At 39.9% G+C, this 72,089-nt stretch overlaps 1 long non-coding RNA gene across 1 annotated transcript; it reads right to left on the reverse strand.

Annotated features, from left to right (window-relative positions):
• Positions 1-21,552: 21,552 nt before the first annotated feature.
• Positions 21,553-43,228, reverse strand: LOC144455982 (uncharacterized). Its single transcript, XR_013484881.1, has 3 exons — positions 43,098-43,228; positions 24,941-25,042; positions 21,553-23,040 (listed from the first exon to the last, which is right to left on the reverse strand). It is a non-coding gene; the product is annotated as an uncharacterized LOC144455982 (long non-coding RNA).
• Between the last annotated feature and the right edge of the window lie 28,861 nt (positions 43,229-72,089).

Below are 72,089 nucleotides of genomic sequence, written 5' to 3' on the forward strand. Positions count from 1 at the left end.
TCCTGGTCCCTTTCATGTCCTGTCTAACATTCCCTCCAACATTTTGCAGCTTTGTGGCAGTTAAAAAAAGGTAGCAGAGTTCTCTGTGCCAACCTTAATATATGGATTAAGTGAGCTTACTCCGTGACCATTCTTTCCTATTTTGTGCAGCATGGTACTGGCGTGTAGAGTTAAAGGACAGGGATTCAAATTCTGCCTCTGATACTGGCTGTGCAGCCTTAGTTAAGTTATTTGGTTTCTCTGGATCTCCCTTTCCTTCATCTGTAAAATTAGGGGATTGAACTAGCTGACCTGGATCTTTGATCCATCCCCTTCTATTCCTGCTGGGTGCTTGTAGACACCACACATGCCTGCTGTGTGATATTGGGGACACTATATTACTTTTCTCCATATTCTAATGGGGGAAACCCTACACATTTGGTAAAGGAAAGAGAATGATTCTCCTTCCCTAGAATGGTATGGAAGAAATTTACCTATTAGCTTTCTTGGCCTTTTGTCCTCTGGGGCTGGGTGTGGCTGGGGTTTTATTTTCCTAATTATCCCACTGAAGTAACAAGCAATTATTGAAAAATCTCTAGGATAATGCTGCAGCTGTTTTATGGGTCGGGGCTGAGTGAAACTGTGGAGATGTAATGACCACCTGGGAACGGACCCTGTGCTGCCTGGCAGAGGATGTTACTGTTTCCTTGGTGCCCAAGTCCTCAGAGGGATTGTACACTCATCAAGATACTGATTAATCAGGGTATTGCCAGGGGCGCTCTCCCTAGCCCTGCAAACAAGGATTTTTTTTCTCTTAAAATAAAATCTATCAAGATTTAATCACACTGCTTAATCTCTAGGTCCCAACCTTGAACATTTGCATGTGCGTTTTCCTTTGTCTCCCAGCCCAGGGGGCAGAACCTCCATGGAAGCTATGATCCCTTTAGGGTTTTATCTGAGTGGAAGAACCAAAGATTCCTTTTCTGTCTCCTACTGGAATTGGCCTGAAATTTAGGATGTCAGCTATTGGAAAAGAGGGAGTTGCTTTTGTTGGGGAGGGAAGAATAGATGTGCAAACGGGATGTCCTGGACTGGGAAGGAAGCAGCATTAGGTCAGCACCCTGGTCCATCAGTGAAAAGGAGGCTACCCCACTCGGCCAAAGGAACATCTTTTCTTGTAGGAGCCCCCTTCTGGCCCTTCTCCAGGGAGAGTACATTGGCTGCTGCTCCAAGACGATTATCCTGCCTAGAAAGCAGATGGGCCCCTTCCTTTTGTCCCTTTCCCCATCTGCAGTCCTAGCCAGACTCTGCAACCAAATTTATGCCAGCAAGGACAGGGTGGATGGATGTAGCTGACTGTGTAATTGAGAAACAACACGGATGCTGATGGCCTCGGTATTAATTAATGGAATTTGATGTTTATTGCCGTCATGTCAACTAATCATTCCTTGCACAAAATTAATTAAATCTTCAGTGGGGGCTGGGAGGCTTTCTAAACAAAGCCCAAGGCTGGCTAGAGGGCCTTTGGGATCAGGGACTGGGAGCTGGACCTTTGGTTTAAGAATGAGTCATATCCAGAACCCAGACTTATACTCGAGTCCAGTGATTGGAGGGAAATGTGAAGAAGTACTTTTCATGATGGTCTCTTGCCCCTCAAATCTTTTCCTTTTCCCAATCTATCTTTACTTTCTTTTTCTAATGATTTACTGTCCTTCCCCTGCAATTCTGGGATTGGTTCTACTAGTATGAGATGTGGGGTGGGCTATACATTAAGCATTTATCATGAAAAAATCTCCCTGGGAGATCTATTTAGGATAAGGTGAACAGATGGCCTATATTAGGCCGGACAGGCCTTGATTTAAACTTCCTGTCTGTCTTGATATGTTCCTCCCCCCCCCCCCCATGTCCCACATTGCCACATTTTATCCTTTATTTATTGGACTCATGTCCTTTCTCTTTCTGTCTTTCTGCCTTTGTCTCTGCCTTTCTGTCTCTGTCCCACCCCCTCCGTTCCCTGTTTCCTTCCTTTTCTTTCTTCAATCTTTCATGGACAAACAACAAATTTCATCTTTATTTATGAACCACATGCCTCATATTTCTAATTTCTAGGGAAATTTTATAGTTTGCCTTGTTTTTCCTGTCATAATTGGTTCCCTATCTGGACCCACTGATACCTTTTTTTCTAATACCCTAACCCCATAGGTTTCCCCCCATAGGTTAGAGATTTATCAAACTCATCATCTGTGTCCTTTCTTCTCATATCTGAAATCTGGTAACCTAGCAGGGATAACTTAGAAACTTTGTGGCAAGCAACCTTCTGATTAGATTGTCAGTCTCTACACAACACCCACAACTGTTGGTCAGTCTAGTGAAACATATCAGTCAAACTGGTTGCTTGGTGTCAATGAATTAAGGTGAGTAAGGTTGTTGTCACTGTAGGAGAATCTCTTTAGAATATAAGCCAGGAAATGGTTTCTTCATTCTGAACGTGGCAGACAGGATAATACAACAAATACTATTAGCATCATTATTATTCAGTATTCAGATGCATCTGTGATGTCAGCAGTGTGTGGGTTCCCTTCAAAGGTACAAATCATATCCCATCCATATCGGCCTATCTGGTACAAGTCCTTTCTGTGTTTTCATATCAGTTTGCCACAGGAGGTCCATTCGTCGTGCTAGGAACCTTCCCAGCGTACTCCTGGAATCCTGAGGGTACCAGTGGAACACATAGATCCTTCCATTGGTTCTCCCACATGTGTGCCATGCAGCTGGGTCATTTGATTCAGTGATATATTTACCTGACGACATTTTGATCTGGCTCTTGTCTGTTCCTTGTCTGTTATATGGTCCAGCTTGCTCACACCCACCATGAACTTGTCCACTGCCCTCTATGTAATTCTCTTTTGAAAAAAATTTTTAGGTACTGTAGCATTCTAAGTCTTGTAACTTCACAATAACAACTGTAGAATATTGGTATTTAGGAGATGGGCCTTTGTTACTGGGAGAAGTTTGGAGTCATTAAAGGAGCTTTACAATTTCCCTAAGGCCAGATAGTTCTCCTCCATTTAATTCTGGATCCCAATCATTGTTCGTTAGTACATACATTAGTATTTGTCCAAGATATATATATATATATATATATATGTGTGTGTGTGTGTGTGTGTGTGTGTGTGTATGTGTATGTATATATATATGTGTGTGTATATGTGTATATGTGTATGTATATATGTGTGTATGTGTGTATGTGTGTATGTACATGTATATATGTATATATGTATATGTGTATGTATATATATGTGTATATATACATATACACACACTATATATATGTATACACACACTATATATATACATACATATATATGCATCTATTTATTGGGAAAGAAGGAGAGGAAAGGAGAGGAGGAGGAGGAAGAGGAGGAAGAAGAGAAAAACGGGGGAGAGAGAGACAGACAGACAGACTTTATATAACATACACACACATATACACATACACACATTCATTTTGATCCTTACAACAGCCCTGTGAGGTAGATGCTTTTATTACTCCCATTTTACAGATGAGAAAATTGAGTCTCAGAAAAGTTAAATGACTTGCCTAAGGTCATATGATTAATGTTAAATTTTCCTTGGTGTAGTGTCATTATGGAACAGGTTCATCTCTCCATAATGCAACTCTTGAATGCCAGGGCTAGATGTTTCTTGATTCCTTTAATCAGCTTGCTCCACTTATATCTGAGCTCCATTCTATTAGATATTTGGGGGTAGAGTGAAGAAATCTCCTTCTTCTTTTGAAACTCTGCTAGAAGCTCTCCAAGAACTGGCTGTTTAGATTAACTCCTTAGAGAATATATGTCTGTGGAGCAGGTTGGCTTTTTAAAACCACCAAGCGTGTGGCTTATCCTTTAGCCAGACAATGGCTGGCCACCCTATAATTCCATGAAATCTGTGAAGAAACTTCTTCCTACTTCCTAAAGGAGCAACAAAGTGTAAACACTTCTTAACACTTCCTTTACAAGTGGTGAATGGGTCATTCCTATTTTCTCCCCATTTTCTCTCCATTTTTAATCAATGAGTAGGTCACTCAGGGTGTGAGCCACTCAAGGTCTCACATTCTTTACAAGGTGTAAAATGAATTGCTCAAAATATGAAAGGGGCAGACACTTTACAAGGTGCAAATCTGACTACTTTAACACTTCATTGTCTATGCTATCTGCCTCTTGTATCCTTTGATTTCATCAATGTGGGCTGGGAGAACTGGTCAATTCTCTCACTATGTACCCTTAAAGAAGTCTTTAACATTTTTGATATACATATAGAAAAGACAGCATTTTTATCTATCATATCAGGTTTAAAAAAATCAACAAACAAACTCACTGAGATCTTGTATTCTCTGAATCTTTCATTCAATTTATAATGGCAAAGATGTGTACTATGTAATGTCAATTGCAAAAGCCTGCCTTTTCCTCACTAATATCTTCATTGAGGATACCTTTGATGTGTGTGTAGTTGATTTTCATTAAAATTTTTTTTAAAAACTTTATATACATGGGAAAATAATGATTAATTTTTTTTCTATTTCCTGTGTTTGTATATGTGTGTCTGTATGCATGAGCACAATATGACAGTGTGTAGGGGTAGTGGTATTATAAAAGGCCGAAGGGTTTTTCTTCAGTTTTGATATATCCCCCTTCTTCAGATACTCTGTTAATTGATTCTTCAACACCCTCGAATTTTTGTCACCTCCACCACAGATTTTCTTTCTGTGCAGTGGTTCAGTACAGCTGTTTTCTCTGTCCTTGTTTTCTTTAGTGCCATTTCTACCTTCTCTGTAAGCACGACTATGACTGTGAGGTTAGAGTTCAGTTGTGGTTTCTCTACTGTCCTTGACGATGAATAAAGTTAGGCATAAAAACCTTTGCAGATCTTTTCCATTTTCTTCTCTTTGTTGTCTTCCTTCCATTTTTTAAAAAAATTATTAAATGCCCTTGGATTGACTTTGTTTAACTGTATCTCTTTCCAAACTAAACCAACCAACAAAATCCCATCTAATCTTACTCTCCACTGTTTCTCTGTTTTACAAGATGATTCTGGTAATAATTTGCTATCATCTTTCTTTGTATGATTGTATAAATAAGTTTATATTCTTAGCTAGTACCGCCTTTGGTTCCTACATGTATTTACTTGGCCTGCCAAGTAAAGTATTTGTTAACTAAGGGTACTTTTTAGGATCTTTGATTATCTTTGTCAAGGCAATTGATTTTTATTGGGTAAACTTCCATATGAAATTATTATAGTTTGTGTCTACATATCCTGATTTCTATCCATATCTCATTTTTGTTGTCAATAACTTGTTTGAATAGGTCAAAATTAAGTTGTTTCCATTATATGCCACATATTTTTCTTGCTTTCATTCTTCCTTCTGCATACTTATTTTGATATTTGCTCTCACAAGTCAGTGATCTAACTGTACACAGACAGCTAATTGAGAAATGACTCACACATCAGTAATGAATTGCTTCCCATCTGTAAAAATATAATCCAGTTCATTTTGGGAGGTGAAGTTATTCAGTGCTCACAATGCCTAGCACCTACATGATTCTTTTCTTGAGGGAAATACTCATGATATAAATGTAAGAAGCTTGTCTTCAGCTGGAACTTTTCTGCCTCGAGGAGAAAAGCTTGCAGTTACTTTACTGGTTATCTTTGCAAATAGTTATCAGAAGCACTGAAATGCAAGATGACCTAATGTTCCATGAAGTGGTGTTTCTTCTTGCATTTGGGCATATGATTAAGCTAGCTCTGCCAACTCTTTTGTTTGCTTCTCTAAGGAGAACCTATGAGCCAGTCTTCCATTTAGCTGTAACTTTTTTTCTCTTCTGATTTTCATTTATAGCAAGAATGTCAAGATTGCTGTGTTTCCATTCCTCTAGTATTATATGCGTTCAGTGGTCATTGGGCAAAATCACTGCAGAAACAAGAAGAAGTTATCCAGGATTGAGAGCCACTTTGTATTTTCCTTCATTTCATGGGGTGCCATGGTTCAATAATTCAGCGTGAAGTATACTGGCTACTGATAGTGGCCTCATCCTTAGCTTATCTGGTTGCAGGGAAGAAGACACTGTTGTCCAAACCCTATTCAAAGCCTTTCCAGCATGATGGAATCTGCCAGTTTGTACTTCAGGAACCCAGTCTCACCTCTGCCTACAGAATGGGACTTTGTCATTTAATGAATCAAACTGAATAGGGTAGTCATTTAATATGTGCTTTAAAACAACTCCACGGGCAACAAACTGAAAGGATGATGTGTGGAACTGGAAGTGGGTGAGATATTTGAAGAAGCTAAGACCCCTTATGACTGTACACTCTCACCTGAAGGATTTTTTTAAAAAAAACAATTAGCTTTATACTAGCGAGCAGAAATTTGGGCAGGGTGGGAGCACAGCAAGAAATCATGTTGCTTGAAATAACTTTCCTCTGCTTAGAAAATCTTAAGAAAGAAAGAAAAAAAAAGATGAAAGCCCAGCCAGAAGCAGGAAGAAGCTTAATTGTCTGAGGAAAAACTTGCCCATTTGCCATGGAACTGACAGAGAAAAGCTGTGGAGAGAGTCCTATGCTCCTCTGCCCTTTCTCCTCTACCTACAAAGAGCTAGTGCTGATTTGATGGTGGTATAGGCAGGATGCTGCTTACAATTCCAATATTCTAGGATGATAGGTTTTAGATCAGTGAGGCCTATAGATATAAAAGAATTTGCCTGAGGTGTCACAAAAGGTGAGGAAAGGGGCCCTTTCCTCGATCCCTTGACATTATAACAGTAGTGCAGTAGAGAGGGTACTGCACTTAGAAGTGGAAGTCCTAGGTTAGAATCCTAGCTTTGGTTCTTGCTCTCCCCATAATCTGCAGTCCAGCCAATTTTTCCTTCCATTTCTCATGTCCAATGCCTTCCCACTGGCTGCCCCTCATTCTTGGAATCTGAAATGCATGCTCACCTTACTCTACTTTCAAAAGCTATCACTTTCTTCAGAACTCTGCTTCACAGCATGTTCTACATGAAGCCTTTCCTGACATCCCTAGCTTCTAATGTCCCCCTGGGATTCACCCCCACCCCCCAGTAACTTCCATTTATTTTATATGTACTTATGTAACTCAGGTTTCAAGTCTAGAGCATCTGTATAAGACTCTCCTCATTGGTGGAAACAATGATTACTTGATACTGCATAGGCCTATGTGAGGGGCAGAGTTGGTATGAGAGCTTTCAAGATGAGAGATGTTTATCTTTCTTCTTGCTTTGACAGAGGACACACATGGTTCCAGACTCTCTCCAGTTAGATCACCCCGAGAGAGAGAGAGAGAGAGAGAGAGAGAGAGAGAGAGAGAGAGAGAGAGAAAATAGACTTTGTAAGGCAGACATGTAGGGGATGGCAGGGTGTTCCACACACCCCCAATTTTTAGCTTGCTTCCCAAGAGGCTGTGGGCAATTTCCCCTGGGACAATTCTAGGGACTCTCTGTTGTTTGAATTGAGATACCTCATTCCCAGTGGAAGAGCTGAATCACCCTGTGTATTTTCTGGTATATTCTAATCTGTATATCTTCTCTGATTTGTTTCTGCTTAGAGAAATATTTAATTTTCATGATCTGTCATGGTCTTTTATGTAAGTAGAGTTTAGTGGAAAGTAATCAAATCTAAAGATATAAACTTAGGGTATCCCTTTTCCCTTTGAGGGATAGAAGTCAGGAAAGTGTCTCAAAGCTAAAAAAAACCATTTCTCCACATCAACAGCATTTGCGGGGCAGTGGGGAAGATGGATATAATTCTATTCTGGGTCTTCTTTCTCTCAGAGGAAAACAGAGAGGACAATCTTTAGACCTCTTTTCATGCTCCCCTCCAGGCAGGAATAAAATGTTCTCTGAAACACAGTGGGCAAGATTCCAGAGATATAACTATTAATGCCTCCCTACAAGCTGCATTTAGACAAATCAGACGAACCTATACATCTTACATGGGCAGCATACCTTACATTTATTTATGTACATATTGTCTTCTGCAATAACATATAGGCTCCACAAGGGCAGAGACTTTAAAATTTTTGTCTTTGTATCCCAAAGCCTAGAACCATACCTGGTATATTGTAGGTGCTTATAACATAACATAACATAACATAACATAACATAACATAACATAACATAACATAACATAACATAACATAACATGACATGACATGACATGACATGACATGACATGACATGATACTACATATAATAAAGATAATACTATATATAATTAATATAATACTATATATAATAAATACAAGTATATAATAAATATAACATAATATGATATAACGTAATGATTACTGAACGATATAACTTTGGAAAAGTCATTTAACTTCTTTGGGTCTCTGCTTCCTTATTTGTTAAATTAGGAGTTGGCTTAAATCAGTGCTTCTTAAACTATGGGTCGAGATCCACATGGGGTCATAAATAATTTGGCAACAGCAAAAGGTTTCTGAATGCGCAATGACCAAAACTAACTTCCAAATCAAACATGTGATGAATCTGAGGTGTTTCTAGCAGCGCTTGCCTATGTTGCATCTCGAAACTTCCCTGCAGCCTTGGTTCTGAACACAAAGCATGTTCACTTTGCACTGTACATACTCTCAGGCTACTCAATGCCAACACTGTTACCAAAAAGGTAGTGAGTGGAAAAACTTTAAGAAGCCCTGACCCGAATAATGGCTACGGTCCCTTACAGCTTGAAATCTATGATCATATAGACCTATTCTGGGCTACGCTGTCAATTATACCCTTTATCTGGAATGGCAAATACTGACTGGAGCCCCTGAGTAGGTCTGGAGCTTGGTGCACAGTGCCAAAGACCAGGTCAGGGAGAGCTATGCGTATGAGGGAGTGTTGGAGGTAATAAATGATCCCTCATCTTTGGGAAGTAGCCCTTCCAAAGAAAGGAGAAAGGAACAAACATTTATCAAGCATCTACTATATGGGAGGCATTGTGCTACTTTACAAATACTATCTCATATCATCCTCACAAAAACCTTGGGGAGTAGATGCTATATTATCCCCGCTTTATAGGTGGGGATAACTGAGGCACACTGAGATTAAGTGACTCTCCCAATGTCACAGAGCTAATAGGTGTCTGAGGTTAGATTTGTCCTTAGGTCTTCTTGATTTTAGACCCAGCACTCTATCCACTGCTCCACCTAGCTGTCACTACCTTCCAGGTGAAAAAGGAAGTTGCAGCACCCTGGGACTTGAGTGTGGGTATTAAGGAACCAAATAGTGGAAATAATGTTAGAGGAAGCAATATGGTGCAGTGGAAAAAAAAAAGCTCCAGGTTTGGGGACAGAGGTCCCAAGTGGCTATGCCATTTATCCCCTGTGAGACTTTGTGTAAACCACTAAACCACCCCTCCCCCTCCAAGGTTCCCCATCAGCAGAATGAGGGATTTGGGCCAGATGACCTCTAAGTTCCCTTCCAGCTCTAAATGGGTGGTCCCATATGGAAAGAACTGGAAAGGAAAGAGAAATGACTGGGAGGAATATAAGAGGCTAAGTTTAGTTCTTCAAGTAATCATTACTATCTAGACAAAGAAAGAGCAGCCCAAACGGTGTTCATTAAGTAGTGCTTAGGACAAAAAAGTCAGTCATGTTTCTCCAGCAGAGGGCTTGTGATGGAAATGAAGTGTTTCAGAAATACTGGCTCAATATTTCATCAGAGCTTTTTTCAGTCAGTTTATTCATCTTTTTGATTTAGCTCTTGTAAAAAATGTTTATCCATGTCTATATTTGTACCTTTCTCTGTATCTATACCCATATCAATGTTTTATCTATCATATATATTGATATCTATATCATTACTGTACCTTTATCTGTATCTATATCTATCTATAGTCACATATCATCTATATCTATATCATTTATATCTATATAATACACATTGATATCTGTATCTGTACCTATACCTGTATCTATATCTTTATTTCAACTGTATCTATACTTACACCTTTATCTGTATCTGTTCTATATCAAATATCATCTATATCTATATCTTACACATCTATATCTGTATCTGTACCTATACCTTTATTTGTATATCTATATCTTTGTCATTTATATCTATATCATATACAACTATGCCTGTATCTGTGCCTATGCCTTTATCTGTATCTATATCCATATCTATATGTCATCTATATCCATATAGACATATGTAGCTATACATGCATAGATACTACATATGTACACACATACTGTATATACTACATTATACACATGTATCTATAACTGTAGCTAACCCTACTTCAGTCTCTATAGCTATAGCTACTTCTATTTACTTCTAGTCAGTAGCCCAGCAGTGGGTGGTTCTGGAAGGAAAACCAAACTCTCAGACAAAAGCTACATCTTGCTGAATAGACCATACAGAGGAAGCAAGTTTGAAGAGAGGCTTCCATTTCTCAGATACACGAGATCATTTGCCCTCAATACAAAATGCCTTCAAGAGCAAGGTCTGTGACTGTCTAGCTCCAGAACTGGTTAACCTGTGGGGATATTTAGTAGATGAATTCTGTTCCACGATCTCTCCTTTTACTATTCCCTGTGACAATGCCGTGGCAGCTGCTGTTCATGGTCCCCTCCAGACAGAGAGGCAATCTCACAGTACCAAGGGAGACAATAAAAAAAATGCAAATTACCAAACACTGATTAATTTCACCAGCTGCTCTTCTTCCTCCCTAGTCAAGGGTTGACCACTCGAGCTGCAAGGCAGCTGGACAGACCGGGGCTTTTCATAGGAATAGTCCTCTAGAACTAAAGACCTTTTTCCAGGTCAGGTCCTTTGAAGGAGCCAACAGAGTGGATGGAGGCTTAGATGAAAAGAAGGAAAAGGGGGCTCTCTGGTCTATTCCTGGGTTTATGATTGGGCTTGCAGCAGAGTGCATGACCCTTTTAGATTTTAGTTTGTCTGCCTGACACAGCTTTCCAATAGACAGAAGGGTGTGAAAAAAAGCTGAATGGAGGGTACCAGAAATAATAATTTACATTTAACATCTACAAAGCACTTTAGTCTTGCGAAGGAAGTAGCTCTGATGTTATTTCCCCCATTTTACAGACGAGGAAAGTGAGATTTAGTGAGGGGAAGGGACGAATCCTAATACAATATCCACAGACAGTAAGTATTAGAACTAAGGTGCCAAGTTTGATTGAATTCAACATTTCTTGAAATGCTTGGTATGTCTAAAGGGCATCGTGTCATAGTTAGGATAAAGAGCTGGCTTTAAAAAAATGGGGGGCGGGGAGCAGCTAGGTGACACAGTGGATAGAGCACTGGCTCTGCAGTCAGGAGGACCAGAGCCCAAATCTGCCCTCAGGTATTTGCTACCTGTGTGACCCTGGGCAAGTCACTTAACTTTGATTTCAGAGAGAGACAGAGAGAGAGAGACAGAGGGAGAGAGAGAGAGAGAGAGAGAGAGAGAGAGAGAGAGAGAGAGAGAGAGAGAGAGAGAGAGAGAGAGAGAGAGAGAGAGAGAGAGAGAGGAAGACCTGGGTTCTAGCCTGTCTCATACTGGCTGTATGATCCTGGGCAATTCTCTGAACCTCTTAGAGTCCCAGGAAAACTCTCTCAAACTCTTTGTTGGATGACAGAGGCTGATGAGCATTACCAGAGGGAGATTTCTTTCTGGAACTGACTTATACCAGTGATATAAGTACCACAAAAAGAAAAGAACAGTGCCAAGCACGGTACTAGATGCTGGAGATTCAAAGGAAGAAAATGAAAATGGTCCCTGTCCTCTAAGTAGCCTATATTGTATAGGACTGAAGCAACATACACAAAGATAAGTAAATGCCAAATAGATACCCTTCTCCTGAAAAAAAAATTTATGAAATCTTTTGGAGAATGGAAGGAAGGACTAACAAGTGAAGGGCAGAGCACAAGTGAAGGACAGGCCTCGTTTAGAGTTGGGGCAGCTGGGTAGAAGTAGATAGAGTACCCAACCTGGAGTCAGGAGGACCTGAGTTCAAATCTGGCCTCAGACACTTACTGGCTACATGACCCTATGCAAGTCACTTAACTTTGTTTGCCTCAGTTTCCTTATCTGTGAAATGAGCCGAAGAAGGAAATAACAAACCATTCCAGCATCTTTGCCAAGAAAACCCCAAAAGTGGTCATAAAGGGTTAGACACAATTGAAAAATGGCTAAATAATACCAACAACATTTGAAATTGAGCACTTGAACTGAGTTTTGACCATAGGCAGGGATTTCTCAAGGCAGGGGTGAAGGCAGAGAGCGTTCCCTGCATATGAGATAGCTTGTGCAAAGGGGTAGAGGTGGGAGACGAAGTTTTGCCTTGGGAAGAGCGAGCACTCCAGGAAGTCTCCTGACTCCAAATCCAATGTTCTTTCCACTCTGCCAGTGGTGTCAAACTCAAATAGAAGTAGAGAGAGGAGGGTGCACTAATCTGTACATAAAGGTCCTTGGGGGGCCGCATATTGCCATGGTCTTAAAATGTAACATTATCTGTGTTTTATTGTATTTTTATTTGTTTCAATAACATTTCCCAATTACATTTTAATCTGGTTCTGCATGTGCTGGAAGGCCATGTGTTTGCCATCTTTGCACTGTACCACAGTATTCCATTCCTTAGGAACCCCTACAAGGGATTGCATTGTATTTATTTGTTTTCTTAACAAAAAAGAATTGTTTCTGAATTCTTGCATCAGACTATGGCCAGCAGAATAAGGACAGTAAGAAAGGTGGCCAGAGTTGAGAGAGAGCCAGGCATCTGAAGGTGCAATACAAATTTGTGCCGGGAGATCAAGGCATGGTTTACTGTGTCCAACAGCAAGTAGGAGGTCTCGAATATAGGAGGTCAGCAAAATCAGTTGGAATTAACCTTATATGAGAAGTCACGGCAGCAGTTAAAGTTGTTTGAAGGTATAGCACTAGAAAGCCAAATATAAAGTAAGTCTGATTCTCAAAGGAGATTGTTTGTCCCCTGCTCTTCTCTCTCTCTCTTTTAAAAATTAATTTTATTTTTAATTTATGGAATAAAACAAGCTGCTCCTCTTTTAAATTAAAAAAAAATTAATATCTCTAGTTTTTGTGACACTTTCATTTTCAAATATGTCATTTCCCCTTCCCTGTATGGGGCGTTATCTCTTGTAATGAAGAATGAAAAGAGAAAGAGAAAACTTTGGTTTTGTGTAAACACTGAATGCATCAACTGAGTCTGACAGTGTTTGCTGTGACTTCTGAAAAGAAGCTAGGCAGTTAAATTTACTCAGTTTCTTTCCAGGGGCAAGTTTCTTAGTTATGATAATTATACAGTGCCCCATTTCTTTTTGTTGGGTTTTTTTTCCCACTTACATTGCTCTAATCTTTTTGAATATTGTTTTCCTGATTCTGCTTTACTCTGAATTAATTCGTGTAACTCTTTGTCTTCCCTTCGATCTTTTCGATTACCTGCCAAATTAGGAAGTATTCTCAGGCTCTAGATCTTTGGGTGAGGGAGGGGAAGTTGGCTGGAGTGGAGTCAGGGAAGGGAGCAGGGAGAGGCCAGTACTGAGGCCTGCTTAGAGATGGGGGTGTCATGACCATTGCCAGAATTAGAGGCTAAATAGGTATGAATTGAAAAATCATGTAGATGTGAGGAAAGATGAAAATACCCATTAAATGGGGAAACCCTAGGGACATGGGCATTTTAAAGAATTTATGTGATGGTTCTACACACGCTGAGGCTGATAGACTTCAACCACCTGAGAAACTCAATTATCTCTCTAAAAGCCTTGCCTGGGGAGGACCTCAGGATGCTGTGATGAGGTAGGAAGCAGTGATAAAAAATGGGCAAAACAAGTGTTTATCCAAGCGCAGATCTTACACCCCCACACACTTTGGAGGGCCAATCCACTGCTCAGTTTGCCAGGGCTCCTACTAGCCTCCTATCCTTCCTGTCCCTTTAACACCACTTGCAGTCCAGACCGCACTCTGCAGCTTCATAAATGATTAATGTCCATTTTCCCTCCCCTCCCCCTTCTCCCATCTTAAATGCGGCTGCACCACTGAGCACCTAACCCTGACAGAAAAAAATACAGCCCTGTCACCATCTTGTGGCAAGCCGGATCTCCCAGCATTAAATCACCCCCGAGGGTCATGGCAGCTTTGGGGTTTTTATCCCGTTTACAAATCAATGAGAGCCCCATGTTATCTGGAGCAGGAGGGCTTGTGGGGAGGCTGCAGCAGCAAATCATCTGCTGTTTCTTCACCCGTATGCAGACATACATGGGCCCATATGGGAGCATGACAGATGTAACAGAGCAGTTCTTTCTTAATCCAGACCCAGGATGCTGGGCTGGGGTCAGCTGGGGTAGATAGGGAGGCAGCCTGGGAGAGGTGCAGGAACTCTGGATTTGGAGACAAGGATTTATATGACCCTGGGAAAGTTATTTCACATCTCAAGAGTTTCAGTTTCCTCATCCTTGAAACAGAATGATAGTAAATTAGAGATAATAAGAAGGACAGCCAGCATGTATATAGCTCTTTAAGGTGTTCAAAGAGCTTAACAAATATAATCTCATTTTTATTTTCACAATGACCTTGGGACATAGGTGTTTTTATGAGTCCCATTTTATAGATGAAGAAACTGAGGCACAGTGCAGTTAAGCACCTTGCTGAGGATGACAAAACGTCTGAGGTCAGATTTAAATTCAGGTCTTCCCGACTCCAGTTCCAGTGCTTCATGCACTTTGCCATCTAGTTGCCTAGTAGAGTATAATAATATAATATAACAAGTATAATAATATTTATTCTACTTCACAGAGTTGTAGTGAAGAAAGTGCTTTATGCTCTGAAAGTGTCATAGAAGTACAAGCTGCTGTTAGAGCGAGCCCTCCCCAGTTATCAGTGCATCTCACACTTTTGGAGCATGCACAGTTTGCCTAACATGGAGCCTGAACATGAGGGGGGGGCTCTGGACTGGCTTCCTACATCTTTAAATCTAAAGAACTGAATCTTTTGCTCCTGTTCCTGCAACTCCTCCTCTCCTTTCTTTCCTTAGCTCATCTTTTGACTGGGATCTTTTCACTGTCTCATGGACTCCACAGACTGAACCAAAGAACTTACAATTGTATAGCACATGAAACCTCCTCCTCCAAGTGATTTCACATAAACCATCTCATCTGATGCAGACGTGGACTCTACTTGGAAAGGCAGGGTAGTTGGCTCTGGTTATTTTTTTTAATTTTAATTTTTGGCCAGACTTGGGATTCTATCAGTGAAGGCAAATGCTTAAATGGAAATTTCCTTCACTGATGTAGATCAACAGGTCATCTGTAATCAATAGACTTAGAGAGATACCTGAGGAATTGAGAGATTAAGTGATTTGCCCAGTGTCAGACAACCAATGCAGGGCTTCCAGACTCTATTCATGGATGCTACTCATGCTACAGGTGTGCCTTGTTTTATTGCACTTTAAAGATATTGCTTTATTTATTTATTTATTTAGTTATTTTTACAGATTGAAGATTTGTGGCAGCCCCTGTCTAGTAGGTCTACTACTGCCATTTTTCCCAACAGCATGTGCTCGAATCATGTCACATTTTGTTAATTCTCATAACATTTCAAACCTTTTCCATTATTATCATATCTATTATGGTGATCTTTGATGTTTCTATTTTAATTGTTTTGGGGCTCCACAAACCAAGTCCATATAAGACTGTGAACTTCATTGATAAATGCTTTGTGTATTCTGACTGCTCTGTGTATCTGTTTGTCTGTCTGTTGTTTCTCCCTCTCCCTTCCCCCTCCCTCCTCGGGCCTCCCTATTTCTTGTGACATTAGGCCAATTAATAACCCTACAATGCCTTCTTCAAGTGAAAGGAAGAGTCAATGAATGCACAAACATCATTATTGTCTTATTTTTAAAAATTGCCACAGGCACCCCAACCTTCAGCAACCACCACCCTGATGAGTCAACAGCCATCAACATTGAGGCAAGACCCTCCATCAGCAAAAAGGTCTGAGCTGAAGGCTTAGGTGGTTAGCATTTTTTTTAACAAAGTATTTTTAAATTAAGGTATGTACATTTTTAAGACAAATTACTCTTGCCCATTTAATAGTCACTAAAGTAGAATGTAAACGATATGACTATACCATGTTGCCTTTCTTGAGTATTATTATGCCTATATTATGCATGAGTAATGCAAATCCAGAGGATTAAAGGATTTAGCCAAGGTCACATAGTGCTTTAATGGAAGAATTAGACCTCGATCATAGGTCTCTTGCTTCTAATGCTAAAACTTTTTCACTTTTGCACAACATTATAAAACCTATCCCTATAAAAGAGACAGGTTGATATGGTGCTTGGGTGTTGGAGGACCTATGTTCAAATCCTGCCTCTAGTGATGCTGTCTTTATGTCTTGAGCAAGTGACAATATATCTGGAATTTCCTCATTTATAAAATGAGCAGGTTGGACTACATAGCTTCTATTGTCCCTTCAATCTTCAATCTAGGTTTCTACGACTATTCCTTTAATAATAATCATGATGTGTCCAAGAACTGGTGAGATTTGTTAATTTACCCACTCTTCATTCCAAGTCTTCATGACCTGCCTTTTTAGGGTACCCCAAATTACATAGTACTTTTATTCTTCCCTAAAATGAACTTACCCTTGATCTATAGATGCTGCTAATATACTTGGCCTCATTATAATGATATTTCTTTTAGTACACGAATATCCTGGGGCAGCTAGGTGGCATCGTGGATACAGCACCTGGCCTGGAGTCAGGAAATCCTGAGTTCAAATCCAGCCTCAGACACTTGGTAGCTATATGACCCTGAACAAGTCACTTAACCCTGTTTGCCTCAGTTTCTTCATTTGTAAAATGAGCCAGAGAAGGAATGGCAAACTGCTCTAGGATCTCTGCCAAGAAAACCCCAAAACAGGTCACAAGGAGTCAGACGTGGTTGAAAACAACTGAACAACAACTCTGACTATCCTAAATGCCACCCAATGGTATCTAGTTGTTGAATGACCAAAAGGACTTCCTGACAAAGAATATTCGCTTTCTAAGCTCACTCCCTAATATAGACTCATAGATCTGTGCTCTATGAAATTCTGGTCTATTCTACTATCGATTTTGGTTTTGATTTCATTGTTTGCTTCTGTGGCCCACAGGCATTACAGTGAATTGGAGAGCACGCTGGGGTGGGAGTTAAGGGACCTTTGTTCTGATTCCACTTCTGCTGTAGGGTGACCTCAGGCAGGGCTCTCGCCATCTTTGAGCCTTGGTATCTCTGCCTGTAAAAGGAAGGGACTGGTCTGGATGATGTCAAGGTAGCTCTGACATTCTGTAGTCTCTGGTCTCTGACATTCTGTAGTCTCTGGTCTCAGGGCCCTTTCAGCACTAACGTTCTATGATCTGTGCAGGTACACTCCCGTCAGTGCCATCTGTTTTCCCTTGTCAACACTTAATGGGCAGGCGTGATGTCTGAACGCTTCTCTTTGACAGTGCCTAGCACAGTAGCCCCATGTGAAAGCTGGCACTTAATAAGTCCTTTTTTGATGACAAGTGATGGAAAGGATAGCACACGGTTTGCAGAGAAGAGAGGATATTTTTGTTCCTAGCTGGGGAGTGGAAGAAGAGGAAAAAAATATCAGTGTATCTGGGCTTTTCTATTTTGTGTGTTCATTCAACAAGGCTTTATTGTGCACCCGTAATGTGCAAGGCTCTGAGTTAGCTGCTGTGGAAGGCTCAAAGAGAAGCATGCTTAGTGTTACAGTGGAGAGAACCCTGAATCTGGATTCAATTGACCCGTGTTCGAGACCCAGCTTCATCACTTTTTAGTTTCTTGACTTAGCAGTGAGTCCCAGCCTCTCTGAGCTGCAAGTCACCATTTGTAAAGTGATGATAACAATACTTCCACTATAAATACCCCCACAGGATTTTTGTAAGGATCAAAAGAGACCCTGGATTAGAAAAGGTTTTGTTTAGTGTCATATAACTGTAAGAATCTGGGATGGCCTCATTGTTGGTGGTCCCTCTGTTAGATTGCAATTAGTGGCATAGTAGATAGATCGACAGGCCTGGAGTCATGAAGATGAGTCTTCCTGAGTTCAAATTTTGCCTCAGATACTAATTAGCTGAGTGACCCTGGGTAAGCCACTTAACCCTGTTTGCCTCGGTTTCCTCATTTGTAAAATGAGTGGGAGAAGGAAATGTCGACTCACTCCAGTATCTTTGCCATGAAAACCTTACAAAGAGGTCACAAAGAGTCGGACACGACTGAAAATCATTGAATGACAACAACAAAATGACAATACCCCCAGAATTCATAGCCCAGAGCCCACTCTGGTGGTAATGCTCTCCAGATGGAGTCAAGTCAGATTTCAGATGGTAGTCATATTGCTCATCATTAACAATTATAATAATAGGGGCAGCTAGGTGGCACAGTGGATAGAGCACTGGCCCTAGAGTCAGGGGGACCTGAGTTCAAATCCGGCCTCAGACTCATAACACTTACTAGCCGTGTGACCCTGGGCAAGGCACTTAACCCATTGCCTAACAAAAAAACAAAACCAAAAACAAAACGAAAGAGAATTATAATAATGATAATTTTAAAAAAATGATGATGATGGTAACAGACATGCCCCCTTTTGAGATCACAGTCACCATGAAGTATTATGGCTCTGGATAGTAGGGATACTGTATTGTGCCCTCATCTACAGTTTTCTTATGGAGATGAGACATTGGCAAAACTGGCTACCATGCAGGCTATTTGTGGTTTTATATATCACTTACATTTACATATCCCTTTAAGGTTTACAAAACATTTCCCTCATAGAAGCCTTGTGAGTTAGGTTGCATAGGTATGACTCACAATTTTATCCGTAACATATGGCCCCAAACCACTGAACTGTGTTCATATACACCAAGTACGATCTTGGGGCCTTTGCTTTAAATTTCTTTCACTTGTGACTTTACCCAGACTTTCCCTCTTAGAAACATGATAATTAGGCTCATGTCCAGGTCACTCCTCTTCTATCTCCTCACCCTCCAAATGAAAAAGGTCCTCAGCTCCCTTGCAAGTATTCAGGCTAGCAGAACGTAGGGTAGATTTTATTTAACTTGACAGAATCAATACAAAGGACCTGATGAACTCTGAGCCTAAGCCAATTCTTCTTCCCTTTCTGGTGGGCCTTTACTTTCTCTGAGAACCTATATAGTTCTCTTAATCACTCTCGCTCTCACTGATTGGCCAATAATAGGTCCCTGCCTGAGCCTCACTTGTTTATTGGATTCCGATGGCTCGAAGTGAGTGTAAATAGCAATTGTTTCTGTTCTGACCAGAAACTCTGAGGGTCTTTTCCTCCAAGACTGATTCTTTTGTGAAGGCAAACTAGGCCATCTTTTGCCTCAATTCTTACCTAGCCTATAACTACTGAATGAGTGTTGTCTCAGACCAGCTGAGACCTGGGAAAGACCTTAGCTTAAAAAGGCCAAGGTCTCCCACTGCATCCAAGGCCATCACCAGTTATCCTGACCTATGTCTTAGGGCTGGCCTCTGATGACTCCGGAGGAGAAAGTGAGGCTGATGATTTTGCATAGCCCTGCCTCACTTAAATCCAATTCACTTACAAGTCAAGACATCATCTTCATGACATCATTGGTGCTCTTTGAGAATGAAGGACGAACAGCAATGCAGTCCTCAGACTTATAATGCTGCTCTGAGAGGGTGTTCTACACAGTGAGAGGGAAGTATTCAGGGTTATACTCAAGCAATTCATTGCTCTGATGAGTCCCACCTTCCCAAAGAACCTATATAGTCCTTCCGTAATTATAATTCTACCTTGAGTTTGAAATCCCCAAATGGAAAGAACTTGTAGTACCCCTTCTCCCTCCTCTGGACCTATTCGATTCACAGAACTCACGAGAGCAGTGAAGAGCATAGTCCAGGTTTCACCATGGCTTGTTCCTTGTTATTCTTCAGTTCTGGCTCACACAGTTCCTGGCTTGAACCAGGTTCTTAGACTGACCTAGAACCTCCTTCATTATTCCATGTCTCTGTTTAGTCTGCTCTTCCTTCCCTGAGGTTTGTGTATATGTGGTTCCCTGGAAAGGTCATTGCTCAGATCTTCTCCAGGTATTCAAATCCATATATATTTTTTTTTATGTGTAGCTCCTCTCCCTTCAATCCAACCTCTTTCTCCAGCTCTCTAGCTTCTCAAGTCTGTGTGTTGTCTCCCTGTAATAATAATCATAATTACTATTATGGCATATTTGTGTAGGTTTTAAGGTTTATAAAGTTATATATATATATACATATATCTATATCTCTATATATGTATATATGTGTATACACACACACACACATATATATATGTATATATGTGTATACACACACACACACACACACCCATATATATACATATATATATGTATATATATATAAAATCTCATTTGATCACCACAAAAATCCCATAATGTAATTGCTATTATTGGCCTCATTTTACATAAAGGGTCTGAAGCCCTTTTGCCTAAGCTCACACAGATAGTAAGCATCTGAGACAGAACTCAAACCCAGGCCTTCCTGATATTAAATCCAGTGCTTTTCACACTCTGACAGGCCATCTCTCCTTTTCACTCAGCCCTGCTCCTTCCCTATGATACAGGTAGAGTATCAGTTGCTGTAGTAAAACACACTTGGCAGAAGCCTAAAATCACCAACCATCTATGTGAGCCTCACTAGTACATTGTGATGGCTGACCTACTCATGCTCACAGCACTGACACTGAGGTAAGCTTCCTTGTGAGGGGGTCACCAGGGAACAAACTTTATTAGGGCAAGATGGGACAATTCTGTCTAGACCAGTAGATGAGTTGCAAGGCCTGGCCAGGGTACCCAACACTCATATACCCAGGAGAAGGCAGAAGCAAAGTCAAACACTGAGGAAAGAGCTCTGAAGAGAGGTTTTGAAGAGATTCATTATAGAGGTGGCCAAGACCCCATTCCATCCTCCATGTAGTCACCAAAGGGCTCTTCCTAAAGCCCAAGTCACTCCCCAATTTAATAAACTATAGTGGCTCCCTATCACTGTTAGGAGCTAATACAAACTCCTCTCTTTGCCATTTAAAATCCTTTACAACCTGCCTCCATCTTACCTTTTCAGGCTCATTATATATTACTCTCCATGATGCATGAGTACTAGAATTAGAACTGAGAAAAATCTGGGTTTGAATCCTGCCTCAGTTACTAATTATCTGTGTGACCCTGGATAAGTCATTTGATCTTTTTCTGCCTCAGATTCCTCATCTGTAAAATAATTATAGTACCTACCTCACAGGGCTGTTGAGAGGGTCTTATGAAATAACATATGGAAAGTATCTTGCAAAACTATTTTTGTTGTTACTATTATTATTATACTAACATTATTATATATTTTTATTGCCATTTACGTGAATCCAGTTAAGTAAATTTATATTATCTAGTTTTCACCAAATGAACCTTCACAAACTGGACAAGTAGCTTAAAAATTATCCCTACAAAGAAACCACAGATTGAAAATAATAGTTGTAATTTAAGCACAGCCAAACAGCCAGAAAACTGCATACAGAACTGACACTTCTCCCACCCCTAGTATAATCTCTTCATCAGCCACAGTATAAGGTAAAGACAATGATGAAACGATAATAGCTTGACAAGACATCAGACAAAAATATGTGAAATTATCAAGATCATTTAAAGTGTGGAATTATACTCACTCTCATCAGTGATGAACCTCACCCTAAGTGGATATTGTGTCTTGAGATATTAGCTAATGATAATATGAAGCCATTGTGATTGGAAAGAATTTTTAAAATGAGCTTTTGTGACCAAAAATGATGTGTGTCACCTCTAAAACCCCCCATACCTGCACACTTGAAAAATTTAGAAATAGAATTTTTCTTACCTGTTTAAAAATCTTGCAATTGATGAGATTTAGTGGTTTTGGAGCCTGTGTGTGTGTGTGTGTGTGTGTGTGTGTGTGTGTGTATTCAATACCTGATGATTAATTTGCAACAACTGATAGATGTCAGGGAAAATGGAAATTATTACTTGAATTTCAAAAACTCCCCAATAACCCTTTATGTATTTGGTGGAGGAGATTGAAAAATGAGTATCATTATTTAGCAAGCACAGTCAATAAGACAGTTTGTCCATCTGTATCTACCTATCTTTGTGAGTTGTCTTTTCATTTGTAACAGATATTGAAACCAAATATTTAAATAGACAGAATTAAAACCAGACCTTTGAATCCCTGTATTATAAAGTGTTAAACCAAATGTTTAAATAAACAGAATTTAGAACCAGACCTTTGAATCATTATTATATAGAGTATTAAACCAAGATTTCCAAAAATAATGAAGCATTTTCAATCTCATTGCTCTCACAAAAAAATATACATTTTAAAATATTTTTTCTCGTTGGGACCCAGGATTTTTGAATCCTATTCCCACCATTCTTTCTATCACTCTCTATCACAATCGGAGACACAATCTATGTCTCCTACCCTAAGCCTGTAACTTGCTTCTGTCTTATTTTAAAGCATATGCCTGCCATAGAACAGTGACTCATTGCAACACCTTGTTTCCACCCACATCAGCTCCAGATGTATTTTGCAAATCGCATTTGCTTGTCATTTAAAGACACACTAGGTCAGCGCTGCCCTGCCAGTAAGAACTGGATTCTCCCTTGCCTCGTACATCATTGACACGTTTGTCAGCCCAGTCTAGGTTTCTGGATCTTTGCTATAGGTGATGGCTGATTGATGATGTAAGGCACACACAACTTGATTTTCAGAGAACCAACTAAGCTTGCAGGGAAGTCAATAAGAAAAATCTTATTTTGACCCCACAGATTAGACTCATTTGATTTGGAAGCTATTGTTGGTGAAAGAAATATGGGGCATCAGGATGTCATCCTCAAGTTCCTTCTCTGATTATAATCACCCTTAAGAGGCAGCTCTCTCGCTTTCAATCTCTTTTTCTCCTCCACTTCAACAGCATCTGTATGAGAGATTAGAGAAGAGAACTGTGACTCTCAGGTTCTCTGGATCACCTGTCCCCTCATCGTTCACAGAAGAAGGGTTGAAGCACCTGAATATATGTTCCCATTTTCCCACAGGACCCAGTCCACTGACTTCAGAACTCCTAGGGGATGAACCTTGGCTAGTTACTACTGTGCACAGGGATTCACATAACTAATGTCACTTCCTTTTTCTGAAACTCAATTTCTCCATTTGTAAAATGAGTGTTTTGGATTATTTGATTAAAAAGGTCCTTTCCAGTGAATCCAAGTATCTATGGCACAAAAATCTTCAGATATTAAGCTTCCAGATGTATAAGAACAAATTTCTGTCATGAAAAGCTTTACTTGGCAGGCTCTTGGTAAAATGCTAATGGATGATAAAAAACGATTTCTATTTACACTGAGGTCAGCTTGAGAGAAGATGAGCTTACTCTTACAAAATCATAAAAAAACCGAATCTTAAAATCCTTCAGTCTATCCACTTCTGATTTTCTTTAACCTCCCTTTTTACAAAGAAGAAACCAAGATATAGAGAATTTTTTTACCCCCCACCCCCTGCCATGATTTTATCCACTCACAAAGTTTAACAACAGTAGAGCCAGGATGCAGGAATCTTAATAATAGCAAATGACATTCATATAGCATTCAAGGTTTTCAAAATGACATAAATATGTTACCTAATTTCATACATATCCCTTGTATATAATATCCTATCTCCTCCCTCTGTACTTTGCCCAAGCTATTCCCTAAACCTGAGACACCCTCTTTCCTTGGTTCTGCCTCTGAAGGTCTTATTCCTTCAAAGCTCAAATGCCACCATCCACATGTCACTTTTTCCCAATTCCCCTAGGTCAGAGTCTAGTAAAATACAGCCTAACTGTCATGCCTGCTGCCTGTCTTTGTATACCTAGGAGCCAATAATGGTTTTTATATTTTAAGATAAAATTTTATTGTATTTTAAAATGTAAAAAAAACATTTTTAGCTCATAAGTTGATAGAAAATAGGTGAAGAGCTGGATTTGACCCTGGGATAGCCATTTGCTCACCTCTGCCCTTCACTTAAGTAAAACAAAAATGACCATGGGCTAGTCTGTTTCTTTTTTTAAGAAAATGAAATTATTCAATCAAGTTATACTTATTATGATAACAAATCAATGTACTATGCATTGAGAGAGATGGAAAATAAACCATATGGGAATGATGCCCTCAAGCTGGCATTGCTGCAACAGTCTTAAACTTGTCAGCAAATTGGCTCCTTGGCTCCTTCTAAGGGCTGATCTTCAGCAGAGCCTGAACATGTCGCTGTGTCTCTGCCAGTGACCCTGTTATTTTTATAGTTTATAGTGATCATAAGCAATGAACTTGGTTTTACCTTGAGTTCCTTCACAAAAAAAAAATAAGATGCTTATGGTCAGAGACAGCCATTCTCACAAATATCACATTCCACTGGACAGATGGTCATGGGACCAACTTTTGTTCCTGGCATAGGGATACCAGGAAGGAAAAGAGGACTGGCAGGTTCTCTGAGTGGCATGTTTTGTATTCTGTAGATGAGGGAGTCTCTGATAGCATTATAAAACAGAAAACTTCTATCAGTTTAATCCAGATATGTGCCAATTACAGGCACAGGGACTTTCATTTAGTGGCAAACTAATCCTCATTGGGTAACCAGCTAGGAATCACTGCCCCTCTTCTCACAGTGAAGATACCCAACTGAGTTCTGAGTTGTTTTCCTAATATTTTTTTTTATTTGTTTTTGGAGGTAATTGGGCTTAAGTGACTTGCCCCAGGTCACACAGCTAGTAAATGTCTGAAGCTGGATTTGAACTCAGGTTCTCCTGATTCCAGGTCTGGTGCTCAATCCACTTGGCTACCTACCTGGCCTTGTTTTCCTCTTCCTGAGGTAGAGATCCCCAGTGCCCACTGAGGTTGTTCACTCATATCCACCTCTCAGTAGTATCTGCCGGAGCTGAAGGCCTGCTGATCAAGGAGTAAATAATGAGATTTTTCAGTACTGTCAGATTCATTTGGACAGTCATCTCCACGTCTTACATTCCTCACATCGTCAAATACAAAGACATAGGGATGGATGCATAGTGATATTGACTCTTGAATTTCTTTAGCACGTCCTTCATCTCAGTGACAAGATATTCTCTTAACTCTGGGGTGAAAGACTTGGGCCTTTCACAAAGCAATGACTCACTCTTTTGCAACAGCTCTTTGCCTTCCTGAAGGAGCTCCAAATCAGGCCTGCATCTTGTTTCGTCCATCTCTCCGATGCTAACTTCCATGTTTTTAAAATGCTAGTGCATCCTATGATAGTAGTTGTCCATTAGCTAGAAAGTCACTGCTTCATCACATGTCACCACATCCAGGCATCTGCATTCTTCGTATAGGAATTGGTGCATTCTCACACATTCTCCTCTGATCAGCTTTCTCTGCTTAACTTGTCTATCTTTCTTTGAAGCATTAAGTTGCTACATTTTCTTAATCTTCTTTCTCAAATGAGGCACAGTGTCCTGGAATCTCTCCCTGCAGATCTGAGCAGCCTTTTCAATGGAGAAAGGGTGTGGGCCATATGCTCTTGACCTTTAGTACACCTTATATAGAGTGAGGTCTGATCATTCTTACAGAACAGCTTGGGGACTTAGCTGGTGCTTCCGATGACAACTTTGTCTCACAGGGTTCTACAAGTTCCAGGGGTTGAGCTTTTTCTTCTTTTTATTCCTTCTGCCTTTTTTTTTTTGTGAGGCAATTGGGGTTAGCTGACTTGCCTAGGGTCACACAGCTAGTAAGTGTCTGAGGTCATATTTGAACTCAGGTCCTCCTGACTCCAGGGCTGGTGCTCTATCCACTGTGCCACTTAGCTGTCCCTTAGTGGTTGAGCTTCTTGCAGATGGCAGTCAGCTTTGACAGGTGCACAATGGGTCTTAGGAGACTTCCCTGAATTCAGGGCAAGAGAAATGTGTGACCCCCTTCCTTGCTCCTGGTCAGACAAAACTGACAAAAGTTGAGGGGGATGGACTTTGAGAAGAAGGCAAGACAGATGCTGCAGGTGGTCTCCTGCTTGAGTCTTTTCTCCAGCCTGGATCCCCTGACTTAGAGCCAAGGACTCTCCACCAGCAGTGGCTCCTTCCTCTGGAGATATCAAAGTCTTTCCATGGCTCCTGGTTTATCCTAACACCTTGAGTACAGAAGCTCGGAATGTTTTCTGCTATTTTGTTTCTACTTCTGTGTGAACGTGTCATCTCCACAGATTAAATATAAGCTTCTTGCGGGCAGGGACTGTTTCATTTTTGTCTTTGTGTCCCCAATCCATAGAACATTTTGTGGTTAAATGACTAATATGGAAATGTTTTACATGATTGGACATATATAACCTAGATCTAATTGCTTAGTCTTAGGGAGGAGAGAGGGTGAGATAGAATTTGGAACTCAAAGCTTTAAAAAAAATTAAAAATTGTTTTAACATGTAATTGGGGAAAAATAGAATATATTTTTAAAAAAAGAACACTTTGTTGTTGTTGAATCATTTTTGTCATGTCTCATTCTTTGTGACCCCATTTGGGGTTTTCTTGGCAAAGGTACTAGAGTGGTTTGCTCTTTCCTTCTCCAGCTCATTCTACAGATGAGGAAACTGAGGTAAACAGACTTAAATGGGTTGCCCATGGTCACCCAGCTAGTGAGTGTTTGAGGTTGAATTTGAACTCAAGTTGTCCTAAATCCGGAGGCAGTGCACTATCCATTGTGCCACCTAGCTTGCCTCTGTAGAACATAGTGGGCTGCTAATATAAGCTTTTTGATTGATTGATTTAATGCCACAAACAGCTCTGGGGGGAGGGGAGGGACAGACAAAGATCTTATAGGCATTATTATCCCCATTTTGCAGATGAGGAAGCTGGGCCTCAGAGAAGACAAGCAAGTTTGAGTGGTAGGACTAGAAGCCTGATATTCCTGACTCCGTGTGCATCACTCTATCCCCTCAACCAGAATGTCTCTGGACTTGCGGTCCCCTGCTCTTTAGGAGGTATGATAGTATCTGACTCTGTGGGTTGTGAGATAATAAGAGGGTTTAGGAGGGTGAGTGTAGAATCCCCTTCATAGAGAATATTAAAGAATATGATGAACAGCAGTCTATTTTGGAGGATTTTACTCATTATTTTACTGCTGTTCATGAAGAAAGTGCTAACTCCTCATGTCCCTTCTCCAAATAGCTACAATTGAGCAAGGCTAGATAGGCTTCTGAGCCCGGAACATTTGCCAACTGAATGATTTCTCTTCCCCAGACACGTGATTGTTTGGCTCTTTTGTTCCTGTGCCCATCAGATAAGTGAAGAAGTAGAAGAAAAGAAAGGCAGTGACATAATCAGGGAGATGCTTGTTCTATATAAGTTAGAACAGAGATATTGGTAAGACTCAGAACTCCAGGTGACCATAGAGAAATTGACTACTTCAAATTTAAACAAAAAGCTGTTTCTTGAGAGCTTGTAGGATCATCTCTTATACTGACAGGGATCCGAACAGCATAAATTAAAGAGAATGCTTTTTAGATACTTTGTCCTGCTATTGTATACTGCCAGGTTTGCATTAGAGAAAAATTCCTTTAGGTTCCAGAGCTACAAGGCTTAGTGAGCTTCCAAAAGTATTCTACCCAATGGCTGTAAAGTCCTTCTTTGGACAGCTGATGCAAGGATACCTTGGCTTTTGTTTGTTTGTGATTTTACATTATCTTCCAGTTTTAAATGTCCTCAAGTCTTTATGTTTTCTCTATGTAAGTCATGAATTTTTAGAGCTAGAAAGGGCCTTAGAGACACATAGAACTTCTGAATGATTAAAGCTGTCCTAAAATGTAATGGTCTGCCTTGGGCAATAGTGAGTTTCCCGTTATGGAAGGTATTCAAAAAGTAGCTGAATGACTGCTTAATGGGAAAGCCAGAAAAAAATATTTATATTTCAACTAAGAGGTAGACTATTATTGTTTAGTCATGTCCAATTCTTTGTGACTCCATTTAGTCTTTTCTTGGCAAAGATATAGGAGTGGTTTGCATTTCCTTCTCCAGCTCATTTTACAGATGAGGAAACTGTGGCAAACAGGTTAAGTGACTTGCTAGTAAGAGTCTGAGGTCAGGTTTGAATTCAGGTCCTCCTGACTTCAAGCCTGACACTCTATCCACTCTATCTAACCTCTCTGCCCCTGGTGAAGCCTAGTAGGGGGTAATACAATGCCTCAATAAATAAGTGGAGGGGGATCAGGAAAGGCTTCTGTTGGAATCGGCACCTGAGCTAAAATTTTAAGGAAGCAGGGGATTCTGTAAGAATTGACGTGAGCTAGGGCTGTGTTCCAGACATGGAGCCGTTTATCCAAAGGCGTGGAGAGAGAAGATGTAATGTCACATATGGGGAGCAACCAGCCAGCCAATTTGACTGGAATAAAAACGTGTGAAGGGGAGTAATGGGAAATAAGATGGAAAAAGTGCAATGGACTGGGAGATGTTGAAGTCCATTTTAATGCCAAAGTCTTATTACAGGGGCTATATTCCCAGGCATTATTGTGAGGCAGTTAGTAGTCATGGATAGACTTGAAAACTGGACTTGAAAACAGGAATATAGGAGTTCAAATCCTGTCTCAGATACTTATTAGTATGTGACCCTGACCAAATCACCCAACTTCTCAGCCTCAGTCTGCCCACCGTTATTATTATCCCCCAAATGAGAATCTCTTAGTGTTGTGAAGATCAAATGAGGTAGTATATGTAAAACACATTGCGAACAATAAAAGTTATAAAAATGTCACATTATTATTGTCCTGCGTTCTTGTTACCACCTACCAAGGAGGGATTTGCTTTGGCATTGAATATGGTTCGCTATACATAGTGGACACGTGACTACTAATACTGAAAAGTAATTGTGTCATGGATAGACACCCTAGCCACATTCTTGGACTCATTCTTTACATGGTAGAGTAGATACAAAGATGGAGGGAACCATGTTTTGTCAACACTGGAGAAATCACTTGGATACATATAGACTCCAATTTTAGAGATTGATATGGATCAGGAAACCCATGTGGTCCCCAGAAAAAAAGCAATCACATGACTCATCCCTCCCCCACCAAATGGTAGTAGATCAGTCATCAATCAATGAGCATTTATTAAGTATCCAGGTACTGCTCTGGGTACTGGAGATACAAAGGCAAAAGTGAAATAGTCCCTACTCTGAAAGAGCTTACATTTTAGTCAAAGAACAAAATACGTACCAAAAAGCTAAGAGGTGGAGATTAGGAAGAGAGCATTCTAGGCATAGGAGAAAGAAGATGGAGTGTCCTGTGTAAGGAACAGTTCATGGAAGAAAATGAGGCATAAGAGACTGGAATGATAGGAAAAGTTATGAAGGGTTTTCAAAAGAATTTTACATTATATCTTGGGAGTACTAGGGAACCACTGGAGTTTAATGAATAGGGGAGGTAACATGGTAAGTCGTGCACTTTAGAAAAATGTCATTGGGAATTGAGTGGAGGATAGATTGGAGTAGAGAAAGATGAAGCAAAGAGAGCAGATAGGAGACTATTCTCCTAGTCAGGTAAGAGGTGATATGGTCCTGTACAAGAGTGATAATTGAGTTCATGGAGAGAAGGATACAGATGAGGAGACATGTTTTGGAGGTAGACAGGATATGATCTCACAATTGATTGGAAATGAGGAGTGAGTGAGAGTAGGGAGATACATATAATGTTGAGATTAATAACCTTGATGACTAGAAGGATAGTATGCCTTTTATTTTAAAAAAAAGGGAAGTTCAGGAGAATGATGTGTTTGGGTGAAGAAGCTGATGAGTTCTGTTTTGGACATGTTCAGTCTGAGATGTCTCTGGGTATCCAGTCCAAAATGACTAATAGGCAATTAGTAATGCAAGAATGGAGTTCAAGAGAGAGAGATCCAGAGATGTGGGAGTCATCTGCATAGAGACGGTAATTAATCCCATGACAGCTACTGAGATCACCTGGAGAAGAAGTGAATAGAAAGAAGAGGGTACAGGACAGAGCTTGGAGAGTCAGCCACAGTAAGGGGGTAGCAGAGGAACTCTGAAGAGTTTCTAGGAAGCCTGGAGCTTCAGGAATGGAAGCTTATAGCAATGGAGTGGCAGGAGTGCCATGATGGAGGAGCAAGCAAGAGGAATTACTGTACTAAGACTCTGGAAGAAGGATGGTTGTTAAACAATGCTGTGTTACCAAGGGCAGTTAACAGAGGATGATATAGAAAAACGTGGCATGGGTCCTGTAGGATCAGGAGCGCTTAAAGCTCAAAAGGATCTGGCAAAGAGCAACAGAAGAGGGAGGATTTTTTTTTAATTTAAAAAAAATTTAAAAATATATTGGGGAATGGAGAGGGATACGATAGGAAAGGATAGGATAGGATAGGATAGGATAGGATAGGATAGGATAGGAGAACTTAGCACAGGATAGCAGAGGATGGCACAGGATTAGATAGGACAGGGTGGTTGATGATGATGGCTGACAAAAAGAAAAGGCAAGGGTGTTCAATTCTTCTTTTGAAAAATTTATTTTATTTTTAATTTATGGAATAAAAGAAGCATTTCCATAACATAGTATAATAAAAAAGACGATTGCACATGAAACTGCAAATCTACTTTGCACAATTTGCTATTCCTTTCAAATATACTGCAAAATTATAATGTATATATTTTTTCCCCTTTTCCCCTGCCCCCCCATATGGCTACCATTAGACACACACACACACACACACACACACACACACACATATATATGTATATGTATATATGTATATATACAATATACACTCACACATATACATATATATACATATACACATATGTGACATATACATATATTACATATATATATATATATAATATTTTTCTATATATACTTCTATTTGTCAGTTCTTTCTCTGGATTCAGATAGTATCTTTCTTCATATGTCCTTTATAGTTAATTTGAGTATTTATAATAGACAAAATAACTCAATTCTTATTTTGCTTCTGATTTTTGTACTCATTGTTTGTTGTTATTTTTGTAATGGAGGTGGAGTGACAGGGGCGGGGGAGCCAATCCTTGGAGCATGATCAGTATTCTCTCATCGGATCCAATCCAAGCAACCATATGGAAGTTTCCTGTGAGCTTACTTCCATCCTTATTGATTCTAGGATTTGCACTTTCTGATAAAAAAAAAATTCTTCCATTGACTTCAATGGCCATAAGAATGGAAGATTTAGTAGAATGAGTAGAATCAGTGGAACTAGTGTATTCAAAAGAATGGATCTGTCTCTCCCTGTCTGTCTCTCTCTGTCCTTCTGACTCTCTGTGTCTTTCTCTCTCCTCTTCATCATCTCTTATCTCTGTCTCTTTTTGTCTCTGTCTCTCCCACTCCCTTTTTCTCATTCCCTCCCTTTTCTCCCTTGGCTTTGAAGCTTTGAAGCAGGAGGGCTGCTTTCAGCTGCCTATCTGATGGCCAAGGAAGGGGAGGGTGACTGCCCTATACCTTCACCTGACTAGTGGTTCTCTGAGTAAGTACAAGCTGGGGAAAGTATAGTTAGATAGCAGTTTTCCTGAAAAAAGATCTGGAGCAGGGGTGGGTGGTGGGTGGGGAGGGGTGGTTAGTGGACTGCAAGCACAAAATAAATCAACAATGTGACATGGAAGCCAAAAAACTCACTGAATTATTAGATTGCCTTATAAGAGGCATAGCTTCCAGGAACAGAAAGATGTTTGTCTTACTTTACTCTGCCTGGCCAGAACACATCTAGAGTAACAAGTCTAATTCTTGGCACTAAAGTTTAGAAATCGATTGACAAGTATTTATTAAGAACCTACTATGTACCAAGCAGCTAGATGGTGCAGTGGATAGAGTGCTGAACCTGAAGTCAGAGAGATTCCTCCTTCTGAGTTCAAATCTGGCCTCAAATAACTTACTAGCTAGGTGACCCCAGGTAAGTCACTTAGCCCTGTTTACCTCTGTGTCCTTATCTGTAAAATGAGGTATGGCAAACCATATCAGGATCTTTGCTAAGAAAACCCCAAAATGGGGCCATGAAGAGTTGGACACTAAAACAGCTAAACATGTACCGGACTCTGTGCTAAGCTTTAAGACTACAAAGACAAAAACCAAAGGAAAAAAACCATCTTGGCTTTCACAGAGCTCACACTCTATGAGGAGAGACAACATGTGCATCTATTCTGTAAGTGTATTTATTCTATGTGGAATAAACACAAGGTGGTTAAATTCAGGGTGGTCAGTGAGGGAGAAAATGTACAGTGGGAAGATCAGAAAAGGCATTGCATAGAAGACGGTACTTGAATTGTCTCGAATGAAGGTAGTGATTTAGTGAGGCACAGGTGAGAAGGGAGTGCATTCAAGGGGAGGATGGCCCATGCAAAGGTACCAAGACAGGAGGTGGGATGTTGAGTGTGAGGAACATGGGGGCATTTATAAACTGGGGAATATCCAGAGAAGGGCAAACAGAATAGTGAGAGGGCTTGATCCTATGCAATACGAGCATCATTTGAATGAATTTAGGTTGTTTTGTCTTAACAAGGGAAGACTTTGGGGGAAATGATAGTTATCTTCAAGTATTTGAAGTCTCATCATGTGGAAGAAGTAAAAGACATGGATGGAAGTTAGAAAAAGGCAATTTTAGGTTTCATATCAGCAAAAAATTCCTAACATTTTGAGCTATCCAGAAGTGGAATGGGGTGCCTCAGGAGATCAAGAGGACTCTTTTTGACTGGAGAGATTTTTGCTAGTTTGTTTTAGTTTTAATTGATGCTGGATGCATACTCATTGGGTATGCTGTAGAGGAAATTCTGTTTGGGGCATTACTTGGACAATATTGCTATGGAAATCCCTTCCAGTTCTGGAACTCTATGAGTCTGTGATTCTTCTTGGTTTTTGTTTGCTCTCTTTTCCTATTTCCAGGGTCCTTCAATCATGGCAGTAGTGTAAGTCTGTAGTTGAGCGTGAGTGTGTGTGTGTGTGTCTGTGTTCATGCTTACACAACCACAAATGCTTTCCTTATGTGGTGGTGGTAGAGGTGAGGATGGTTGTCGACTCTAGGACATTACTATGTGTCTGAAGGACTAAATAGGTCCCTAAGAAAGAAGAAAGCCACCAAAAGGGAAGAAGAATTGTCTTGACTACTAATGGACTCAGCTATGGGTTCTTTCTGTTTCTGCATTTTTTCTATCATTAAATAAAACCTGTCCATATAGATAGATGATAAATAGGTAGATAGGTGGATAGATAGGTAGATAGATAGATAGGTGGATAGATAGATATTGTTGTTGTTTGTCCTTCATTCTCAAAGGGGACTATGACATCAGGAGGTGATGCCATGCCACGCAAGTGAGGAGGGCTGTACAAAGTCACTAGCCTCACTTTCTCCTCCAGAGCCATCTGGAGTCAATGACAAAATAGAGATCAAGACGACTGGAGATGGCCCTGGATGCAGTGGGATATACAGCCATATAGATGGCTATATGGATAGGTGGCTAGGTAGAGGGATAAAGTGTTTATTAAGCACTTGCTATGTGACTAGCCTTGGGCTAAGCACTGAAGTTTTAGGCACAAGCAAGCAAGGTAATCCTTCCCGTCAGGAAGCTTATATTCTAATAGAGGAAGATGACACATAAAGGCAAGCTAGAAAGTGGGTGGTAGTGTTGGGGGTAGAATGTGGATTGTAGCATGATATGGAGATGGCCTGGAATTGTCATGGGAGCCTGTTTCCAGGCAAAATAAAGAGGAAATTCATCAAAACCCAGTGTCTCAGGAATGGAGTACAAGAATGGAATGTAGGGAGGAGATAGGGAAGATGGTGAAGATTGCTAGAGTGTAGGCAGCATGGTACAGAGATGATTGAGATGTAATGTATGGATTGAATGAGTGCCCATGTGGGAGGTGAAGTTCCTTTTACTTTTTATGTAGAAATGTGGGTACAAGCTATATTCTGATGTTTCCAGGGGGAAGACTTGGGTGAGCCAAAAGTAGATATATTCTGATGTCCCTAGGGGAAATCCTACTTAGCAGTATGAACCAGAGAGTGTGAGTTGTGAGAAGCCCTCAAAATAGAACCTGGCCAGTGTAAACATAGAATTGCTGTTCTGTGCCCCTGGCTAGATTAGGATCTAGGAGATCTGTGATCTCATTTTGGCTACAAGGGAAATGAGGTCTGAAAATGCCAAATAACTCCATGCATCAAGAACCAGTTATTAGCTCCCCATACTTGCTTCTTCATCCAACTGTAGACACAAGATACCCTAATATATGAAGTATGAACAAGAACCACAAAGGAATGTTAGCGCATCTCACCTATGGGACGTGGCTTAATATTTGGAGACTGGCTTGGGAGAGTTAAGAGTTAAGTCATGTACTTGGAACATGGACAGACTTAATGGCACCCTTGTCTTTTTTTTTTTCTCTATCAGCTTGCTCCTTACATTCCTAAGCTGAAAAGCTTTCCTGTCCAGGCTTACCACTCCAAAAGAGTTATGGGTTTATAGATAAGTTCCTCATCTCAAGGCCATAAGAGCAGTCCCCATCTGATTGCAGTATATGATAAATTTGCAAGGTCAGACACCAATTGAGCTAACTCCTCCTCTCAACCTTTCTTTTTTTCTTCTCCTCCTTCGCTATCTCAACTAACTGCAATGCTTAAATATCCCAAAGTGGGAATAAAGGCAACAGATAACCCTTTGTTTTCCCACTAATTAAATCATGGGAAGGACAATGTAAGGTAGATAAGCAGGAAAACAAATAATAACCACAAAAAAAATGGACTTAAGTTATGAAAGTCCAGGAGCTGAACTCTCATGCATGTTGCCTACCTTCCACTCACACTCACACTGACACTAGCTCATCACTGGTGTGGAGACATGAACATTGGCGGTGGGGGGAGGGGAATCGGAGGCCATTGTTTTCCAGCACCCTTTCACCATAAGTATGGAATCAAGTTGACTGTGTCGTATTGCTCAATAAGACAGTTGGAAGTTTTAAGTATAGACAATATTTTGTTTTTCTGACATAAAAAAGAAATTACAGACAAAAATCATCCATCAATAAAACATTTGATGCTAAATGGTAGGGAAATGAGCAAAGGAGCTCTTTTTAATCAAGGTGGAGTACATTGTCATTCATGTGCCTGCAAACTGGTTTTTGTATACGGGTGGGAGGGTTGTCTACTTGCGAACACTTCTCAGCCTATATCTAGATCATGCCAAACAACGGTTCACATCAGTAAAATATTCAAATCAGTTCTTTGGTGTCCTATTGGCTAAGCAATCTGTTAACTGGCTTTTTTCACTTTTTACCTAGTTCATAGGATCATACAAATAGAGTTGGGAGGGATCTTAGAGGACATAAAATACATTTTTCAGTTGCAAAATTAAGGTATAGACCAGTTAAGTGATTTGCCAAAGTGACAGAGCCTGAATTTGAACCCAGGTCATCTGATTCCAGAGCCAGCATTGTTTCCTATCACACTCCACTTCTTATCTGGGTTGTCATGGATGCACGCGTATGCCACCCAAATGAAGGAATCCATCTTTATTTATTTGCATTAATTAATTAATTAATTTCAAGGCTAACCTTCCTTTCTGCTATAGGGCATCTATTTTGTTGATTGCAGGGAAGGGTTTTCCAAGATGGCTGCTTCATGTAGCCATCTTGACCAGCTTTATTCTGTGTTAGTTGCTAGTTTGAAGAATTGAGGAACAGCCCTGGCTACACAAAGATAGCCGCTAAAATGCAACCTTCTACCTCTCATATCCTATTACCTTCCTAATGAATCTCACAGGAATCCCCCAGTAAGTGATTCTGTCCCTGCAAATTTTTTCTTCAAAGGAGAAAAACCATGACCCAAGCAAACAGTACTCCTAAATTATTGACACATTAAAATTTAAACTGTTAATTAACAGAGCCTCTTATCTGAGAGCAGCTGATTTACCGCTATTCACCAAACGCCTACAGCTCTCCTATTCTCAAAAAACCCTTACTAGATCCTATCATCCTTCCTAACCATCTCCTATAGCTCTCTTCCTTTTCTCATCCAAACTCCTTGAAAAAGTTGTGCCCCAATTTCTTCTCTAGTCACTCCCTTCTAAACTTTCATCTGTCTGGCCTCCAGCATCATCATTCAGCTGAAACTATTATTCCTAAAGTGATCAATAATCTCCAAACCTGTGAATCTAACTACCTTTCCTCAGTCTTTACTCTTTGACCTCTCTGCTGCATTTGACTCTATTGACTGACCGCCCTTTTCTCTCCTTCCTGAGTTTGGAGGACACTCTTCTCTGTTGTTTCTCCTCCTACCTTCCCAATAACTCCTCCTCAATCTACTTAATGAATTCTAGCTCATCGGCTTCATTATTGCCCCTTCAACCAAATATGACTCTTCTGTTTGACATTTAAAGCTCTTAATAACCTAGCCCCCTTCTGCCTTTCTTGTCTTGTTCCCTCTTCTCATTCTGTATTCTAGCGCTCTGGATCGGTTTGCTATTCTGCATGTGCAGTGGCTTTCCACGATTGTCTCCCATTCCTGTAATGTACTCTGCCATGGAATCCTGGGTGTTCTCCAAGATTCAGCTCAAGTACTGCCTTCTTCATCAACCTTGTCTTGTTTCCTACAACTGATAGGGCAGCCCCACCTCACACTGTTTTGTATTCATATTGTACAAATTCTGTAAATTTCCCTGTCTTCACCAGGGAGCTGGTAGTGCAGTGGATAGAGCGATGGTCCTAAAGTCAAGAAGACCTGAGTTTATATCCAGACTCTTACTGGCTGTGTGGCTCTGGGCAAGTCACTTAACCTCTCTTTGTCTCAGTTTCCCCATTGTAAAATGGGAATAATAATAGCACCTATATGGCTTGTTGGGATTGAATGTCATAAAATTTATAAAAAGTACTTAGCACAGTGCCTGGCACATAGTAGACACCATATGAATGCTTAGTCCCTCCCTTCCCTTCCCTTGTCTCCTCAAGGGCAAGATCTATTTCACTTCTTTCTTTGTATTCCCAAGGCTTAGTATAGTGTTTCCTGTAGTAAGTTCTTCATAAATACTTTGTTGATTGATCAGTCAATTAATAAGGAAAGCAGGGCATTCAGGGAGGACTAGAACCTGGGGTGCAAGGGCTACCAAGCCCTTTTCAGGACTACTTATCCACCTTGGTGCCACCTTGATTCAACTCTCACCTGTGACTCTAAGATGTTGCAGCATATGCAGTGGCCATACCCTGCTAAAGCCATCTTTGAAGATGAGCTGAACCAGGTTGAAGGTAACTGGCAGGCCTCAAACCCATCAGTGAGTTAGGGAGAGGTCTGCCCCACGCACGTGAAGACTTCTCCCAGTGGAATGGACAGATGAGAATAATTTATTCCAACAACCATGCAGGTGGCTAAAGTAGGCACTATGGAGCACTTAGGGTTTGGTCAGACATGAATACCAAAGTCATCCACCGCCTCCTGGGCCATCACTGGTCATCCTGACTTGTCTTACCATTGGACTCCGATGACCCTGGAGGAGAGAGTGAGGCCAGTGACTTTGTACAGCTCTGCCTCACTTAAATCCAATGCACAAACAAGTCAAGACATCACCCTGGGATGTCATCGGTCCTCTTAGAAATGAAGGACAAACAACAATACCGAAAGTATATAGGGGGTGCATACGCTCCATCTCAGTATCATCCCTGTGTATCTAGCAGGAGGAAATTAATGGGAAAGAAAGCCACACACCTCCATAGAAGAATCCAAGGCAACTAATCTGGCCCAGACAAATGCCTGGTTCTAGAGGGCCCTCAGATACTATTGTGCTGTGGGGTTTTATATGGAGGTAGGCAAAAGGAACTAAATGGTCGAATGGAGGGTGAACAAACCCCAGCTACCTTTTGATACTATAGTTCTGATAGTACTAACCACAGAAGTTAGTGAGATTCTTTTGTAGTTAAGGTCTACCCTCATGGCATTTGTTAACCATTTTACCCATTGCCACCTGCATGTTCCTCCTCCTCCTCTGGATGAAAGGGTTGATCTAAACAGCCTGAATGAAGTTCCACTCTCTTATTTGATCCTCTCCATAATCCTGTGAAGTAGATAAAAGCTTCACTTCAGAATATTGTTATTGTTGTTTGTCTTTCATTTTCGAAGAGGACAATTGACATCCTGGAGTGACGTCTTGACTTGCTTGTGAATTGGATTTAAGTGAAGCAGAATTGCACCAAGTCACCTTCCTGGCTCTTGGAACAAATTGTTCTTATCCTCCCATTCTGCCAAGAAAAGTCTTCACATGCTTGGAGGGCTAGGTATCCCCATAACTCATCAATGGGTTTGAGGCCTGTCTGGTACCCTCAACCTGGTTTAGCCCATCTGCTAAGACAGTGTACTGAGGTGTGGCTGCTACTATGCTACAACTTCTTGGAGCTAAGGGTGAATGCTGGGTGCATCAGGTGGATGTCAAATGTGGACGAGCTGCCCTGAAAAGGGCTTGGTAAGCCCTCACACAAAAAGTACCAGGCCTCCTTGAACAACTTGAATATCCCTACTTTAGAATAACAGTTATGATAATAGCCAGAATTTATATGGTTGCTTTAAAGTTTGCAAAATGCTTTACCAATATTATTTCATTTGATGATCCTCATAACAACTCTACAATTCTAAGGGCTCTTTTTATCCCCATTTTATAGAAGAGAGAACCAAAACTGAAAGAGTTTAAATTACTTGTCCGGGGTTACGTGATGAAGTATCTGAGGCAGAATTTGTACTCCGTTCTTCCTGTAACACTCTACCCACTGTGTCACGGGGATACCTCCGATCCCTGATTACATCCGTTTGGCTGTTTCCTTCACCAATGTATCCAGCATCCCTTCTACATCTTAGCACATGGTCTTATGAGTTGCTGTGGGAAAACCAAATCATCTCCTGGTGGCCAGCCATCTGATGGTGACATTCAATGAATTTAGCAAGGTTGGTTGTCTGATGACAGACATAAAGTCCAATACTGGAGCTGTACTTGAAACCTTTCCAACCCTCTAGAACTCACATTTCTCTAATATAGCATTTCTCAAAGTATGGTCCAAGAACCCCTTGGGGTTCCTGAGACCCTTTCAGGAGGCCTACAAGGTCAAAACTGTTTTAGTAATAATACTAAGACATTTTCATGTCTAATATGGCAAATATCAATAGATATAATCCACAGAAACAAAAACTTTTTGGAGTCCTCTGTAATTTTTGAGACAGTAAAGATATCTTGAGACTAAAAAGTTTTAGAACCACTGATCTAATAAAACTTTTGGTCACTTCCACTCTACCATGTGACATTGAAGTAGGACTTTGGACCTCACAACAGCCTCTCAGAATCTCTAGCTTCTTCCAAGGCTCAGCTTAAGGGCCCTTTTCTCCATGAGGCATTCCGTGATTCCCTTCCCTCCCCTAGTTGTTAGGTCCTTCTCTACCCCAGTAATATGTGGCATTCATTCAGTACATATTTTGTATTTATATATCTATGTACATGTTACTTCCTCCAAAAATAATGCAACTCCTTGGAAGGTGCTTAATTAATGCTTTTTGAATGAATGAATGTCAGTTATTTTCCCCATTTTACAGATGAGGAAACTGAATCTCAGAGAGGTTAGGATCATGTTCAAGACCACACAACATGTAAGTGATGGAGTTGGGAACTCAAGTCTTCTGACTCAAGATCTTTCCACTAAACGATGTTGCTTCTCTTGTAGAGCTCCATTTTTAGTATGCTCTCTAGTGCTCATTAGAATTCTGGACACCCAATGAAAAGCAGTCTAGAAAATCTGAAAAAGTTCCCAAGTAGCTCAAGTCCCAATTCTAGCACCACATAATTATGTGACCAGAGGTAAGTTACTACTTATCATCTGTAGAAGTGAGGGGGTAAGACTAGATGCTAAGTTCCCTTTCAAAACTAGCAATGTATAATAATTCATTGATTCTCATGTTACATGTAAGGCATGAAGTAGTAGAGAAAGCAATAAGTCAACAGTTAATAGTCAGTAAGCATTTATTAAGTTTTCATTGTGTCCCAGGCATGATGCTATGTGCTAGGAATACAAAAAAAGGCAAGGATGTCCCTTGAACTTGAGGAATTTACATTCTAACAATAGCTGGGTTCGAGATGTGTGGCTTCTAGTTTTTGCTCTGTCATTTGATAGCCACAAGTCAATTCAATTTTATTTGATTATCAATTTCAAATTCTGTTCCTCCCACTTTACTTTCTCCCATGCATTGAGATGATAAGAAAAATAAGACCTATTATATATATATATATATGATATATATATATATACACACCTATATGTGTGCGTATGTATGTGTGTATATATATATACATATATAAACACCTATGTGTGTGTGTGTATATATACACACACATATACATATATATACATATATATAATACATATACATATATACATATATATAGACATGCAAGATAAATTTCTTCAATAAATGGCCACAAGTGAATAGCCATGCTAGGGAAAGGATGGATTTGGACCTGGTCTGTGGCCTCAATGGAAAGCAGTTCTCTTAGTCAAAAGAAGTAACCCTTATGAGGGAACACGGGTCTTCAGAGTTGCCATGCTGGGAGCCTGCCAAATCCCTGAACTCCTAATCAAGAAACTTTTACAGAAAAAGCATTTTGGGATCATTTGGCTATAATTATCCACATATCCTCCACTCAGCAAAATCCTGGTATGCCCTGTTTTCTCTTACACAAATACTTTGGGAGACTTATTTAAAGTCAGCCCCACATGTAAAGTGGACACTTGTCAGTTATATACCTGAAGGGTGTGCATATGTTGAGCAGTGTCAGCTAAGAAAGAGCCTGACTTCTTGCATTTAAAATGAATATTGACCAAAAAAAAGGTGTTGGGGGGAGGGAAGAGGTGCAAATCAACAGCTAGAAAATGGCTGACTCAGACCAACCCCAATGCATATGGCGTGAAACAATGTCATTAACAGAATCGGCCAAGGTTGGAATTATACAAGAGTTTCTTTCAACAAAACTTAAAATGTTTGGGGAAATAGTCTTGGAGATTCCTATGAGACAAGGTCAGGAAGAATGGGAAAGTTACCCTCGAAGCCATGTAGGGACTAGTTTTGGAATTCTTAAAGTTGGGAATCCCATTGACAGAGAATGAGATTGTTTTCTTTACAGACAGGAAAGGAGAAAATGATCCTGATGAAGTTTATATTAATGCTTAGTACTAAAAGCAAAAGAGTAACCCAGCTCAGTCTAATAAGTGATGGGCTCATGGCCCAGAGTATTGTATGAACGTTAGATTTCTAGAAAGGAAATTGTGGGAATCTATTTTTAAGACTGATGAGTGATACACTCTGGAGGCATCTTAAAATCCCAAAGTGTGGGAAAAAGGTCGAGAATTTGAAGAGAGGATGCCTAAAGAATGATAACTTATATTTGTCCAGCACTTTATACTTTTCAAGTGTTTTCACATCCATTTTTTCATCCCCCCCCCATTTTTTCCCCTGGGAACTTGAACATTCTACTTTGGAATACTTATACACACACATATGTGTGTATATTCTGAATATGTAAAGCTGGATGTGTCTGTGTATTCCTTATCCACATCAACATTTAGCGTGTTACTTTTCTTCTCCCATAGTCAGAAGCAAATAAATCTTGTTGAATTGGAGTTGTGTTTTACAACATCTCTGTGAGATAGAGAAATTATTGTCATTCTCATCTGAATGATTAAGAAGATACTGCCCAAGAAGATTAAGTGATTCCCCAATTGATACAAAAAGTTAGTGGCAGAAACAAATTTCCTGTTGGTTAGTGGAAAGAATGTTTCACTAGGCCACAGACTGCTTCAGCCATTGATTGTGAAAGAGAAAAGCATGACATCAAGGTAAAGAAAATTTAGTATTATAAGTAGGAAATAAGGGTGCCCCATAGTTTACATTCTTGAAGACTGAGCTCTTGTCTAAAATACTGGTAAAATGACCAGTAAATTCAGTTAACTTTAGACAAATCACTGATCAAGTCAGTCAAAAAATGCTTTTATTTTGGAATCATGTCACAATATTTTTTAAACTGCTTGACTACTCAAGTCATTCAAGACTAAAAAGCCAATTTGTATATGTAAATGTAGCCTTAATTAGGGGGAAGTGAAAAGGGAAACACCAGCAAAGTCAAAAGTCAAACTGGTTCTGTATGACTGACACATTGACTACTCAGACAATTCCATTAAAATAGTCATCTTCATAAAGACCGAGCCTTGGAGGGCAGACTTCTGGGCAGGGAGAGAGAGGGAGCATAAAACAGTTTTAAAGGAGATGGTAAATGAATAATAAGTAACTTTGCACATCTATCAGAAGCAAACCAAAAAATATGGGAAAGAATATAGAGGCCGCTGATGGCCGAGGATGGACCTAAAGCTAATGATGACTCAGGAAAAAGCAAAGACGTTAGGGTTACTTCCAAATCTGCCTTTAACAAGAGAGGTATGAAGAAAATAAATTTGGTCAATCAGAAAGTAATGAAGACCTTGCAAAAATAGCTATTGACAAAAAGCAGGTAGGGGAATTCTTTAGCAATTTGAACATAGCCCATACTAACGAATCAGCAGGTCAGGATGATATGCTTCCTAGGAGATTAAAGGAGTTGATAACATACCTATTAAAGCTCTGGCATTCGTTTATTTTTCTAAACAGAGCAGAGGCCTGGGACAGTTCCACAAACCTCACTGATGGAACATCTGTCTTCAGAATGGCAGAGAGTCCGCCTCTTAGCTACCATGCAGTTCAGGTATGGGTGATCTAAGCTAATGAGACTAACCCTCAAGTGGAAAATCTTGAAAAGCAAACACAGTGAAAGAAAAGCAAGGAATAGATAATGTGGACTGGCCAGACAGCAAATCCCATTAAGGAAATTAAATGGCAACCTCCTAAGTAAAGAGTGTAAGATTTGGAATCAGGATATCTGTGTTTGGGATACCAGCTCTTCCTTTTGCTATCTCTCTTACCTGTGTCAAATTGCTTCCCGCTCTGGGCCTCAGTTTATTCGTCTTTAAGTGAAGGGTTGGACAGGCCTCAAAGATCCTTTCTGAACAATACCTTAGAGCAGGTATCACAAGAGACCGTCTGCACAGGCAGCATAAGGGCATTCTCCTTTAAGGGGAGAGAGGAAGAGCAGAGTTGGGTGGAGTAGAAGGCTCACTTCATCAATTCAGCAGCTTCCTCTTTTAAAGAGCTAATTCAGTAGATTATAAATGCCATGAGAGCTGGAGCTCTTCTCTTTCTCTCTTTGTTTCTCTGGCTCTCAGTGTAGGTGCTTAATAAATGTTTAACCCAACTGCTAATTAGGTGCCAAATTCTGTTATGTGTATCCTGCTGAAGGACTAAGAGAACTGCCATCTCCCTTAGATATCCTTGGTCAAAACCCTGATTGCCCCATCCTAGTAATGGCTCTGAATATTTTCCACCTCTAGACCCAAGATCCCACGAGAAGATGAAAAATCCCACCCAGATAAAGACCTCTGGAATAACACTAATATAACACTGGCAAGCAGTTATACAGTGCTTGGAGGTTTGCATGGCACTTTGCAAATATTACCTCACTTTATCTCTACAACAACCCTGGGAAGTAGGTGCAATTTATTATTTCCATTTTATAGATGAGGAAACTGACAGATGGAGCTTAAATGACTTGCCCAAGGTCACAAAGCTATTAAGTGTCTGAGGCCATATTTGAACCTAACTGCCTGATTCCAGGTCCAGTACTCTATTTGGTGGGCCATCTACTTTTCTAGCATTTTAATGCTCTACTCCACGAAACCCCTTCTTCCTATAGTGACAAAAAACAACAGCAAAACACCCCAAAATGTATACTTTTTTCTGGTATAGCCAGAGGGAAAACTTTGTTGGTCTGAAATCTTATAAAATTAAACACAACTAAATCTCATACCACAGTATTTTTTTCCTTTTATAAGGAATTCTAAATGTTATCCCATAAGTTTAAATATTTATTGGTTTGAAATAGGAACCACATCCCACAGATAGTCACTTCACCAATGTGTCTAGCACCTGGGCTGGGGTGAAGGGAAATGATTCCATTTGAAGGGTTCGGGAGGTATTCCAGATATTTATTTTAAACTCTTGGTTTCTGAACTGAAGCATTAACCAGGCCACTAATGAAATATCCCCAGGATGCCAAATTGAGGGCATGTGTTGCCAACCCTAATGAGGCCAAAGAAATAATTCTGGAGGTAGAAACTAACAAAATGAAACTCAAGTCAGGAAAAAATTCAAAGCCGTGTCCCGGGGCGGGGAGTCTGAACTGCAGACATTCAATGGGTAGACAAGCCCTGGAAAGTAGTCCCACTGACTAGGGAACGATACACAAACTGATGTCTTACGGCAGTCTTAGTTGGAGCTCACTATCGTGTCAGGGCTATCGTGTCAGAACTGGGATATTTTTTGCTATCTCGTATCTGGAGTTTCATGCTCTGGTTTGGGGCCACCTCGGAATCCAAACAATGTACCAACACTGGAGTGAGTCCAGAGAAAAAATAACCTTTAATTAAAGGGAGGAGGAACCGATTTATTAAGAAAGATTGAAGCAATTAATTTTATGGCTTTGTCACAAAAGGGGGGGGTGTCTCCTTGACATTCAATGGGGACTTTAATTTGGAATAATGAGCTAATACAGGAAGAAACTACTTAGACTGGATATAAACAAACAAAGAAAAACCAGTGCCACTGTAAAGACTAGCAAATTGGTTACTGAAATGGTTAGATGCTTTTTAGATTATCAAAAAAACCTGAGTGGACCATATCCCTGAGCCATTGGATGTGGACTGGGTAGGGTGTGGTGCCAGAGCAGTTGAATTATCAACTGTTAAGTAGTTAGTAGTTATTGATAAATCAAGTGTTATTTAAATAAGAACTGCCTATAAACAAGGAGGAAGAAAGGAGCTTAAAGTGACTGTTACAGACAAAGCGTAACTTACTGCACATTGCCAAACTGTTGAGATAATCTTGTGGGTAAATTATCCAATGGAAACTGGGAGCTGCTTCAAGGTAGAGACTCTGTTTCATCTTTGTGTACCCCACGAGCCCACCATAGTGCCTTTCATGTAAGAAACATCCAGTGAATGTTTGTTGAGTGAATCAGTGGTGTAGTGGTAAACCCAGGGCTAAAATATAGGAATGGGGTCCCTCTAGCACTCCAAAAGACAGATCAAATGCAAACTATTCCATCTGTTTCCTCACTATACTCTTCAAGAGACTGTGATTCTTGCTCAGGGGACTGATCAAAGAAGCCCCTTGACCAATGGTAAGAACACAAACTACTTCCTTGAGAGAACTCGAAACATCTATTCAGGTATGCTCAACAGCATTTCTCGGAGGAGCAGGACATGTCCTAAGTCAGTCTGGTCACGGAATGGGGATGAGCTGATTAGGTAGGGCTGGGTGGAGGAGCCACTCCTTTTTGAGATAGTATATAAAAGGGACTCTTTAGTTGTAGGTGTGGCTTTTCCCTTCTTTTCCCTTTTTAGAATGTAGACCATAGCACAGTAGAACTAAGGTCTTGGATAAAGCAACCACTCCTATAACTTGATAAGTACATGGAACCTACTTGTTTTCTTGCCCACATGGGACCTACATGTCTGGTCCCAGCCTTGAAAAAAAATAGTGACATAATCTGTTAGCCTGAGAGATGGCAGCTCTGTGGGGAAGGAAAACCAGATGATCTGAGCATGGGAATATCTCAGTCCAACCTTTCTAGAGCAGCATTGAGGGTTCCTGAACCTAGCACTTCTCTACACTTCCCAACAAGGGGGAATTTCCTGGTTGGTATTGGCTTCAGGATGGGTAAGGCAGCAACTACCAGTTTGAAAGCTCTGGGCTAGATAACAGTTTTCTAGTGAGAAAAAGGAGTTTTCTGATTGATGCAATTTTTTTTTGCACACAAAGCTCCTTACACTGGAGGAGAAGGATGATGGTGGTTTAAGCCACAATATAGAGAAGAAAAAAAGACGTGGACTTTTCCCTGTGCTATTAGTATGAGTTCTTTAGACAGTATAGGTCCAATGAGAAAGGAGATACCTTTCTAATAACCCTACTTACATTTCTTTTTAGGGAAAGTCCAAGCACCTTAGAGCACTACAATAGATTTAAATGTCTGTATAGATTTCTGGGGGTTAGAGTGGGATTTACTGGAATGGAAGGGGTCACCTGTTCATCATTCTCAAAGATGCTTCCCTCAGGGGGTATTCCAAACCACGTGACTGGATGCTTATCTGGTGCTATGGGGTGAAAGGATTCACTATTGAAAGTTTGCCTCCTAAGCAACCTTGATTGCTTTCCTTCTGAAGAAGTTCAAACCACAGGGTGGTGCTGTGAGTCTGTAAGATTTTAGGACCCTTGGGGAAACATGGAATTCACCAGAAAGGAAGGAGAATTGTCATGATTGATTATGGGTTACTAAGATTCTTTTTTATACTTTTCTCCACTTATTTGTGAGGCTGTCCTATACTGAGAGATACATTTGCTACCTTGAGTGCCTGTACAGGATCTGAAGACTCATATGCATTCTGTGCTTCTACCCCTAGGATTTATAGCACCTCTCTAGAATGGTTTAGATTCATTCTCACCTTGGGGCCAAAGGATGAAGTACTGGATATAGATAGACCCTAGGCTATGTTCAAGCTAAATTCTGAAATTTCCCAGATAAATCTCTGGATGGGGACAGCCCAAGCCACAGAACTGTAATTTTGATGAGGGGGCACCAGCTGGGGATGTTTGGCCTTAGGTTGCACTAATAATTGGGTTTCTCCATTTTCTATTTTCCAGTCATCCTTGTCTCCCATTAATGTGGGAAACCATAAGTTGGCTAGTAATGCATTTTATCAGCTGCTTTTATCAACTCTTTTTTTTGTCACACAACGATTCGTAAGGTTTTACATATCCCTTCCATTGTTCAGACTGATGAGATCCCAGCCTCACAGTTTCTGAAACATTGTAGCTGCTAAATAACTGTTTGTTGGTTGACTGAAGGATCACCACAGAGGTCCAGTAATTGACATTTCCACGTGATCGGTTTAGCTACCTACCTGGTTATGCTTCATTTCAGTCCAGGGACCTTTGTAGACATAAGACCAAGCTCAGCATAGGATTATTAGTCTTTTACCTTTGCATTAATCCTATTTTTTTTTCCAATCCCATAAACCCCTTTTCCTAACCAGCCCTCTGTGGCAGTCATTTTGATAACCTGCCACAGGGATCTCTGAAAACCTTATTTTCTGTTGTGAATTGCTATGGCTTCTCCCATTGTTGCTTCATAAGCAAACTCCTAGGCTGTTTGGTGTGCTTTCAGCCTTCATGCATTTTTAATGATTTACTGGGAAAAGATAGTTTTTTCCCCTTTTAAAAAAATAATAAATTTAATGACTTAATACACATCAAGTGGAATTGTTGGTTTGTGGTGACGGTTTTATAATTCCAGGTTCAAGTTTTTTCTATTTAATTATGCGCAATAACTCTCATGGAATATAATGCAATAACAAAAACCTGCACTGATGCTGGCATAAGAGCCTGTTGTTTATTAGTATTGGTTTTGTGCTTTATGTTTGAAATAAAATGTTGGGAACTAATGTTGGCCATGTTTCCTCCAAACTAGACAAAAAAAACTTCCTCTCTGGAAATATGGAGCTGCAATCTTTGGTGCAAAAAGCCAGCAGCTCCAGAGGTAGCAAATTAAATTGTACTCGTAGCAAGCCTTGAGGCACATTTTGTTGCTTGCTCAGAGTTCTTTCAATACTAATAATTTAATAAAGTGGAGGACTGATACATTGACCCGAAGATCTCCAAAGCACCATGGAATTTCCTGAGGTTAAAGGCACAGCTTGCTGAAAGGTTGTTTGTTTTAAACTCTCACGTTGGTTGTTTTTCTCTCTTCCTCCCTTCTTCTCTCCCTCCCTCCCTCCATTGCCAGGATTCAGCTTGAGTTTTGGAATTGTCTTTGTTGGATATCAGAATCTGGAAGTAAGTCTTTGTGAACACTATAAGGTAAGGCCTGCCATTCTTCAGATCTTGGGGAATGAGTTTTTCTAGTGCTGCATAGCATAAATACTCATCTCTCATGATTTAATTTTCTTGGGATGATTTGGAGTTTCTTAGGAGAAAGGAAACAGATGTCCAGTTCTATAAAACTGATTCTGCAAGGTGGCTTGGTCTTCCTTTTCCTTATAGGGAGAACAAGTGGAAACAGGATTTTGGTTAGAGATAAAGAAATACACTTGCTAAACAATGGTGCCTTGTACAAATAGGCCCCCATGACTGAAATTCAGTGTTTCCTCAATTCCATCCCACAGATTACCTAGCTTCTTTCAGAGTAAAACTGAGATGCTACTTCTTACCTGTTCTTGATCTCTCCCTTCTAAATTTCATTTTTGTATCACCCATGACTAGACTCTACCATCATGATTAACAGAGTAAATGCCCTGCAATCCCCACCCCCCCACCTAGACTTGTGATTTCACTGGTTTTGGGAATCCCCTGTGAAGAAACTCCTACTACTAATTAAAAACAGCAACTGCTCAGCAACTTGGGTTTTGAAGAGTTCTCTAGTACACTGATAGGTCAAGTCATAGAGCCTGGTTCTAAGACTGGCTTTCTATCCATTATTCCATTGGGCTGTCTGCCTTACACATAATAGGGATTTAATATTTGTTTTAAATTCAACTAAATTCAACAAGCGTTTATTAAGTACCTACTATGTATCAGATATTGAAATAGGTTCTGGAGGATTCAAAAACAAAAACAGTCCTGGCCTCAAAGAGTTTATAGTTTACCTAGGGGAAGCAAAAGATACACAGATAATACAGTCATCCCTTCCACATTGTAGGGGTCAGGAGCACGGGTCCCCATAACTTGGAAAATCCGCTTACGTTTATTTGGTTCTTCCTTCATACCTGAGAAGAAGTCTGATTTTTTTTTCCTTTTTGTTTTATAGAGTGTTTATAGTACCTTATTGTAAAATTTGGGTTAAGTATTTGGTCATAGGCTCTGTCGTGTGCTGGCTTCTGCAAAACTCCCCCCAAATTCTCATTTAATTTCTAACCATCACATGATATATCACAACTGCAATGGGGAAAGTCGCAACGTGGAAGGGATAGCTGTAACTACTCTCAGTGAGCAGCAGTCACTCAAAAAGCATTTGCAAGATGTGCCAGTCACTGTCTTATGGGCTGGGGATACAAGGAAATGCAAAAAACATTATCTCTGTCCTCAAGGAGCTCACCTTCTAATAGGGGAGACAGCCCATGCAACTTAGACACTGTGTAATGGAAAGTAATCTCATAGGGAAAGCACTAGGAGTGGAATTCGGAGGGATGTGGGTTAGGGAGGGAAATGTGGAAAGATCTTCTTCAGAAGGTGGAAGTTGAGCTCGGCCTTGAAGGAAGCCAGGGGGCAGAGATGACAAGGATAAGCATTCCAAGAATGAGGCACAGTCAATGAAAAGGCAGAGAGTAGGGAAATGTGGAGCTTCCTGTGAGGAAAAACAAGGAAGCCAATGCCATCGGATCTCAGAGGACGGGAGGAGGTCAAGTGGAAGAACACTGAAGAGATAGGAAAGGGCCAGGTTGTGAAGGGCTTTAGATACCAGGCAGAAGATTTTACCTTTAATTCTGGAAGTGAAGGGAGACACCAGAGCTGATTGGTTGGGGGGAAGGGAGGAGGTAGCATGGTCAGACTTGCACTTTAGGAAAGTCACTTTGGCAGATGATTGGAGGATGAATTAGGGTGAGGAGAAACTTGAGGCAAAGAAGCCAATTGCAATAGTCCATGCGTGAAGTGATGAAGGTCACCAGAGGGGCCATCTAGAGGAAAGAAAGGGATATATTCAAGAGAAGCTGGGAAAACTGGATTACAGATTAGATCGTGCGGTCAGTGTGAGCAAGGAGCTGAGGATGGTCCTGAAGTTTCCAGCCTGGGTACTTGGAAGGTCTGTGGGGCCGTCAGCCATAACTGCAAAGTTGGGAAGGGGAAAAACTTTGTGGGAGAAAGATACTGAGCTCTGGTTTTGGACATGTGAATTTGAGATGCCCCAAAGGCATTGATTGATATGTACCTGGAGCTGAAGAGAGAGATTAGCCCTGGATACATTGCTCTGAGAATCATTTGTTAATAGTAATTGATATAATAATTGATGATAATCAAACCCATGGGGATTGGGGAAAACACTAATATCTGGGAAGTCAGGAAAAGCCTCATGTAGGGGGTGGCATTTAAACTGAGTCTTGAACAGAGCTGGGGATTCTAAGAAGCAGATGTTTAGAGGGAGTGAATTGCAATCTGGGACATTCATCACAGGGAGTGAATTCTGGGCAATGACACAGAAGTAAGAGATGTAGAGGGGACAGTGAGCAGGTCAGTTTGGCTGGGACTGTTATGAGAAAGAGCAAAATGAAATGAATCTTCTAAGATAGGTAGGAGCCAGTTTGTGAAGGGCTTTAAATGCCAAACCCAGGGACAGGAGGGAACTGCTAACATTTCTCTAGGAGGAGAGTGCTGTGGTCAGATCTGTGCTTTAAAATATTGGTTTGGAATTGGAGAGGAAAGAGACTGCAGTCAAAGAGACCAATTAGAAGGCTGTTGCTGTAGGCTAAGGGAAACTACAAGGGTGGTAGCTTGGTTATTTAGCCACAGAACAAGTGAGCAAGTCATATTATAAAATCTTTTCTAATAAGAAGATAAAGTTTGTATTTCTCTGAAGTACTCTGAGTTCCCATTCATTAACTGTTAGATGACTGAATGTGGGAAATATGTTAGATGATAGTCATGCTTTAGGGCAGCTAGGTGGTGTAGTGGATAGAGTGCTGGGCCTGGAGTCAGGAAAACTCCTCTTCCTGAGTTCCAGTCTGGCCTCAGACACTTACTACCTGTGACACCTTGGGCAAGTCACTTAACCCTGTTTGCCTCAGTTTCCTTATCTGTCAAATGAGCTGCCAAGAAAACTCCAAATGAGGTCATGAAGAGTTGGACAACAACAAGAAGTCGTGCTTCAGGCTGGGCCTAGGTTAGATCAGGTTGCTTCTTCCTCTATGCCTTTGTGATACTGTATTTTAGAGGAACATTATCTGCAGGACAGATAAGGCAGCCAAGCTAAAGTAGCAGGAACCCTGAGAGAAAGATAGAAATGTGGTAGAAAACCACCACCACTACTTCGACTACCACCTCCTGTGCAACTTCAACACAAACAGCCTAGAGCCAATGCATCCAGTCTACTGCATTTAGCTATCATCCTGGAAAGTAAGGCTGCTAGAGATGGACCTGGGCGTCTGCTCCTGCTAGTGCCACAGACACAACTCCTGAGGACCCAGAAAATAAAGTGCTTGCCACCAAAGTTCTGGATGCTGCCAAATGGCTCAACATGAGAAACTATGATTTTATCAGTGAAAGTGACATTAAATAAGTGATTTGTCACTATACCCTTAGGATCATCTGATTTGCTGCTGAAAGCTTCTATATGTGTTGCTCCCATTAGATTGTATCCTTCAGAGCAGAGACTATCTTACTTTTTATTTGTAGTGCATTGTACATAGTAAATGCTTAATAAATGCTTCCCCCCCTTTCCATATATTCATTTATTTACCCATTGAACAGAGCGTTGGATTCAATGACCTCTTTGATTCATTGCAAAGGCTCCTTGAAATCCCTGGGCTGGGCTATTCTTATGATTTCGACTTTAGGATTCTATGAAATTCAGAGCACTTGACTGATATAGAGGGTGATTAGGGTCACAACCCACCTGAAGGATCTGAGTGATGAAGGTCGATCTCCTTGATCCCCTTTAAAAGCCCTGTCATTGTGACGTCGAGGGTAGCTTTTGTTTGTTTGTGCAATCCTAAACCATATGTGTTCACAAAACTGATTACTGTCCTTTGGAGGCTTTAAGTAGCATGGAAGTGCCCTGCAGTCTGTCTTTTTCATCCCTCTAATGTATGCTAGCATTGCTCTCAACAAATAGCAGACTTCCCAAAGAGAAAATGTTACGGATTATTAAACCTTCATTTCTTAATTTCCATCTTGATTCAAAAAATCACAGGAGGCTGTGATCTTATTTTATGATTTCTTTTTTTTTCATGCAGTTGGAATGGGTAATCTGACATTTATTAGCTGGGGAAGGTAGGCTTTTTCTTTATAGCATTAAATATTCTTTTTCATGACGGTGTTTTACTTTACAAATGGCAAATAGATCATGATGTGACCTGCCTAGAAATGCTTTCCTCAAGTGTTTGAGAATTCCAAAAACCTCTCCTTGTAGCACTGGCATTTGGAGCCCTGCTATCATGTCTGACACACTTTATACTAGCCATCATTCATGGAGTGGTAAGAAAAAGTTAACTGCAAATGAGAAAAGACTTGATTTTTTTTTTCATCCTTATATGTAGCAAAGTCCTTTCTGGAATGAATCTCCCAGACTTAGAGAGCTGACTGATATTATTGAGATTTTGCTGTGTTCAGGCTGTGTGTAGTCAGTCTCATGCCAACCTGTAGACAAGCGTGAGGTGTTTTTCATGACCAGAGGAGAGTGAATGGTCAAGTCAAGTCAACATGCATTCTGTAAGCGCTTTCTTTATGCCAGACATTCCACTAAGTGTTGGGGATACAAGGAAAAACCAAGACTAGTCTCTGATCACAAGGAACTTACAATTTAATAGTGGAGGCAACATACAAACAACTCTGAATACGCAGCATATGTCTCTCTATCTCTCTATGATAATTTGGATGTAATCTCAGAGGGAAAGCACTAACATTAAGGGGGATTAGGAAAGTCTTGAGATTTTGGCTGAGACTTGAAGGAAGCGTAAAGAAGCCAGGAGATAGAGACCAGGAGGGAGAATTTATGGATTCTCATAGAGCTGAAAGAGACCTTTGGGCTTCTGTAATCAAACCTCCTCCTACAGACGAGAGCACTGAGAACCAGAGAAGTAGGTCAGACGACGGCAGAGCTAGATTTTGAATCTAGGTCTCCAGATTCCCAGTCCAACAGTCTTAACATAACACCATCCTAGGGTAGATGTTAGATATTTGGGTACTTAACAGTACTAGCACTTTCTGTTCCGCTTAGTGGAGTGTGACAAGGGATTTTTTTTTTTGGTAGAGTGGGGCTGAGGTGGAGCCACAAATCTGTGTGTTCATTCTGTCCCCATGCTCCAACTTTTGGGTTGGACAGCTGCTGTTCCTCACCTTTCCCATCAATTGTAATTATGTCTCTGTTCTCATGTTCTCACTCTCTCTTTTTCTTATTGTAGAACGGATTTCCTGTAGACATCAGGAAATATTCTCTGACTGCCAAGTTCCATCGATACTGTACATCACTACCAAAGCATGTTTGATGTGTAATTCCCTAAGAATTGTAGACTCTACCTGAAGACACCTGAACTGTGTGACCTTGGACAAGTCATTTTTGCCTTTCTGGGACTCAGTTTCTTTATTTGTAAAATGAGGGGCTTAGGCTAGATGGTCTCTAAATTCTGCTCCAGTGCTGACATTCTATGTCTTATGTTCTAAGGTCTCTGTCAGTTCCGACATTTTAAGAGTTTACCCTTAGGACTTACTGGGCTCTCTTAGCATCAGGTTCCTGACTTATAAAGTGGAGATAATATTAGCATTGACTTCATAAGACTGTTATGAGGATATTTATATCTCTATCTATCTATATATAGACACATACATATGCATATGTATACGTAAGGCATTTTGCAAACCTTACAGCTGTACATAAATCCTAGCTATTATTATTACATATATTGTTTATGCATAGTTATTGCTGTTGCATGCCATATAAGGCCGTGATTATGAGCTCCTTGAGAGAGGGGCTAGATTTTTTCCCCTTTCTTTGTATCACCAGTGCTTAGTACAGCACCTGGCACATAGTAGGTGCTTTAATAAAATACTTGTGGACTTGATTTATTTGCATGTTTTCTCCCTCATTAGATTGAAAGGTAGCTTCATGAGGCCAGAGACTGTTTTTGCCTTTCTTTGTATCCCCAGTACTTAGTACAGTATTTGGCATATAGAAAGTGCTTAATAAATGCTTGTTGACTTTCTAATTTATCTATTTTCCCTTTAATTTACAGTATCTCTTTTGTGCTTATTTTGAGTTTGTTTTTTTAGTCTGTTGGCTTATTAATTTTTTAAATTGCTAATCCTCTCCTTTTCTATTTTGTTAATATTTATTTTCAGGGAAATAATTTTTTTCCCTGAGGACTACTTTAGTCACATCGGGAAATTTTGAAATTTTTTCATCACTATAATTTTCTTTGACATAATTATTAATTCTGTGATTTGTTCTTTTACCCACTTATTATTTAGGGTTTCATTGCTAAGTCTCTATTTGGCTCTGTGTGTTTTCTTTGTGCTCCTTGATCTGATGACCATTTTTATTGCATTATGATCTATAAGGAATGTATTTACTATTTCTGACTTTTTACATTTATTTGCAATATCCTCGCACACCAATATGACAAATTTTTATAAAAGTTCTATATGGTACTGAGAAACATGTATATTCTTTAGCAATCGCATTTAGAAGATACCATAAATCTTTAGGTTCTGGCTTCTTTAAGAATTTGCTTAATCCTCTATTTCCCTTTTTGTTCATCTTTCTCTTATATTTATCCAAAACCAAGAGAGGGAAATTAAAGTCTTTTACTAGTGCGTTATTGTCTATGTCTTCTTGTAATTCAATTAACTTTTCCTTTTATGGATTTAGATGCTAAAATGTTTAATGTTGATATTTACTTGTTTATGGTTTCTTTTGGCATGATGTAGTTTACTTATTTATCTCTTATGTTGTAAATTATTTGTTTTTACTTTGTCTGATAGCATGATTACAATTCCTGCTTTTTTACTTTACCAGATATATAGTAAATACATTTTTTGGCCCTTTGTCTATATTCCACATATAACTTTGCTTTTTATTTATGTCTCTTGTAGGCAGTACATTGGTTTTTTTTTTCTTATCTCATCTGTCAGTCACTTTTGTTTTATTAGAATTGTTTAATCCATTCACATTTAAAGTTATGAGTGTTAGATGCATATTTTCCTCTATTTGGTCTCTGATATTGTTTTTTTTTTTAATTGGAATTTTTTTGAGAGGGCTCTTCTTTCACTTTAAAGATGATTCAATCTATGGTGAAGCAACCCTATTCTGGCAGGCTCTCTTCCCCTTGCTTTTAGAACTTTCTTCCTGATTGATATACCCCTTTCCCTAGGTTGGAAATTTTACTTAACTTATTAATTCCTAATTCTTTTAAGAAAAGTTCACCTAAGAATTTTATTCTTTCTCTTTTATTCCTGTTAAATAGTTAACAAAAATCTCTCTTATTTTCCTTTCAAAATCTTTTGTTAGTTTTTCATTTTCTATGCCTTTTTTTTAAAAAAAAGGATTTCTTTCCCTTGTTCTCTTCATTAATTCTCTTTGTTTTCCACCTATTCTAAGTTCTTATTCCTGGATTTGTGGTCCTTATAATTATTTATCCCTTTACGTAGTCTTTGTATTTCTCACAGCATTAAAGCTTCTAAAGTGTCTATTTTGAGTTTCCTCTTCTAAATGATTTCTTTGTTGTTGCTTTTTACATTTTACTACTCCCCCACTTTTCCCTGCTTTGCCTCACTTTTTTTCCAGCTTGGTCTTCACTTGAGTGTATTTGTATTTCCAATTGCTTGTCTCTCCCTCCCCCTGCTTTTTTTTTTTTTATAGAGACTTACCATTGTAGATTCAGTTTTTTTTCTATTCTGCCAATTATTTCTGTTGTTTAGGTTATAAATTCTGCTTTCATAATTTTTATTTCTCTCTTGAATTACTTGGGAAGATCCCATCATGCTTCCATGCTGTCTTGGTACCCTGCTTCATCAGATGTTGATTCAATTCCCTTGGTCTTGCAAAACTTTTTAGAGATGTTTGGACTTGTTTAGCTGTCCTAGTGACCATCATCCTTTCTGTTTTTAATACCTTACCTGCTGATTTATTTGCTTGTGCTCAAGATTTTTAACTAATTTTTTCCCTCCTGAAATTGTTGGTAATTTTGGTCTTTTGCCACATATGTTGCCTTATCAACCATTTTCTGTCACTTTCCCTTTCACAAGGATCCCCCAAGAGCAGGACCTTAAAGCTGTCTTATCCTCCTTACATTCTGGGATCTGAATTTCAGCGCTGGCTCTGCCACTTAATATCTGTGAGGCCTGGGGTGAGTCATTTAACTTCTGTGGACCTCAGTTTCCTCATCTATTGAATGATGATGTTGCAGTAGAGTACCTCTAAAGTCTCCTTCTTCTAAACCTTCGATGATATGATTCTAAAACAGAGAAGATACAACCAAGTCTTGATTATCCATTTTATGTATTATATACAGTGCATTTCTAATACTAATCCAAGTGCCCCACCCACACCATCCCCAAACCCCTCAAGGTTAACCTTAGAACACCAAGGGTGATGTAGTAGCTACCTTCTGAGGCCCCACTTGCTATCTCAAATGGGGTTATGCAAGTACCTTCTGAGCATGCACTACATGACAAATGACATTCCTCTGAGGGGGGCATGATTTATTGGAAATGAAAGTTATGTAAAGACAAATGACATCAATTTAGAAAATCATGAAATGAAAGATAATTCATGCTTTTGTTCTTTGTCATTTGTCCCAAGTAGACTTTTACTGATGCTTTTACAGTAAGTAACAGCCATCTTCAGATTCTTTAGCCTTGGAAACTGATGCATTGGGAAGTCTCTCCATGTTAAGCTGGCAATGCTGGATTTGTCTTACTTGTTCAACAGTAGTAGTCTAATGCTGGATGCCTTTGCAGGCACAAAACAGCTGGACACTTTTGATAATTGGACCCCCCTTCCTAAAACAAAATTTGGGTTAAGGACTGAACCTAGACGAGCATTTCATTGGCATCGGGAACTCCTTTGAGTTATCTGAAATACTGAGAGTTTTACTGATTTGCCCAGAGTTATCTAGCTAGTATGTGTCAGCCAAGTCTTCTTGGCTTCAAGGCTAGCTGTCTACCCACTGTATCACAATGGTTTTCAAAAACAAAAATACAAGAAACAAAATTATTGTGTAATACCCGGAGGGTAAGTACCTGGGGAAAAGAAAGAGTAAACCTTGTTCTTTATTCCCTTCCGTGCTATATACTTAATGGAGTGCTTAGTAAATATTATAGAACTGATTTGAATTAAAAACTTCAATGGCAAAATCACTATTTCCAGTTAAATCAGATTATACAAGAAGATATAGTCCTCCTCTCACCCCCAAAGGAAGATCAAAACAGCCAACTTCCAAAGTACCCTGAATGGAAGTACCTTGGGAAGAGTCAGAGCTCCATGCTAGGAAATATCCTGACTGGGTTTGTGGTCCTCTGATCTTCCTTTATTTCTTTTTCACTTTCCTGCTCAGCCATATTAGTTGGGGGAGTGGAATTCAAACCACTTTTAGTTTTCATTTACGATACTAAGCCAGAAGGAACAAGTTAATATAAGAAGTTTCTGAAATCACTGATCTTTCCATGTCACCGTAGAAAAAAAATGAGAGAGCAAATCATGTAAAATGACTCTCCTTTTAAATATGTGCCATTCATACTGGGTTAAGTCTGAATTTTAATAACCATTCAGTTGCAAGATCTGTCACTTTAGTTGGATAATATTATAAAGGAAAACCAATGATTTTTTTTTGCCATTTTCCAATCCATTACATTTGTATAATTGTGCAAAATGAGCTAATTTTTTTGAAACTGTACTTAAATAGAATTTTAAAAATTTGAGGGAGGGCTAGCATTTTTTTGATGGCTAAGTAAAGAGATCTAATGAATGGCCACAGAACATGTGGATCTGGTGGCCTGAAGGAAGGAACCACAGAGGCTTACTTGGTGGTATTGAAGCCTTATTGAGCTACACATTGTTTGTAAGGAACTGATAGCCAAATATCTAAATCGGGGACTGGATCCTTTGATGGTCAGTCATAAATCTGATTCATGGCTTAACCAGTATATACATAACCCACTTGTATTAACCCAGAATCAGGGTGACACATTAGCTAGCGGGGGGTCATATCATATCCGTGTGATGTGATCTGAGGGCACCAAAGGCTTGCCTGACCCAATCTCCCTCACTCCCTTACCGGTCTTCTCTTGTTATTCTCCTTTTACCTGCTCAATGATTCAGAGAAATTTTGAGCCGGAAGGAACTTTGGAGAACAACCTGAAGAGTCATTGAAAGCTCTTCAGTGAGCTAATGTAGGAAAAGAGTTTGGAGGTTCAGTGCCCAGGCAAAGGTTGTACTGTGAGACAATGAAACAATTTTCATGAACATTTAATTCGTCAAAGGGGAAATCTCAGGGACTCTTCATCATGCTAACCAATATTATTTCACATCTTGTTGATGTCTTAAATTTGTCAGCTTTAGCTTGTTAGCTAGTCCATTAAGGACATGATCGATCCAGGAAAGTATGGGGAATAACAGGCCAATTGTTGGGAATGGTTTGAGGGTCTTTAGAAGGAAGGTCTATGAGGGATATTTAGGATGGCACCAGGCAAAGTTGTGAAGTAAATGAGGTTTGTCTGCAGGATCTTTATCCATTTGCTCTCACCATGGTGTGGTGAAAAATTTTGCATCAGAGACGGGGCCTTAAATGTCCTGCCTCTGACACTCATTAGCTGAGTAATGGTGGAGAAATCACTTAATCTCTCTAGGCCTCAGTCTCCTCATCTAGAAAATGGAGATAATAATATTCTTATATTGCCAGGTAGTTGTGAGAGAAGTTCTTTGTAAGCTTTAAAATATAAATGTGAGTTACTATGTAATATTTATTATTATTTGATGATTAGGCAGTAGAGCCTAATGCAAAGTGTTTCAGTCAGGAAAGGCCTGGCTTCAACCACTGCTTCTCACATGTAGTACACGTGTCACCTCAGGCAAATCACTTGCCCTGTTTGCGCTCTGGAAACTCCTTAAGACTTACATACTAAGTAGTAGATGGAACATAATCAGTGTTGCTAGGAGCTCTCCCCCATGTTTTTGCTTTGACCAAACCTCTGATGTCATTGGAGTGGGAGCCCCTTGTGAGGTTCTTCCTCGCCCTTTGCAGATCAGCACCAGCTCAGCAACTTTCACTCTTAGAGAATTGCTCTAAGACCTGGATTCAAGTCCCAACTGTGATGCTGAGCCCTTTTGTTATATGTTAGTGTAGAAGAGGCTCTAATCTGGGCATCAGAAGACCTAGGCTTAATTCCAAGTTTCATTTCCTAGCTCTGTGGCTTGGGCCAGTTTCCTTGTCTGTAAAATGGGGGGACGGAACAAGTATTTATTAAATACCTACTGTATACCAGTTACTGTGCCAAGTACTTCACAAATATTATTTACAAATGGTAATAATAATAATAATACTTGAATTACTTACCTTATAGGATTGTTGTGAGGAAATAGTGCCTTAAAGTTTACAAAGTGCATTACAAACATTATCTCATTGGATCCTCACAACAAGCCTGGGAGGTAGGTGCTCTTATTATTTTACAGATGGGGAAACTGAGGGAGACAAAGGTTAAATGACTTGCCCAGAGTTATACTACTGGTAAATATTTGAGGCTGGATTTGAACTTGGGTCTTCCTGATTCCAGATCCAATGCTCTATCTACTATGCTATATGGCTGCCCCTTATGAAAGTAGTTCTTAAATATTGAAGCTCTCAAAATTTGTGAATTTTTATCATTATTGTTTTCTACCTGGTGATATTGTTGTGGGGGAGCCAATTAAATGAGATGATCTATATAAGGTGTTTGCATCCTTAAAGCAGTATAATATAGTAAGTTACTCTTTATATTGTATTGTTCTCACCTTTTTGGATGAGGTTTAGATAGAAATGATCCTGGGACAAGTCATATCCTGCTGTTACTCTTTTATGTTAAGTTTTTTATGGATTACTGCACAGGTAGATAAATAAATAACTATTTTTCATAGTTGAATAAAAAAGAATTAGGATGGCAGCTATAGAGTATCTGAAAGCATCCTGAGTACAATTCCAGCAGGAGACAGGACAGTAGGAATGGTATGCCCCTTATCCTTCCCCACATAACTTTGATCTCCTCTTCTAGGTCTTTCGACTAGGAAAGATTTTCATTCCATGTAGCTTGCTAATCGTGAGTAATCAAAATGGTGACATCTGCTAAAAATGTTGCTTCTAAGTCTTTATGAATCATTGTTATATACAGAAGATTGTAAACCATAGTTTGGTCCATTTCGTTGTTGTTGTTGTTGTTATTCTTATTAAATAAGTATAGCAGAGTTCATAAAACAAGCATGTCTGGTGTAACGTAACACCAGCTAAGCTAGCATCACCTATCACTAAAGCAGAGATGATGTGTGTAGCCCCAGCTTTGGTCCAAATCATTTAGTTAACAGTAGGATTAAGGTAGCTGTGGCTTTGGGCATCCATTATATAACCAGTGGTGTTTTCATTGCAGCTGTGTCCAGAAGAATCAGGGCCAAATGTTTGCTTGGAGGAAAAAACAATGAAAGAGGAGGAGTCATCTCCATTAACTACAACTGTGTCTTTCTTTTAATGGATCAAAACAATTCAAGGGGCTAGAGGCTGGCTCTTAATTCTGGGCCACTGCACTGTGCCTTTCTTTGATTTTCCAATGCAATGGTTGAAGTGCTCTCACCACTAGCCAGCCTGTGCCTCCCAATTCCTCTTTCTCCTCAGACCTATCATCAAAGCAGGGCAAGGAAGAAGGCTTGAAGGTGGGGAAAGAAGAGTGACTCTACCCTGGATACACCACATACTCACAGACATTATGAAAGTCATAAAAATGTCAAGTTTTGTATTTCAGTTCAGTAAAGTACACATACAGAATGCTCTCTACTCACTGCCTTTACAACTCCAGGGTGAAGTCTGCAGCTTCATACTTGAATAACAAATAGACAGGCTCCCACTCTTTTGACAGGAAGACTGCAATCATGTGTGTATACACACATATACATATATTACACACATGTATGCATGTCTATACACACGCGTATACCTATATATACATATATGGATATATACATACATATAAAGTGTATGTGTGTGTGTGTGTGTGTGTGTGTGTGTGTGTGTGTGTGTGTGTGTGTGTGTGCATTTAAACATCCACTCTTTCTGCTTGGACCAACTGACACAGCCGAGGTTCAATGAAACTTCTTCCCCTCCCCTCTCTACTAAGCAGTTCCAATGACTTATTTCTGAATCAAGCATCACTTTCCACCCCTCTGTCAGTCTAGATGAGGCTCTTGGATGATCAGTTCTATGGTTCTGTAACTCCCATAACTCAATAAGAATTCATTTGAGAGTGGTGTCAATTGTAGAAGATAAGTGATTCACAGAATCACAGAATCTCAAAGATGAAAAGTACTTCAGAGGCTCTATAGTCTAACCCATACAAGATGGAGAATCCTCGCTACAACATTCTGGCCATCTGGTCATCCAGTTTCTATTTAAAGATTTTCATTGAGGAGGCCACAGCAGTGCATGCTATGCTTAGAAAACTCTAATTGTTGTGAAGTCTTTCCTTACCTTGAGTCTGAATTGGATGGAATCATGCTCTTAGAGTATGGGAGTGGATAGGTGGTAGAGAAACAGTCTGACTTCTCTTCCCTATGACAGTCCTATAAACTCTTGAAAAATGCTGTCACGTCCCTGACAAATCTTTTCTTCAGGCTAAGCGGGCCCAGTCTTTTCAGCTTCCCATTATGCTTTTCAATTCTTTCACTGTCCTTGCCACCTTCTTCTGCATGTCCTCCAGTTTGTCTCTGTCCTTCATAAAATATGGTGTCTAGAACAGAGCCAAATATTCCAAGTACGATCCTACTATAGCAGAGAAGTATTTACCTCCTTTGTTCTGGATACTAATGCTTATCTTAATAGCATGAAAATTTTCCCTTCTGCCATGTCATTCTGGTGAATCTTCTCGAGTTCATGTTCCCCAGAATTCCCAGTTTTTGTTCCCACAGGACCTGTTTTCTAGTTATTCTTCCCTTATCTTGAATATATGAAATTGATTTTTGAACCCCAAAATAAAACGTTACCTTTATCTCTATTAAATTTCATCTTATTTGATTCAGTTCATCATTCTAGCCAGTGAGATCTCTTTGGATCTCAGCTCTGTTATCCAATGTTAGCTGTGTTTCTCAGTTTCTAGATATCACAAATGTGAAAAGGGTAATTTCTATGTCTTCATCTGTTTTCAATAAAAATGGTGAACAGAGCCATGAGGCACTACATGAGATGATTTCTCTTTGGGTCTGGTTACTCAAGGGTTTTTGATTCAATACAACTGTGTGATAATCTAACATTCATTTCTTCATCTTGTCTATGAAGTTTTCATGAAAGACTTTGACATGTTTTCAGAAATCTACGTATGAGAAGTACCTAGTGTTCCATCTGATTGAAACCACTTATTTACACTGTCAAAGAAAGATATAAGATTAATCTGGCAAGCTTTATTCTTGGTGAGGCCATGCTGGTATTTCACTACTTCCTTTCTAAATACTCACAAATCAACCTTTTAATAATTTTTGGTATTTTTTCCGGAAACAGAAGTCAAGTTTACTGACTGATAGTTCTCAGATTCCATTCTCTTCCATTTAATGAAAGCTAGAATATTTGCCTTTCTCCAGTCCTGTGGCACCTCTCCTGTTCTCTACAGTCTTTAAAAAATCAATGACAGTGTCTCAGAGGTCACATCCTTTGACAATCCTAAATATCCTTTTAGTATCTTAGGATGGAGTGCATGCTTGTTTTTGGTGACTTGAATTCATTGACAGTAGCTAAATACTACCTTCTGTCATCACATCTTGGATTTCCTATTCTGTACTAATTACTTTTGTCCTATCCCACCCAAGTCAGAGGTCTTACTCCTTGAAAGAGGCAACAGAAAGAAAAAAAAGAGTTGACTAATTCTGCCTTCAGACCATTATCCTATGTTATCACCTCATTTATCACTAAAAGTTGTCCCTTCTTTGATCCTACTCTTTTACCAAATAAAGTAAAAAAAATATCTTCCTTGTTTTGCTTAGCATTTGATAGCCTCAATGTACTCCCTGATTCATTCATCAGCCACTTTATTGCCCAGACTACGAAACATGTCATAGCAACTTAATTTTTTTCAGATCCAGAACCCTCTTCTTGGAATCTCATTGTTCTGATTGGTGGTCACCTCACTTTTCCCCCTTCATGTAAGCACAGATGAAACCATGCTTCGTTTTATTCAACATCTACTTTGCTGCTATGAACACATCTCCTCCTCCCTCAATTCCTTTTTCCATTTCTGGATTCATAGTTAAATCGAATCTGCCATTGTTCTTTGAAAGGGTATGTAAATCTATTTCCTTATGGCTCCACTCATCTGTCATCACAGAAGAAACTGGTGGTACAGTGGATAGAGTGCTGGGCCTAGTGTCAGGAAGACTTGAGTTCAAATCTGGCTTCATACACTTACTACATGGGCACTTACCCTCTGTTTGCCTCAGTTTCTTCAACTGTAAAATGTGAAAAATAATTGCACTTACCTCAAAAGATTGTCGTGAGGATTAGATGAGATAATTGTAAAAAGCACTTGGTATAGTGGCACATAGTACTTGCTTATAAGTGCTCATTCCTTTACTTCTCTGTTACTTTCCAAAACCAAAGTCTCCTATGGGTCTAGAGTCCTCCCATTAAAATATTTTCTTCCTGCACTTTAGGAAAATCATTATGGCATTTGAGTGGAGGATAGGTTGGAGTGGGTAGATACTTGTGGCAAGGAGTCCAATTAGGAGTGTATTATAATAATCCAGGTGTGGGATGAAATAGGCTTGAATTAGGTACTGGCTGTGTGAATGGAGAGAAGGGGACATATACAAGAAATGTTGTGAGGGTAGAAATGACAAGATTTGGTAATAGGATATATGGATGAGTGAGAGCAAAGAATCAAATATTACACTGAAATTGAGAGCGTGGGTGACTGTGAGGTCAGTAATGCCCTTGACAGTAATAGGAATGTTTGGAAGAGGGGACGGTTTTTGGGAAAAGATAACTAGTTGTTTGGGCATGTTGAGTTTGAGAAACCCATAGGACATACTGTTTCACCTATCCAATAGGCAACTGGTAATGTGGGACTAGAACTCAGGAGAAACTAGAAGAGTTATGATACATGGAGGGAAAAGAGAAGAGGTCCAAGGACAGTGTCTTGGGAAGAGTAACAGTTAGTGAGCACGACATAGATGAACATTTGGTGAAGGAGATGAGAGAGACCAGACATGTAGGAGCAGAAGCAAAAGTGAAAGGTGACATAAAAACTTAAGAGAGAAGAAAACATCTTGGAGGAGGTGAACAATAGTGTCAAATGATGCAGAGAGGCCAAGATGGATGAGATCTGAGAAAAGGCCATTAAATATGGCAATTAAGAAATCATTCTTAATGTTGGATAGAGCAGTTTTAATTGAATGATGAGGGCAGAAGCCAGAATGCAAAGGATTTAGAAAAGAGTGGGAGGAAAAGTGGAAGCAGTGGGTATTGATGACTTTTTCAAGGAGCTTAGCTGAAAAATGGGAGAGAGATATAAAATGATAGCTAATGTGGTTGGTTGGATCACAAGTGATTTTGTTGAGGATGAGAGAGATGAGCATGTTTCTAAGTCATCAGGGAAGAAACTAGCAGTTGAAGGAGAGAGAGAGAGAGAGAGAGAGAGAGAGATATTAGCATTTGATAGCCTCAATTCACTCCCTGACTCATTCACCAGCCACTTTGCTGCCCAGACTACAAAACATGTCATAGATAACTTAATTTTTTCACATCCAGAGCTCTCTTGTTGGAATCTCACTGTCCTGATTGGTAAAAGCAATAAGCTGGAGAAGTTGGATGGAGGATTGGATAAAGAGAGCATGTAGAAGAAGGGTTGTCCTTAGAACTGCCATTCATATCGAATAGCAGTGAAAGAATAGCTAGTAGATGGAGACATGTGAGTAATGTGAGATAAGAAGTAGGAGGCATTGGTGAAAGGTCTACATTTTTTCAGTGAAGTACAAAATGAGCTCCTGCACTGAGGAAAGAGGCTGCTATGGGGAGTTTGAGAAGAGATCAAATGGTTTAGAGCAGATGCTTGGAGAATGGAATAGAGAACTGATTAGGAAGGAGCAGAATTGCCTTGCTTCAGTGAGGGTCCAATTGAGAATGGATAATATAAATGTGCGGTGGATCCAATCAACACATTTGTGTGGCTTCCTCCAACTCCATTCAGCAGCACATGAATAGGAATGAAAGAATGGGGAGCTATTGAGGACTCTGCTTTGTCAAGGAGTGATTGGCAATGGGACAGAAAAGCAGAGGATTTGAGAGCAGAGAACAGTAGAGTTGAATTGGGTCACTCTAAGGAGTAGAGATTAGGAAGTTTGGAGAGTGAAGCCAATGCTTAGATGGCCTGGGAAAGAACTGAGGGTAGGGGAAGCATTAGAGGTCAGCATAAGGATAAATGACAGGCTTAGGGGGCCATAAGGCATAGAGAAAGATGGGATGATAAAAGGTTATAATCAGTTAAAGGAACTTCAGTCCTTATGAATGTGAAAATGGAATAGATACCAAGATCAAGAATATGACCATCTCTGTGTATAGCTAGGGTAGAGAGAAGGACGGAAAAAGAAGGAAATTAGAGAATTTATAGAGACATCACTGTTATGTATTTATAATGACTGCTGAATACACTGTACTTCAGGTTCAGTCTTTAGTGGCTCCTCAGGGAGGCTTTACTATTTAGAGCAGGATGTGTGCCTCCTTCTGGTGACAGAACTACCTACAATCCCGCAAGGCTACTTTAGTTGGTAGTGTGCACATTTCTGTACTGAACTGATGCACAGAAGCCAGCTCACAAGGTGAAATCGATCACATTAGATCTACTCTCCAGTCTTGCTTCTCTTGGCTACTGATCTCTAGATAGCTCCTTGTACTTCCCCAGGCACTACTAGCGGAGAGAAGAGGGAAGCTAAGTGGATAGAGTGCCTGAAGTCAGGAAGACCTAAGCTCAAATTGGGCCTCTGACCTAGCTGTGCAACTCTGGGCAAGTCACTTGACTCTGTCGGCCTCAGTTTCCTCATCTATAAAATGAGCTCAAGAAGGAAATGGAAAACCACTCCAATCTCTTTGCAAAGAAAACCTCAAATGGGCTCACATAAAATCAGACATAACTGAAAAAATGACTGAACAAAAAAAGGGGGTGGGGGAGAGAAAAGATCAAAGCTTAATTTATTTAGTAGATGGCAAACATGAGACAGAAACCTACAGATTCAAAACGCTTCAACCTACAAGGAGACATCTAAATATCTAATTACCTGCCCCACCCCTCCATCATGCTTAAGTGATTAAAAAAAAAGTGTTGCATTTCACATTTTCTGAAAGCACTATCTTTTTACAAAAGACAAATGTTCCCCACAGCGGTCCACTGATACAAGCTGTCCACTGATGGATTCATGGTGAAAGTGATTGTCAGACAGATATCTCAATCTAAGAAAGAATTTTCTGACTATAGCTTCCCAACAATGAAGGATAGCCTTGTGTTGTAATGAGCTCCTTGTTGGAGGTATTCAGTCAAAGACTAGATGATGACCTCTCAGGGTTGCTCTAGAAGGGATTCCTGCCTGGCAAAGGAAGTTAGGTTAGATGACCTTTAAGTTTCTTTCCAATTCTAACTCTTCCAAACCATCAATAAATTCTTTTTTTGTGTGTTAGAGAGTTATTTAAGAGTGAGTGAGATTTATATGCCTTCCCTTTGAGATTTCCTTCCATTTATACTGTATATATCATGGATGTACATAGTTGTTTGCATGTTTTCTCCTCCATGAGAATATTTTTTTTTAGTTTCTTTGTATCCCCAACATTTAGCACAGTACCTGCACATAGTAAGTATTTAATAAACATTTGTTAATTGATTAATGAGTCTTCTATTTACTTATATGGCTCAGTGAAAAGAAGTACATGAGAAAAGTAGAATTTAGCTAACAGAACAAGCTTTGGAAGTCTGAATTTTAGATGTAATGAAACCATTGCACCTTGGAACTCTGCCCAGGGCCATATTTTCTCTATTTCTTAGTGGTGTTTGGTGGTTCATGTTGGATAAGCTCTTTGAAACCCTTGGTGGATAAAATGGTAAATCAGTGAAATAATGGCTCAGATTCCTAATAAGTGAGCCACAGCTTTGTTTTCCCCAAAGAAATAACTTATGGAGGCTTCTATATAGCAAAGTTGAACACCCATGACTGAGGGGAAAAAATGTGTCCTCCCAGGGAAAGAAATTATTTCCTTGCTCTTATGGAAGGTGTGACTTGCTTTCTAGAACACATAGGCGTTCAGTAATTATTCTCAAGAAACCCTGAGAATTTTGACATGGAAACAAGTTATACACTACACATTAAATGGGTCAAATTTCAAGAAAACCCAAGAAACATCTTGAAAATAGCATGAATGTAATTTACAAAGAAAACAATCCAAGGATTACTGCCAAAGGGTTTTTCTTCCATCAGGAAAGAAAAAACAGAATTTCATTTTGCCCTTGCATAGATTGATCATACATTGAATTTGTGGTCTGTAATGGAAATCTCCTTGGAGTCCCCCGAGTTCCGGAGATGAGAAAAACGAGAGTGAAAGTTGATTTGAGTGTAGAATATAGGGACAGGTCTCACCCTCATTCTAAGTGGGTACTGCCTAGTTTAGTCAATCCTACATTCTGCCATGGGTTCCTCTTCACTTAGAAGAGTGTCAGCATTTTCAATTCAACATTTATTTATTGAGCACTTCCCACGTGTCCAACAGTGCCAGATGGCGCAAAAGATACTCCCCCAAAAGTGCATAATATGGTGCCTTCTTTCAATGACCTTAGAAATTTGTTGAGTAGGAAACATTATTCATTTAATACAATTGAAAAATAATAGAAGACAGCAGATGATCAAGTGCTCAAAATAGCTGCTATCAAGTGACAAAATGTATGGGACAAATTATAAGTGGAGTGGGTGGTCTGGAATAATAGACCAAATGTACAGCTCTTTACAGTGCTTTACATACCATATGCTTATGAGATTGGAGGCAAAGAGGAATGGATTTGGAGTTAGAAAATCTGGGTTCAAGTCTTGGCTCTGCTAATTTCTAATTATTCTTTAGGGCACAGTAATATTCCATTACATTTATGTATCACAACTTCAACCAGCATTTGCTAAGTTTCAGATATCATTAGGGACTGGCAAAAAATGAAACATTTCTGCCCTTAAGGATCTTACATTCTACAAAAGGAGACAATATATATCTATGTCAATATATATGAAACATTTACTGAATAAATACAAAGTACTAGAAAGAATACAAGGTTTAGAATAAGAGAAACTAGATTTCCTAACTTGAAACTGACACAGAATGACATTGATATCAGGTAATGACAGCCTGGATTCCATTCCTTAACTTCATCCCTGAACTTTTCACTGGCAGTATCTCTGTCTCTTAAAGATGCAGCTGAAAATACCTCTACGTACTTATTAATACAGAACATTTCTGGCTCCTGGCATAACACAATTTCTTTAGGAAAAGCAGTCCTGGTATATGTGGAGTAGCGGTTTCCGTTAAAATTTTCATTAAGGGTTTTGAGCCACTTAGCACCAGACTTTCTATTATTCTCAAGAATAACTATTCCATAATAATAATTAAACTCCAGTACCTCCAGTTCCTGGTCCAGAAAACTTTATTGTTTAATTCCACATGTAGAAAAACTTTTATCTTACTATTAATTTGGTATTTGGTCAGGAAAGAAAATCTATTTTTGGTCTCCAGAGACATCTTCATTCTGAAGTCAAGACTAGCAGCCTGTATCTAGAAAACCAGCATTAAAATACTAGTACACAGGTAAAGAGAAATTCTAGGGCTGAGGTATAATCATTTACATATCCCTATACTGTAGTTTAATGGGTGAAAAGTAGAGGGAATGTTGCTAGTTAATCAACACTATCGACTTTGCTCCACCATGATTCTAACAAGACGCCCAGTGGGATGTCCTCTCTCCCAACACCTCCTGGATGCTACTCTCTGTGGGAAGCACAGATAGCTACAGTCCTCCCGGGTATCCATTTTCTGTATATGAAATCTCAGGCAGACAAAAAGAACATTCACAGAATATGAAAGGAATCTTAGAATTCTTAAGGTACCATGGCCACTTCCATGTTATGAAAAGGAGGCTACAAGCTTTTCTCTCTCATGGTAAGCTCTTTGGGACCTAGACTTCTCCACTGTAGACTTTCTGTCTCTGTTAGGTCTCACAGTATATCCTGACTTCAAACCCATGAACTGGAATGCTACATTATATGCTGCATTATCTCTCTACTGTTGTCTTTGGCTGTAAAGCGATTAAGGCCTTTGAGGACCAAATACACAGAGGGATTCACTTTGCAGGTTTATCTGAGACAATTTAGCTAACTGAAACCATGATCCATCTTGGAAGACCACAGTCTCTGAAAAATGAAAATACTAGTCATCCAAAGTCACATGTGATTGCCTAGGCTACAGCATATTCCCACTGATAAATTGAGCTGGAAAAGCATCAGAAAATAATATCATTAGAGAGACACATGAAAAGAAAAGAATGTGATTCAGTCAAGCAGTGAGAGCAAGGTATGACTTATGGACAGCCTATTTGCTGCATTGGTAACTACAGAATTTTAAGAGATTTAGAAGATGACCTCTAGCATGTTGGGTGGACCTTTTGGGAGAGGTTTATGGGAAAACATGGTCAATATTTGTGAGAGATGGAAAGCATGGGTGGATTCTGATCTGTACAATGGAGGCAGTACCTATATTGATGAGATTACAGATTCTTCAAAGTGTAAAAGCATTTAAATCACAACTGGGTCTTTCGAACTAAAGTTCAAGTTATCCACCATCACGATGAGCTGACAGGTACAGCGCTTCATAGTGACAAAGCGCTTTCACATCCCTTAGCTCATTTGATTCTCAAAACAATGGTGTAGGGGCAGCTAGGTGGCAGTGGATAGAGCACCAGCCCTGGAGTCAGGAGGACCCGAGTTCAAATCTGGCCTCAGACACTTACTAGCTGTGTGACTCTGGGCAAGTCACTTAATCCCAATTGCTTCCAACAACAGAGAAGAAAAAAGAAAAGAAAAGAAAAACAATGTAGAAAAGATACTGCAAGTAGAACTATCCTCATTTTACAAATGAGGAAACTGAGGCTCAGAAAGAATTAATGACTTGTCTGCAGTTGCACCATCAACCAAGGAATAAGCAATCAATTAACACACATTTATTCAGGGCCACTACATGCCCAGCACAGTTCTAAGGTCCAGGTGATCAAAGACAAAAGTAAAACAATCCCTACCTTCAAGGAGTTTATCATCTATAAGAAGCTAGATGGCAAAGTGGATAGAGCCCCAGGTCTCGAATCAGGAAAATCTGAGTTCAAATCCAGCCTCAGATATTTAATAGCTATGTGACCCTGGGCAAGTCACTTAACTTCTGTTTGCCTCAGTTTCATCATCTACAAAATAGAGAAAAGAAAATAGCACCAGGGGCAGCTAGGTGATATGGTGGATAAAGCACTGGTCCTGGAGTCGGCAGGACTTCAGTTCAAATCTGGCCTCAGATACTTACTAGCAATGTGACCCTGGGCAAGTCACTTAATCTCAATTGCCTTCAAAAGAAAAAAAAATGGAGAGAAGGAAAATAATAGCATCTATCTCCCACTATTGTTGTGAAGATCAAATGGAATTATAAAGTGTTTAGCGCAGTGCCTGGGCACATAGTAAGCATTATCCAAATGTTAGTAATGATGAAAGATGATGATGATCTGGTTAGGGAAAACGTCATGTAAGCACATAGGTATACATAAAATATGGAGGGAAAGGATAGGGACTGGACCTATGATTTCATCCATCTAGGAAACTCTGGTGAGGAAACTCCCTCTATCAGTGTGGGCCAACACCCTCTCTGCAATTTAATATCTTAATACTCTTTAATAATCTCAGGAAGCTGCTTAAAGCAGTGAGAAGTTCATTGCCCTGACAGATTCCCAGAGCCAGCAGGTCCACACAAAGTGGAAGCTGGATTAGAAAAGGCTTCATGTAGAAAGCGGCATTTGCACTGAACCTTGATGAAAACTAGGAATTCTAAAGGGTTGAGGCCAGGAAAGAGTCAGTTCCAGGCTTGGGCCTGGGGGAAGCAGTGAGTACAAAGGCACTCGTATACATGTATCACGTGTGAAGAACAGTAAGAGGGCCAGATTTGCTGGATCATAATCGATGTGAATGGGAGTAATGTGCAATTGAGCCAGAAAAATAGGTTGCACCCACAATGGGAAGGGCTTTAAAGGCCAAACAGATTTCGTATTTGATCCTGGAGGTAATAGGAAACAAAGGCAGGTTATAGAGTACTGACATGGTCAGACTTGCATTTTCAAACAAATGGAGGGAGAGATGAGATTCGGGTCTTGTGACTTGTCCTCCAGGCTTCTTTCTATGATTCCGCTCCGCCTCTCTATTTTATCTGCTTGGGTTAGGAATGATCTACTGTGTCCAGAAATATTCTCATTGAGGCCAAGAGAAATTATTATGAATCATGCTACTCAAAATATCTGTATCTTCCTCTGTATCTTTTAGGAGTCTTTGTAATATTTTGGGGTTTGAGTCACAACAGTGTCTGAGGGATGAAAAATTGATGTCACACAGAGGGCAATGGGGAGAGTCACGGTGGGTGGGAGAAAGCTGCAACACTTGGCAAGTAGGGAGCTTTGAAGAAGAATTGAAGTCAGAAATGTCATTAGAGATACATAAGCTCAAAAGAGAAGATAGATTGAACATGTGATGAGAGGGAGAGATAACAGATAGTCAACTTGAGTTGTACACCAGGGTCCTTGGGATGGAAGGCCCTCAGCACATTGGCTGAACAGACCGT

The sequence above is a fragment of the Phascolarctos cinereus genome, unplaced genomic scaffold (assembly GCF_003287225.1).
Source record: "Phascolarctos cinereus isolate Bilbo 61053 unplaced genomic scaffold, phaCin_HiC Scaffold_2;HRSCAF=192, whole genome shotgun sequence".
NCBI lineage: Eukaryota > Metazoa > Chordata > Mammalia > Diprotodontia > Phascolarctidae > Phascolarctos > Phascolarctos cinereus.